At 39.7% G+C, this 55,991-nt stretch overlaps 2 protein-coding genes across 11 annotated transcripts; one reads left to right on the forward strand and one right to left on the reverse strand.

The window, feature by feature from the left end:
• The first annotated feature begins 1,860 nt into the window (after positions 1–1,860).
• Positions 1,861–49,948, forward strand: LOC127661340 (Friend leukemia integration 1 transcription factor-like). 10 transcript variants are annotated; one of them, XM_052151979.1, is made up of 11 exons: positions 1,861–1,905; positions 2,055–2,121; positions 11,569–11,682; positions 19,854–20,065; positions 20,191–20,345; positions 21,160–21,363; positions 34,596–34,664; positions 45,060–45,116; positions 45,461–45,523; positions 45,803–45,850; positions 47,524–49,948. In XM_052151979.1, exons 2-11 carry the CDS (start codon positions 2,119–2,121, stop codon positions 48,051–48,053), a joined length of 1,455 nt encoding a protein of 484 aa, XP_052007939.1. In that variant the 5' UTR covers positions 1,861–1,905; positions 2,055–2,118; the 3' UTR covers positions 48,054–49,948. The 10 variants fall into 10 exon arrangements, with proteins under 10 accessions (XP_052007939.1, XP_052007940.1, XP_052007941.1 ...); XM_052151980.1 differs by having other exon boundaries at positions 1,862–1,905; positions 11,569–11,655; XM_052151981.1 differs by lacking the exons at positions 1,861–1,905; positions 2,055–2,121 and adding an exon at positions 8,853–8,988.
• A 1,009-nt stretch (positions 49,949–50,957) lies between these two features.
• Positions 50,958–55,405, reverse strand: LOC127661343 (ATP-sensitive inward rectifier potassium channel 1-like). Its single transcript, XM_052151992.1, has 2 exons — positions 55,334–55,405; positions 50,958–52,686 (listed from the first exon to the last, which is right to left on the reverse strand). Exon 2 carries the CDS (start codon positions 52,667–52,669, stop codon positions 51,575–51,577), a length of 1,095 nt encoding a protein of 364 aa, XP_052007952.1. The 5' UTR covers positions 52,670–52,686; positions 55,334–55,405; the 3' UTR covers positions 50,958–51,574.
• Between the last annotated feature and the right edge of the window lie 586 nt (positions 55,406–55,991).

Consider the following 55,991-nt stretch of genomic DNA (forward strand, 5'->3'; position numbering starts at 1 on the left):
CCCTCAAAAAATTGGCCCCATTCACTTCCATTGTAAGTGCCTCACTGTAAATAAAAAAAAATATATATAATTATCTTAAGAAAAAAAGTGTATAAGTAAAAAAAACTTTTTGTAGTAATTAACATTATGCCACACGTGCTGTTGACTGAGCTTAGCTCATATTGAACATGAAATATTTCTATAAATTTATGTCTGTTTAACATAAAAAAGTGATAGCATGACTTCAGAAGACTTGGAATATGACACACAAGTCATATGGCCTACTTTTATGATACTTTTGGGTGTTTTTAAAAGCTTTAAAGTTAGACACTATCAACTGCTATTTTATGGAAATCAACCTTTGACTTTATAAATAATGTAAATAATGACGGAATTTATGTATATTTTGGTAATATATCCCTTTAAGGAAGTGATCTACTATCATTTGGAGCAAAGACTTGGTAAATTCACTTTATAGTCATTAACTCTTAAGGATGAACATGTGCTCTCTGTAGGTCTCAAAAAACAAAACAAACCTCTCTGAAAGATATAGCATTAGGTCTGATTTTACCAGATATTTGACACCAACATGAAGTCATCTGTTGAGCTAAAAGCTGTGATGAGTGGCATCCTATTAGGAGGTACAACACCTTTACTGGCCTTACCTTATGAATGCTCTCTTATAAACTGACCAAAGTCATTTAATTTCCCTTTGCAAATTCTAATGAAACACATGCATAGCCTGCTGTTTGCATAGACATAATTTTCCAGGTCTGGTTTCACCTGTCTGAGAATTCATATTACAAACCATGATTCTAGAGAGTTCACGCCTAGTACATGAAACCTAAGTGAGTTTTTTTGGGCCTCCTGTGCAATTCTTACAACCCCCAAAAGGAGAGGGATCTCCTAAATAACTCTATCCAGGAGTCCCAGATTAGAACTCCATAATTATTCTCTATGCTCATATGAGGTTTGATTATGTTTTGAGCTAATGGAACATTATTAGACTCGAGTTTAAGTCAAACTATTTTGCAGAGTGTTGGATTTCACCAAATCCTAAACAGTGCTGAAATTACCAACATTAAGCAATTATGGCATTAGAATTAATTCATTCTTTCATTGAGTATGATTGTGCTTGAGTTTGCCTAAGCCCCTGGGTTAATCCCACGTATGGGCGTTGACGGGGTTAGCGTGAAAAGAGCTGCTGCCCTGCCTTTACTGGTGCCGGCATCTCATTTACCCGTCTCCCCTGAGAAAACAGAGAGATGTGGAAAGAGAGATCTCCATCTCCTCTTCATCTCTACTGCCCTCTTGCTCCTCCAGTTAAATAAATAAGATATTACACACTGGAGGTCCCAAGCCTTCAGTACTACATATTTGATGTAATCAGACATGTCTGTATGTTTCTGCATATTCCTAAATAGCCAGATATTAGAGAGGTCCCAGGGGGTGGGGTTAGACTTTTGAGATAAGTCTCTAGTGTTAACACAAGCCACAGGGGCTGATCATAGATGGGACACAGGAATTCTTTTTGTGAGATGCCAGTCCCATAAAAGACAAATCGTGTTTAACCCTGTTCATATGAATCTGGTTAAAATCTTCCCTTTTTAGTTTTGTGTTTTACTGTTTCGGAACCCCTTTATCCTTTTATTACTAAAACATAAGTCAATCCTGAAAAAATTAATAAATGTGTATTGAAAAGTGAGGTAAAAAATTTAAACAGTCACGTTAATAAGATGCCTGGAGGGTTTCACTATTGGTTGTCATCTTAAAATTAGCTTTAAAGGTTAGTAAAACATTTTTTAAATAGAAATAGGAGAAATTCTGAAGAATGGTGACTGAAACTGTTTTTGCCAAACATCATATGTGGTCTTTGGAAGAAAGAAAGTCATAAAGTCATACAGGTTTGCTACAACACAAGGATGGGTGAGTAATATGACAGAATTTTTTATTTTTAGGTGAACTACCACTTTTATCAAGACTGGACATTTGGCATTATTATTGAGAACATTATGAATCATGATTTAATGTCTTTGTTTACACATTCTTTGTGAAAATGCATGTATGCTTGTTAGTTTGTCTAGATCTCTTAATTACAGAGCTCAGAATGGCTTGCTTGATGTGAGTACACTGAAAAAAATGGTAAGTAGCTCTTAATACATTTATGTTTGAGATGAGAACATAATCATATTGTGCTAAGTCCAAGTAAAATTCAAAGAAGTCATTAAAAAGTGATAGGATAACATAGAAATGGTTAAATGGATTCAGCTTCTTTGGCTGACCATGGCGAGGCCTGTTCTGAGTGGAACCTGTCCTGTTAAACCGTTGTATGGTATTGGCCACTGTGCTGCAGCTCAGTGTCAGGCAATCTTCTTATAGCCTAGGCCATCTTTATGTAGAGCAACAATTATTTTTTCAGATTCTCAGAGTTTTTTGCCATGAGGTGCCCTGTTGAACTTCCAGTGACCAGTATGAGGGAGTGTGAGAGCGATGATACCAAATTTAACACACCTGCTCCCCATTCACACCTGAGACCTTGCAACACTAATGAGTCACATGACACCGGGGAGGGAATATGGCTAATTGGGCCCAATTTGGAAATTTTCACTTAGGGGTGTATTCACTTTTGTTGCCAGCAGTTTAGAGGGGACAGCAAATTTACACTGTTATACAAGATGTACACTCACTACTTTACATTGCTGCAAAGTGTCATTTCTTCAGTTTTGTCACATGAAAAGATATAATCAAATATTTACAAACATGTGAGGGGTGTACTCAATTTTGTGAGATACTGTGTGTATGCATGTATATATATATATATATATATTTGGAGTTATTTGGACAAACAAAATTTAAGTGAATTTAACTCAATTCCTTTAGGTTTATTCAACGCAAAATATTTGAGTAAAGCCTACATTTACATTTTATATTAAGGACACTCATTTTCATTGGGTGGAACTGATGTACACAATTGAATTAGGTAAAACAAACGATTTTTTTTTTTTTTCAGTGTACAGTAACAGCTTTAAAGAAACAAAACAATGGAGAGGAACAAATCTAGTTTCTAACAGTCACACTGTTGTTTATTTTTCGGCACTCCCATCATAAGGCATTTGGATGGAAGTGCGTCATACAACCATGATGTGTCCTCAGACCAGACATCTGTTAGATGTCAGAAACAATACTGGGATGGACTAGAGAAAAAATGAAAAGAAAATAATTAATAATAATAATAATAATGCATAAAAAGACTTCTCCATGTACAATGTTACAAGATTGTATTATGTTTTTGCATTTTACATGCAAACAGACATAACAGACAGCAATGTTTGCCTCTAGATATGTTTCCGGTCTAGCTAAGGTGGTAATTTCCTGCTATTGTTCAAAAGAATTTATGTGATCTTACTGGGAAGTGGTGTGCTATTCAAAATACTGTTCAACTGTTTGTCAGAGTATACTTAGGTTTACTTCATTCAGCTAGGTTCAGAGACTTATGCACATATGATTTAAAGACAAAATATTTCTTAAAGGAACAGTTCACCCTAAAAATAAAAATCTCTCATCATTTACTCACCCCATGCCATCCTAGATGTGTATGAGTTTTGTTATGCTGGGTGTGGAAGCAGGACAGGACAGACAGAGGTGCGGATCCAAACGCGGTATTTTATTAGGAATAAACAAATAAGAAACAAAAGGTAAACACAAAGAAACGTCCACGAGGGGAAAACTGGAAACTGATACACAACGAGACAGAAATAAACACGATGAAACAAACTCAACAAACTCTGAACTCGGGTAGGGAACACGGACCAGGCTTGACGACATGCAAGAAACGAAACATTACCAAACAACGAGCGACAGAGAGTAAACAAAGAACCAAGGTTTAAATACACAGACAAAGTGGAGACTGAACGAGACACAGGTGAAAACAATGATGAGTGCAGGCAGTGGGGGAGGCCGGGAATTGTGGGAAATGTAGTTTAACACACGGACAGTGAGACTCAGGGCGGACAACAGGGAAAACGTGACATGGAGCGGGATCGGTGACGGGTGAAAAGGAAAACACGGAGCGGACAACAAGGAAACGTGAAATCAACGTGATAGTGAAACAGAGAACAGAGGGCAGACAACACAGGAACGTAACATAACCCCACCTAAAAGGACCGGATTCCAGACGGTCCTAAAGCCAAAAGAAAACCTACACAAAAGAACAAAACCTAAAGATCCAGGGAGTGAGGGGGTAGACCCGGGGGAACACAGACAGAGAAAAGGGAGCACAAGGGGCACAGAGACAGACCAAGAAGGCACAAGGGACACGGAGACAGACCACGGGGGCACAAGGGGCAATTAGGCAGTCCACAGGGGCACAAAGGGAAATGAGACAGGCCACGGGGGCAAAAGGGGCAATTAGGCAGTCCATGGGGGCACAAAGGGACAGGTTTGGGTGGTCTGGGCGGTGGCCCTCGGACAGGGACAGGTCCAGGAGGCCTAGGAGGCGGCCAAGGAGGCGGCCACAAGACAGGAACAGGTCTGGGGGGCCTGGGAGGTGGCCATCGGACAGGGACAGGTCCAGGAGGCCTGGGAGGCGGCCTCAGGACAGGGGCAGGTCTAGGAGGTCTGGGAGATGGTCGCAGAACAAGGGCCGGCACAGGGGTCCTGGGGAGTGGCTCCGGGACAGGGACAGGTTTAGGTGACCTAGGGGGTGGCCACAGGGCTAGGGCTGGTTCAGGGGGCCTGGGAGGAAGAGTGGCCCCTAGGGGAGCTGCAAGGGGCTCTGGAGATGAAGCTGAGGGAGGCTCTGGAGGCGGAACCGATGGAGGTGGTGCCGTAGGAGGCTCTGGAGGTGGAGGCCTGGAAGGCTCTGGAGGCAGAACCGATGAAGGTGGCGCCGTAGGAGGCTTTAAAGGCGGAGGCCTGGAAGGCTCGAGTGACCTGAGAGGCGGAGGCCTGGAAGGCTCTGGAGGTGGAGCCGAGGGAGGCTCAGGAGGTGGAGCCGAGGAAGGTGGCACCGTAGGAGGCTTTAGAGGCGTGGCCCTAGAAGGCTTTGGAGTCTCTGGGAGTAGAGCCATAGGAGGCTCGGGAGGCAGAGCCGTGAAAGGCTCGGGAGACGGAGCCGTAGGAGGCCCGGGAGTTTCTGGGAGAAGAGCCGTAGAAGGCTCGGGGAGAAGAGCCGCAGGACGCTCCGGAGGCGGAGCCCCAGAAGGCTCTGGAGTCTCTGGGAGCAGAGCCGCAGGAGGCTCGGGAGGTGGAGCCGTAGGGAGGCTCGGGAGAAGGGCCGTGGAAGGCTCGAGAGGCTTGAGAGGCGGAGCCCTGGAAGGCCCGAGAGGCTTGAGAGGCGGAGCCCTGGAAGGCTGGAGAGGCTTGTGGGGCGGAGCCCTGGAAGGCTCGAGAGGCTTGAGAGGCAGAGCCCTGGGAGGCTCGAGTGGCTCGAGAGGCGGAGCCCTGGAAGGCTCGAGTGACTTGAGGGGCTTGAGAGGCAGAGCCCTGGGAGGCTCGAGTGGCTCAAGAGGCGGAGCCCTGGAAGGCTCGAGTGACTTGAGGGGCGGAGCCCTGGGTGGCCCGAGAGGCTTGAGAGGAGGAGCTCTGGAAAGCTCGAGAGGAGGAGCTCTGGAAAGCTCGGGAAGCTTGAGAGGCGGAGCCCTGGAAGGCTTGAGAGGCTTGAGGGGCGGAGCCCTGGAAGGCTCGAGAGGCTTGAGGGGCGGAGCCCTGGAAGGCTCGAGAGGCTTGAGGGGCGGAGCCCTGGAAGGCTCGAGAGGCTTGAGGGGCGGAGCCCTGGAAGGCTCGGGAGGCGGAGCTCTGGAAAGCTCGGGAGGCGGAGCTCTGGAAAGCTCGGGAGGCGGAGCTCTGGAAAGCTCAGGAAGCCCGGAAGGCGGGGCTCTGGAAAGCCCGGAAGGCGGAGCTCTGGAAAGCTCGGAAGGCGGAGCTCTGGAAAGCTCGGGTAACTCGGGAGGAGGAGCCCTGGAAGGCTCGAGAGGCGCTGGCTCTAGGACGGTCGAGGCTACAGGCGCTGGCTCAGGGACGGTCGAGGCTACAGGCGCTGGCTCAGGGACGGTCGAGGCTACAGGCGCTGGCTGGGTGACCGTGGAATGCGCTGGCTTGGGTTCGCTGACCGTGGCTGACGAGGACTCAGGCTCGCTCACGGTGATGTGCGAGGACTCAGGCTCGCTCACGGTGATGTGCGAGGACTCAGGCTCGCTCACGGTGATGTGCGTGGGCGCTGGCTCGCGCACCGTGGAAGGCGTGGGCACTGGCTCGCTCACCGTGGAAGATGTGGGCGCTGGCTCGTTCACCGTGGAAGGCGTGGGCGCAGGCTCGCAGACCGCGGCAGGCGTGGGCTCAAGCTCGCAGACCGCGGCAGGCGTGGGCCGGGAGGCGGAAGCCCGTCTTCTCTTCCTCCTCCGGGCAGACGAAGTGGACCGTGCAGGCTCATGGGGAACGACAGGCATGGGGGTTGGCTCGCTGGCAGGTGGGGCAGGCATGACAGGAGGCGCTACGGACGACTGGGGAGTCACCACAGTGGGTGGAGAGGTTGGGTCCTCCTCAGTCACACCCACAGTGAATGGCAAGCCACAGACCAGCACGGTCTCCTCCACGAATTTCAGGAGTGTCCAACCGCGCGTCGCCGGTGGTAACCGCTCCTTAAGCGTACCGTCCAGACTACCCCTGAAGAAGGCCACAAGGGAGGATTCAGGGAAGTCCGCGACACTCGCCAGTTCCATGAAGTCACGGACGTGGTCCTCTATCGGTCGGCCTTCTTGCCTCAGGCTGAGCAGCCGGTAGTTAGCCTGCTGGACCGCTGGATCCATTGGTGGGTCGGTCGTTCTGTTATGCTGGGTGTGGAAGCAGGACAGGACAGACAGAGGTGCGGATCCAAACGCGGTATTTTATTAGGAATAAACAAATAAGAAACAAAAGGTAAACACAAAGAAACGTCCACGAGGGGAAAACTGGAAACTGATACACCACGAGACAGAAATAAACACGATGAAACAAACTCAACAAACTCTGAACTCGGGTAGGGAACACGGACCAGGCTTGACGACATGCAAGAAACGAAACATTACCAAACAACGAGCGACAGAGAGTAAACAAAGAACCAAGGTTTAAATACACAGACAAAGTGGAGACTGAACGAGACACAGGTGAAAACAATGATGAGTGCAGGCAGTGGGGGAGGCCGGGAATTGTGGGAAATGTAGTTTAACACATGGACAGTGAGACTCAGGGCGGACAACAGGGAAAACGTGACATGGAGCGGGATCGGTGACGGGTGAAAAGGAAAACACGGAGCGGACAACAAGGAAATGTGAAATCAACGTGATAGTGAAACAGAGAACAGAGGGCAGACAACACAGGAAATAACAAGTTTCTTTCTTCTGCATACAAACAAAGATATTTAGAAGAATATCTCAGCTATGTTGGTCCTTTCAATGCAAGTGAATGGTAGCCAGAAATCTCAGAAACCAACAGAGCCGAGATATTATTCTAAAAATCTTTATCTGAAGAAGAAAGAAAATCATACCATGTGGTATGGAATAAGGGTGAGTAAATGATGAGAGATTTTTCATTTTTTGTTGAACTGTTTTGGGGTCATGGCCTGTATCAAAATGATTACATTAAAAGCCATAATAAAAAAAACAAATATAATTCTTCAGATGTACGGTAACCCATGTTAAGCCTCCATGTTGCCTCCATGTTGCCTATTGATTACAATAGTTAAAACAATAGAAAACACAACCATCTCCACTGTACATTCGGTGCTCATTTTGTGTTGTAAATGCGTATTCTTTAGTATTATGCATTAGCATACTTTTCTATGTAGGCATACTTAAACAGTTAATATTAACCCTAATCTAATATGTCAACCAATTAACAATTTAATACCTTAGAATAAAAACAAATAAAAAACAACTTTAAGATCACTCATTTAACTACTAAATTAGGTGTGACAAAACCTAAATAGGTAACTTAATTGACCCGCCTTCAATTTAGATATATTTGGAGCCAACTAAGTGTTTGGTTCCAGTCAAGCGTCATGCACCAGCAGCTTTCCCCACTGTAAACCTGCCGATGTTTCTTTGATGGAGTTTTCTGGTAGAGGAAATGGAGTTGGTGAAGTGAGCAGGGTCAACCTAACAGGAAAGAGATGCTCTCAGGAGACGCGTGGATCTGACATGCGCCCACACTGAGTGCGTTCATCCTGGTGTGATGGTGATTCCACGGGGAGCCAACACAACACAAAATAAATCAAAAATAAAATAGCCAAAATTCAACAAAATATTAATATAATAATATATATATATATATATATATATATATATATATATATATATATATATATATATATATATATATATATATATTTTATTTTATATTTTGTTGAATATATATATATATATATATATATATATATATATATATATATATATATATATTAGTATAACAGCATAGAGTAGAATTAAAATTAGCAAAATATTAAATTAAATTAAATACTGTTTTAACTGTCTCAGAATGCTTACAGGCTTCTTGAATTAAATTGCTGTGCTCTGTATGTTCATATAATACAAATACATAAATAAACAAATTAATAAATGTTAACTCTGAAAATGTATGTTAAACGAATAGGCACTAAAAGATAGGTTACAGTATTTAAATGCTCTAAAAAGACATTTTTAGAGTTTATTCAACTCGAATGTCCTCCAGCAAGCAAAAGAGCTTCTTGTTGTCTCCCTCTCTTCTTCTCTTTTATGGCGCTGTTCTCATTTCAGTCTGATTTCCCTTATTTCATGGTTCAGTGGATGTGCAGTTGCATGTGAGTCCGTGCTCTCTCATTGGTCAGCAAGCCACCTCTTTTGCCTTCTCATTCATACATCCCTCCTCTCATCCACACATGTACGCCTCCTCTAGATAACTCACACTTATCCATGACAACCACTTTCTCATACGGGACTAATTAGGCTACTATAGACTGGAAACAGTTGAATTTAAGATTAACAAGTGACAAGACAGGTGAGTATGGGCAATGGGTATGTTATGAGATTATGCACAGTAGAGGTTGAACTTGCTTGGGCGAGTTGCATCTGTTTTACCTGCAGTAAGTTGTTTATCTTCTCAGTTGTTTACGCCGTTGTTGTCGCTCCACAATCGACGCTGCTTCGTGCAATTCATCTGCGCATGGTTTATTTTCGGAGTACCTTATTTGCTGTTTCGCATCTTTGCTCGATTCGACTGTGCTGCTGACAGTCGAGAAGGACATGTAATTGGATGGATAACACGATATCATTAGGAACGAGGCTTAAAATGTAACACTAGAGGCTCAGGGTCCTCCTCGGAGAAGAACCGATGCAGTTATTTAACAGTCCTCTTGAGCTTCCAGTCACTTAATTGGCAACAGATGCGGAATTCTATGCTCTTTTACCGTTTAGAAATTGGATGCATTTGGGAAAGTTTATGAGCCGGGTCCAGCTCTCGCCCGCAAGAGCCCGAGGTCTGGCACAGGAGGTTCCATCCGAATATAAATTAAGCTAATGTAAGACTCATGATTTATTCGATAGGGTCAGTATGTTCAGGTACAGAAATTGTGAAATCTCGTTTCTTATCGCGATCACAGATAACAGCTGAACGCTTTTCAATTTCCATGCTGTGTTTGTGTATGACTTTTGCCATTTAGGCTACTATTCCATCATCCTTCTCCATATTTCTTTCAGGAATACCTTATTCGTTTTGACGTAAAATGTGTTACCGGGGTTGCACGTAATTATTTAAGTAAATGGCATCCAATATTGTTGCATTACAGCTAGATACACAAATTGAAATACATTGAAGGAAAATAAATGTGGTCTCACACTGATCAAGTGTTTCGGAAAAATGGGCTATCCTGGTTGTCAAGACAGGTCTTTCTGATAAACCTGAGCCCTAACCACTGAAAAAGTTCATTTATTTAGGCTACACCAGGGTGCAATGATTATTAACTGTTTATTATTCTGCAATTGTTGATAAATTCTCACATTTTATGGTCAAACCTCCAAAGAAGGATTGCAGAGCAGCACATTATAAAACTCGATTGGATGGCAACGTGTCAGTTGTTATTGCACAAAGCAGGATCATTTATGAGAAATAAAGTTATTCCACGTTTGTCATTTCACTTTGTCTTGCTTGTGTTTTGATATGGTAATCGGGTATTTTCATTGTGTATATGAACTGCTGTGGAATTTTAAATAATGCTAGTGGCAGCCTGCTTTGTAATTGCACTCTGAAGGAAAGGCAAAAGACACCGTCCCCGAGGTGCTCTTTCACCCGAGACTCTTTAAGCTACACTTATTAAAGCGAAAAGTGTTTCAATATGTGGCTGGTCTTAGCAGGAACGTGTAGGGGGCTGAGCTTATATTTACTTCACTAATGCATGTATATATTTAAAACAACAATATATATACATATGCAGGCCTACTGTAGCCTATATGTTGAAATTCAAATGAAAGAAAAAGAATGGAAAGAGGAGAGCAATAATGTGTTAAACTGAATTATTGCGTGTGTATCGTAAATACATTATTATTATTATTAATAGACTATTGCTGTTTTACTGCCATCTTTAGTCAACATTCTGAAGACAAATATGGAAATGCAGGCCTGTGCAGTCAATAGAAAAACTATTTTTGTAACCTGTGGATGGATGAAAGGTATAAGCTACAATTCTTCAACGAATAAATGTAGCTCTGTTTAACTGTGCCCCAGTCGTGCCCCTCATAAGCTCATGAACCAGATCTGACCTCTCTGATTGGTCTGGATGTTCTTTTACGGGGTGGAAAGCAAAGTGGCCAAAGTACTCACAATAGCTGTTGCTTCGTTGATTTTGTTTTTATTTATTTAGTTTGCGTCAATAGTGTATGCACTCATGACACATAACAAGGTTCATTATTTACACAAAGAACACAGATAAGCAAACACTAATAACGAATAAAGAAAATATCACTATAGGGCATAAAGAAATATATTAGAATCCGTGGCGCAAATCATTTCGAGAGGAAATGGCACGGCAAGGGGTTTTTCATTTATTTATATATGTATTGATGTTAATCCGAGTAATTTAGATTTTTTTTTTTAATAAATAATTTAAATAGCTATGTGTAGATGAGTGAAACGGCGTAGAAACTAATGAACGACTCACCGAACGAAATAAAATAAGGAAGGGAACGACTTGTTTGATTTTTAAAATAGTATTACAAATTGAATATGAAGCCTAAAATCAAGTTAAGTTTTACAATTTTAAGACTATTTTTGTGGGGTGAGGATGCAGTTCTTATTACAAGTCCCTAATAGAAGTGTCAGGTGCTCCAGATTCTATAATAATAACAATATTAATCATCATCCTCATCATCATCATCATCATCATCATCATCATCAGTATAATCGTAATTATTAGGCTATTCTTCTTTTTCTTATTGTTATTAGTAGTTGTAGTAGTAATAGCCTAGTTTAAAAAAATAAAATAAAATAATTAATTATTTATTACTGCACTGGGTAAAGTCTAATTACCTCTTTGATGACCTGTGGAATTTTATTAATTAATTAATGTATTTATTTATTTTAAAGGGCCGTGAAGTGAACATCACACATTTCCGGGCTCTCTGTCCAATAAATATGTTTCAGACCGTCCCTGACACTTCGTCTTACGTCAAGGTAAGACAACATCGTCACTATGAGCAGGTAATGTCGGAGGAAACACTGGAACTTCTTAATTTCCTTGATGACGAAATAAATTACTTGTCCTGGATTCCACTCTCGTTATATTTAACAATATTTTTTTCCAAGATGACTTATAAATGTTTTCCAAGTTCATGGACGTTTACTTTGATGTAAAGGTTAACTGGTTATATATATATATGGCCATATAACTCTTTTTGGCCATCTCTGACTTTCTTGAATGTTGTTATTGTACATTATTCTCTCTCTCTCTCTCTCTCTCTCTCTCTCTCTCTGCATGCTCTTAAAGAATGTAAACATTGCAAATGGCTGACATCTGTTTTTGCAATAACTAAACTTAACCAACCTTGCATAGGAATGTTTCTGTATAGAACATTTACAGCCATTAAAACTTGGTTTAAGAAATCTCTGCATATGGATTTGGGTATGCTGTATGCCAATGATGAACCCATACAGACTGAAGTAAAGCTCACATAGATTGTGCCACTTATCCTACTGATTTGCTCACTTTCTGGTGCTAGAATGGGTTTGTATGCCTCTATGCCGTATTGCCACTGTTCATTCTTTTAGAGACTGAAAGGCACACTGGCATATTTGAAGGGTTATTCATGGCAAAGTGCCACTGCAATAACTTTACTGTATCAAAAGGCTTAGTGCACGGCTTACAGACAGAGCCATGAAAATGAAGCATTGTGCCTACTAAAGTCAATCATTATATCTTTACAATCAGCATATTTTGCAGAGCCGAGTTGTTATGTTATGGAGACTTATTGCCCCCCTGCATAAGGGAGCTTTTCATGCAGACGCTATAGTTTGTGTTCCTCCAGAGAGGGGCTGAGTTTCACAGTCCCACGAACAGTCCTCGATTTGTTTCGAGACATTAGCAGTGGAGGAATGTTGAGGGAAAACCTCTTTGAAATCCAGCTTTCTCTACAAGAACTGAAGTTCAGTGCATGGCATTGGATTTGCACTATGTACAAAGATAGAATGCAAGCAAGAGCAAGATTTATGTATGCGTGTACGTGTGTGTGTGTGTGTGTGTGTGTGTGTGTGTGTGTGTGTGTGTTTATTTATTTAATGTCACCCTTGATGTGTGTCTGACAACAACCCAAACAATGCATGGTCTTTGTATTTGTATAGATTTTGTTTTGGTCTAAAATATATGCAAGGTCTTTCAGGTGAAAGGCCCCATTTTTAGTTATTTGTTGGGGATATATTCAGGGTTATTTAACAAATATGTTTCAGATAAATGTCATATTTGAGCATTGTAGCTATCGGGCAGAATTTGAGCAGGAAAGGGATTTACCTCAGCACGCCTCAAAAAGAACAGTTTCAGAGAAATAGTCAGCTTCATTCAAGCGAAGCCACAATCCAGCAAGTGCTTTTGTTTGGTTAAGACTGGGTGAGACTGGAGCTCTCCAAAGAAAATAAATCTCAAATTAATAATGGCCTGAAGCTGGAGGCTAGACAGTGTGGTGGCGTGTGCTGCAGTCTCCATTTTTTAAAGGTGTGTGTCTTTATCAGTTCGTGAGAGGAAAGGACTTTTGACGGTCTTGCGCAACCTGAGAAGCATGATCCCTATCAGGATGGCCTCTCGATTAATACATCTCGAATGTTTGTCACAAAACTCATATTTCAAATGCCCTCAAGATCTTTCAACACCATTATCACATAGCTGAAGACTTCAATAGATGTACATTTCTAAACCTGTTGTCATTCTGAATAAGTCAGTTTACCACGTTGTTCCCACACCATTTTTTGCTTGGTTTTTAAGTTGAGGAAGCCTCTGGTCTACTCTGCATTTGTCTTGCTCCAGCACTTTAGGGTTTTTCCAGTAGCTTTGGGCCACTGGCTTCCCACAGGTCGTGGTTGGGAGAAATGCCTGGCTGTCAAGATTTAGCGCTGAGCCAGATGTTCTGTGGCTCCCTACATAAACCAACATGCATCTGTTTATTGGCCTTCCAAAATGTTTGTTACCGCTGGACTCATAATGACCTGGGCAAGTGCCTTGCAGGAAAAAAGAGTGAGTTTTCTAGATTTAATGTTGCACCTCACAAAAATGTTTACTCCATAACTAAAAAAAAAGACAATTAATTTAGTTTTGACATCCTGAGAGTGATAAACATTTGAACAACATGCTTCAGAGAAGAAAATTATGTCTAAATGGTGAATGTTTAGATACTAGAGCATGATCAAACTGTTGTCAGCACAGTTCTTGCAAGTTACATGAATTATATTCAGCACAAACTCTTGACTGGACATTGCAGTATAGGCTACTTTGCATAAAATGATTCCTGTGATCACTCTTTATCTGATATATTATTCAACTTCAGGTAAAGAGACGTCTCATTTATAATAATCGAGATGGAGACCATAAAACATAATTATACTGTGATTAGTGACCCGTCTCTGCCAGATCTCCGTCTCGTCATGCGTTCAGAGATAATGGTGTTTTAATTAAAAGAATGGTGGAGTCTATACGTGGCCCCTCTAGGGAAACATATGTTTCAGCTATCAGGTCCCACGCTCTGTGAAAATTATGTCCACCCCTCCAATGCAACGCACATATACACATGTCCCAAAACCTTATATGATTATCCAAATTCTAAGTTGCTATTACTTAACCATAAAGTAATGGTGAATTGCTTAGGATGAACCGTTAGCTCAGACTAAAACCCATCTAAATTCCTATTTGTCTTATATGGATATCCCACTCTCTCCACCGATATACAAGAGTGATGAACACCGAAATATATGTCAACACTGTTTATTTGAATTAAAGGAAAGACCCTGACTCGAAATGGTTAAACAAGGTGTCTCCGTTAATTACTGTGCAGGCCTCAGGCAGGAGAAGCCTTGACCCCTAGCATGATCCAGATGTGGTGCTCTCAAGGGGGCCTCTCCCCCTCTAGACCCCCAAGTCGCAAACAGAACAAGCCAGCAGGCGCAGACTCAGTCTCGCTCCCCTAGGCATGGCCCTCTCGGTCAGGGGGTCTCAGGATCCGGGGGTCTGGTCACGTTCTGCGCTGGCTTCGTGACTGGATTGTGCTCAGTAATAACGCGCCGGAATTGGTGAGGGCTTATACAGAGCGCACCGAAAAATAGGGGGTGGAGATTTAATCTCTCTTTAAGGCTAGAGAGGGAATTAGAAGCACGGTATAATATTACACTCAATAGAACATAATAATTAGGCAAAAATAAAAAAGTATTTGACAATGCAGAATTTATGTTAATACCGTATAATAAATAAAATAAGTTGTATTCTTTTACAGGTAAAATGTGTGTCCGTTACGTTATACTGTAGACTATAATAGACACAGAAGCCCTCATCGCCCATGAGGACATGAAAAATGTGAGGCCATATGCTATTGATTTTTGAGAAATGTTGAACAGGAGAGGTATGAGCCTCTCTATATGGTCCATACATTCTCAGACGCCAGTCTTTCTGGAGATACAATTAATGTGCATTCAGAGGTGCGCAGGAGAACGGGCGCACACGTGTGGAGCAGACTGACTCGGAGCTGCGGGCTTTGCTTTTATTAATGGATGCCCATTTCAGGAGTGAAAGAGACTGCCGAATTTTGGACAGACTTTAAACCTTCTTCACCATAGGTATAGATCCACTTCGCGTTTTTCCTAAACAGAGGAATACCAAGCCTAATATTATGGTGTTGAATTCTCCGATTAATTAGATGTGTTTATAAGGTCTAATATCCTAGATGCAACAGATAGACTGTCAATGCAAGGCTATAACCTTTTGTATTAACGTAGCATATTACTAAATAGCCTAAATCGGCTATTAGTGACGTTTTACTCATAAATCCTTTTGCGTCATTAGTCTATATTTTTGTTATATTATTATTATTATCTTATTTTTCTAGTTTGTTACTTGACTTTTCGTATTGTTTTGCATTATTGTAAACATCAAAATAGAAAATTGCTTGCAAAATGTGTATTTATACCTAAGTTCGATGCGTTAATGTTTCTACCAAACATAGGCCTATGTGAAGAGCTAGCAGGCATTCTGTAAATATTTCCAGGCAAAACATGCACAAAGGAAAGAAACACTATTGTTTTGGTGTCTTATCTCCTCGGGACAAGTATCCTGCTTTTGGGTGCCGTAATGAAGGAGGGCCAGTGACACACACGCACGCACGCACGCACGCACGCGCGCGGCTTCCTTCTCAAGCGCAGTGACTTCACTTCCCAAATTTAGAGGGAAAAAACCATCCGGCGAAACTGTCTATGTCTCTCCGCCACAGATCGAGGGCAGGAATTAATTCAGACGCGTGTCATGTTTGGAATATTGTCGGCCTCCACTGAAAATTGCGCAAAATGGATGGAACTATTAAGGTAAGAGTGGTGGAGATGGCTCTTTCTGAGATGGATTGAGTTTGAGAACGTAAGACGCCTGTAGTTCTGCCTGTCTGAGGCTTTTCAGCCCCTCTGAATAGCGGTAACGGAGATTTCCTTCTGTTTTCCTCCCAAGTTTCCTTTTCCCTTTTGTCGAAACATTGTTGAAAGTCAAAAACTATCGCGGAGGATACGAGGCATTCAGACGGACTCTGCATATGCACAAACTTGGACGCTGGGAGAAAACGACTTGAAACAAACGCACGAGATTGGCACGATATTTGTGATGGAATAACTTTTTTTGGCAAGATAGAAAACTAGCTACGAGTCGACTTTCAGATTAGAGTAGCAAAAGCCCAGCGCTTGATGGGGCTGCTCAGGGTTTTCCGTATATTGTGGCGTTCGTGTGAATGCAGTGCTGTGGTTTATATAAATCATAAAGCTTAATGCTGGCTGCGCAATTCAGTGGCACCGTGCCGAGGTTTTCCAACCATTCATATAGTCCAAAAACCGAGCCCACCCACAATAAAATATTACTTCACAACCTTTTCTTCTTCTGATAGCTGACAATACAGCAATCTTGTAAAGGTTATTTTGCGTAGGCTATTGTGTTTCACATTAAAAATAAAATACGCTCTTAATGTCATGCATGGGCTACATACAATAATTGTAATTTTTATTTTTTGTATTTTCGATTGTTAGAGTCATGAATATGTTATTGTGTTATAAAATATGTTATTCAAGAAATGTAGCAACATCATCATTTTGTGTATATAATAATGTGGGTGAAATAGGGTGAAAACGCTGATCTGACACTAATAATAATAATAATTATTATTATTATAATAAATAAATAAATAAATAAAGGCAATGATCACTGATTGACTCGTCATTGTTGACTCCCGCAGGAGTCCACAATTTGAAACACTCCTGATTATTATTATTTTATTGTATTTTTTTGCAGTCATATACGAAGTGGTTTTGGGTGTGGAATATGTTTGGGGCCATACACATCATGCTTGTTTTAGATTTTATCATGTTAAATAGAATAGTTTCAATTGCAGTGGGGTGAAAGAGGACATCAGAATGGTGATTCTTTTAATGCTGCAAAACTCGCTAAAAAGCATGATACAATTCTATGTATTTAAATCATAAACGGAAATATAAAAACGTTGTGCTTGATATTATGTTATCAGATGATGAGCACTGTAGTTATTGTCTATTATGATTATGATTATTATTATTATTATTATTAACAACAACAATCATGCTATAATATTTGTTATTGTTATTATTGTCATTATTATTATTATACTATTTTTACTATATTAGTTAGCATAAATATATTAGGAGGATTAATCTATCATCGCTTTGGAATTTGACACAGATAACTCTCTTGATTGATTTTAAACCGTACACTGTTACTCAACAATGGGGGGCTCTCAATCCACGGGTATTTCCTGTTCCACACAATCTGGTTTCCTGTCAGGTTTCCCTTTCCTCCTGAAACAAAAGACAGGAATGCCCTGTGTATAAAATAGCACTATGTTTTGAATGGGTTCTGTACATCCCAACGTTATGTATCTTTTACTGGACAAGCAATGCTAATTCCTGGCTGTTATCCTGTATTAATTAGCCCTTATCATGAACAAGTCATGCAGTAAGAAAAATTAAGATTACGTTTCTCATGTTAAATGTTATTTATTTTTATTTTTTTTGTGAGTTTATTCACAAGATATGGTAGCACAAATTCTGCCATTAATTATTTATGTAATAAGTTCAGCTGTGCAAAGATCGGTTGTTGGCATACCTCATTGTAAATCTACAACACAAACCAGTGTAACCTTGTGGTTCTGTATGGTTCAAGTGTAGCCATGCAGGCACGGGCAATTTATGGCCTAAGGAAAATGGCACCTTTGTGAGTATTTTAACCTTATTGTAACAAGAAGCTTAGCTCTGCTCTTGCAGTTACGCTGACCATTGCTTAGCACTCTGTTTCACAGATGATTTGCCTGTGCGAGTGTTAGGTTGGAATTAGATTTTCCTATTTTTAAAACCCTCTGTAATCTTGGGAAAGACTGACTGCCAATCATGAATTATATGGTGGAGGCTGATATGTCTTCGTGTAAGTAATGTGTAACAGTCATAATAGCAGCTCTGGCCTTATCTGGCAATATGAAGGCATTCCTTAACTCTGCCATACTTATCATGCCACAGTCCTGTTGGTGTGGGTTGTCCCGATACTGTCCACAGTCCACTGATCAAATTGATGATGACTGTCAAGAAAGTTCAGAAAGCCAAAAGGAAAAAAAAAAAAAAGCTAAATACTGATGGAGTTTACCAGGATCCCCTTTCCATTTAACGGACTTAACTTTGTACTCTGTACTGAATAGCTGCAATACAATTTGTAATGTAATATGCAAAATCCACTCTATCAAATTTGTACTTTGATAGATGCTGTATGGAATAAACATGTTGGCCAAAAGAGGTAAAGAGTATCAGAGTCCTCAATTTGTTTAAATCACCCCTCAATGGCTACAATGCTGAGCATCTTTCAGCATCTTTTAGCCTTGCTTTTATTTCTTCTTTTTCTTTTCAATAATGTGAATAGTGAATCTATGCATAAACTTATATTTGCAGAACATATCAAAAGAAAAGCAGATAATCATGTCGATTCTTGTGGTTCAAGAAATACAAATTAAAGAAAGAGAGAAACCAAATAAATATTTAAAAGAAATGTAAATATTTGAGCAGTGAATGGGGAAAAGAACATGGAGACGATTGTATGCACGTGCAGACGCTGCTCTCTCCAGAGGGGCCTGTCTGCTGCGTTTGTTTTCTTTAATAAAACTACATCACCCCAGCTGAGCGCCTGCAATGAGAGCAAATGTAGAAGTGACCTTGGAAAGATTTTTTTTGCCTCTGTTCTGTCTCACATTTGAGTCATGAACAGGATAAAAAAATGAGCCAAATTTTTATTTTACAAACTGGCTGTCATGTTTTTAAATTCTCTTTTTGAAAAGAAAAGGTTTAAAGGTGAATGTGAAGATAACTGTAACTACTGTTTATTGGTTGTGCTTAGACAGTTGACCCTCAAACTTATTTCTTATTTTTAGCTTGGCTTATTTTTTATTTTTATATTTTTGTCAATGGAACCTTGTAAATAAATGGTTGAAGTCAACATGAAAGTAATGAAAGTAGTAATGAAAGTATATGGTGATCAGGCCTTTGAAGCTCCAATAAGGAGATAATGTCAGCATAAAAATAATCCATATGAAGCAATCCAGTTTGTTTTGGATGTGAACAGTCCAAAATATAACTGTACATCTTGCCATTGCAGTCTCTAGGCACGATCTAGGCGCGATTACACTTCCTAGTGCTTGACGCCTGAGCAGAGTGCTAGATGGCGCTAGGAAGTGCAATAGAGCTTGAAATCATGATCGCCAAGGAGACTGCTGTCAAGATGTATAGTGCAAAAGTAGTTATATTTTGGTCTGTTCTCAACCAAAACCAAATGGATCACTTTAGAAGATTTTGATTAAAACTCTGGAGTCTGATGGATTACATTTTCTGACTTTATTTGCTTTTTGGAGCTTCAAAAGCCTGTCAACATTCACTTGTGTTGAATGGACCTACAGAGATATTCTTCTAAAAAATCTTTGTTTGTTCTGCAGAAGAATGAAAGTCATACACATCTAGGATGGCATGAGGGCAATTAATTTATGAGAGAATATTAATTACACATGATGTAATGAAATTAGTCAATTGCACAGTGCTATAATGACAAGCAGTGATACAGTTTCTACCCTACAACCCTCCAGGAGGCACTGTCAGTGGTGAGTGAAGACCAGTCTCTGTTTGAGCCTCCTTACGCTGCTGCTGCACCCTTACCAAAGACAGATATGACTGCGTCTGGTGCGCAGGATTACGGCCAACCACACAAGATCAACCCTATTCCTCCTCAGCAGGAGTGGATCAACCAACCTGTCAGAGTTAATGTCAAACGAGAATATGACCACCTCAATGGATCCAGGTACAGCACTAAGACTTCAACCGGTGACATTTAAAATACTTATATCTGTTTTCATTTGTTGAAATTCTTGTTTATTTCTCTATGAATGTCTCTTTATCGTTTTCTCATTCTCCTTGTTTACCCAGCCGAGAGTCCCCAGTGGACTGTAGTGTGGGTAAATGCAATAAGATGGTGGGTGGGACTGACGCATCTCAGATGAGCTATACTGGTTACATGGATGAGAAGAATGCACCACCCCCAAACATGACAACCAATGAAAGGAGAGTTATTGTCCCAGCAGGTATCCTCAGTTCTTCTTAACATATTTTAGAAAAAGAGCTGCATGTCCGCAAACTATTATTATTGTTTGAAATGTATGTGAATGCAATTAGGAGTAATAATGTAATGTAATAAAGTAATGTTCCCACACAAAGGAATAATTCAACCAAAAATGAAAATTCTCTATAACTTTCATGCCATCCAAGTATGACTTTCTTTCTTATGCAGAACACAAACAAAGATTTTTAGTGGAATATCTCAACTCTATAGGTCCATACAATGCAAGTGAATGGTGACCAGACATTTCAAGCTCCAAAAATCAAATAAAGGCATCATAAAAGTAAACAATATGACTCCAGTGGTTTAATATTTCTCTTCTGAAGCAATGCAATCACTTTGGGTGAGAAACAAATTAATATTTAAATCCTTTTTTACTATAAATCTCCACTTTCACTTTCAATTTGAGAATGTGAAAGTGGAGATTTATACTACAAAATCACTTAAATATTGATCTGTTTCTCACCCACACCTTTGACTGGAGTCATATGGATTACTTTTATGCTGCCTTTATGTGGTATTTTGAGCATTAAAGGTCTGGTCACTGGTTCACTTGCATTGTATAGACCTATAGAGCTGAAATATTTTTCTAAAAACCTTTGTTTGTGTTCTGCAGAAGAAAAAAGCCACATCTGGGATGGAATGAAGTTGATTATGTTATGAGAGAATTTTCATTTTTTGGTGAACTATTCCTTTAAACAAATTAAAGTTATTTGGAATCTATCTAACCCAGAGTCTCCAGCTAAGTGACCTGTTTATTTTTGCATTTGCCTTTTCAGACCCTTCTCTCTGGTCTCCAGACCACGTTCATCAATGGTTAGACTGGGCTATTAAGGAGTATGGTCTTCAAGAGATCGACACAGCTATGTTCCATAACACAGATGGAAAAGAACTTTGCAAAATGAGCAAAGAGGACTTCTTGAGACTTACCAGCGTTTATAACGCGGAGGTTCTGCTCTCACATCTCAATTACCTCAGGGAAAGTAAGTCCACCACCTTTTGTATTCATTTAAAATCCTTTGCTAATTCTGGTATTTTAATTTAGCTGTCATTCCCTTAGTGGTGTTGTCAGACTTTGTGCAGACAGATAATTTTTTTTTAAACCATTAAGTTGGAACCACGTCTAAGTCTTTCTTTATGATGTGAGAAGATTAACACATTGCAATATTTTCTAATATTGAAATCATTTTGTTAGGTATTCATCACATTATTTGTGACATGGATGTGACGAATGAATTGAGAGATTTGCAATGATTTTAGTAGTGGAAAGACCAAACTGTGCAATGCAAGAGAGTGTCAGCCTTATGAAACATGACTATAAGACATTTGAATCAATATCAAAAACTAACTCAAGAGTAGTTGGAATGTTCTGACTATGCCTAATGGCAGATTGCATTAATGACTTCTAAACAAAACCAGCTTAATCTAGTTGAAAATTGCCCCCAAGACTTCTGAGAGCAGTGTTTATATTTGATTTACTGTATTTATGAGGTGCCAAGCAACTGACCAATAAATTGTTACCAAACTATTTAAAAAAAAAACTGTTATTAAGTGTACCACAACAGTAAAATATTTGGAAGTATTTGAAACTGTATAATGCATGAATAGTCATGCTAGAAATTGAGCCAAAGTTGTTTAGTTTTGTAAAATGCTTTATTCCACATGCTTGAAGTCATTGTTTTTTCAGTGCCATGGCACTTGAACCACACTGAGAACATCAATCAAATATATAACAATATTTTATTAGATATTTCTTTAATAGGTTGCACATTATACTTGTTTTGTGTTCCATTTTCTGGCTCATACAGCCTTTAGAAAAAGGAGGGCTTCTGTCTTGCTCCACCTGTTTGAATTTTACTGGGTGCATTTGGTTTGGCAGAGTCGCAAATATTATGAATATAAGCAAGCATCCCATCCAGAGCATCTCCCCCTGAGTGCTGTCAGCCTCAGACTTGGAGAGATGAAGCCCAGGTGCATGGCCTCAGGAGACTGGCCGGCGAGGCCCCTGCCTATACACTGCACGGGAAAGTTTATCCCTAATTTACAACAGAAGCATCTTGCCCCATTTCTCTTCCAAGAGCTTTCTTATGTTCTAGCCCTGCATGCTTTGGCAAGGATCCCTTGGATTTGGAGAAAACTAAGTCCACTCATCCACTTGAATACATCACTGCTATCTATAAGCGAAATGTCGTGGGGACACGCTGTGTCCGTGCACAGATCATTGTCTAAACTTTGTTTGGGAGCATGGAGTGTTTGCCATAAGCAATACTCACACTGATCACTCTGAGATTTTGTTTGCACGAGAACCATCAGCATAGCTATGCATCGGTAAACAGAGTTCGCTATGTGTCATCTGAAGAGTCCGTTTTTAATGCAATTCACTAGGATGGCGAGAGCAGCTGGCCCATCCAAACATTATGACGGCAGCTCGGTTCAGAGGCGGGTGGAGTCCCAACAGGGCTGAGCAGTTAAAAACGGTCCTCCTTAAAAAAAAATTACGGATTCAGTTGTGAGGTAATGGGAATTTTATTCCATGGGTGTCAACAGTTTTGTGCTGGTGGGCCAGGCTGTGGGGCTGAATACAGGTTTGGAATATAACAGAGAGCCATTGTGAGTTTTAGGGCAGAGCCTAGTCTGTCTGTGAACTGTCAGGTTGTTTTTTTGTGGGAACTTGGTCTTGGGAGTTTTCATTAGGGACGATTGCCGCAGGACTGAGCCAGAGCTTACGCGCCGAGCATTGTGGATCTGCCTTCCGCCTCTTTCTTTGATTTAGCCTCTGTGTACTTTGGAAACAGAAGAAATGGTTCATAATCCTCTGCTTCACCGTTTGTATTGCCTTGGAAGGCGTCCCAAGCGAAAATCAAGTAATAATAAAAGAGATGCTCTTGTCCCTTCTACCAGAGGCCTTTCACTCTCCATTCTAAACCAGAAGACATTTTGAGACTGATCTCATGTTTGAATTAAGTCAAAATTATGTGACAGTGGTGACATTTTTGCAAAATGCGTTTCTATATACACATACTGTATTGCATCAGTTCCAAGGTGAAATGTCCACTGTGTGAAGCTTAAAGCGAGTTGACCCTTAAATGCATACCTCGATATATTAGTGATGCAGGACCTTATTCTACCCCATGTGCCTTGTGTGATTATTATTTTTGGAGTTATGCTCACACCTCTTTTGGCTACTATTTTGCAGTGATTTTCAGGACAAATATGGTGAATTATCAGTATCCCATATGCCTGTGCAGCCGATAAAGGGGTACAACTGGACCTTTTGGCCTGGGCCCGAGTATGAGTCCACAAAGTCTATTCCATATTTTAGAGCACATATTAATGCGTTCAGCGAGAGACACACGGATATAAACATGGAGACAATGCACAACTGTGAAAGCCGTCCAGGTAGTGCACATTGATGGGATAACTGATAACTGGCTCTGCCTGATTTGTTAGGGTTAGATTTAGGGGTTGGGTTATAGTTTCTATTACCAAGCAGTTAGCGTTTTCCTGATAAATTTGACTGAATCGTCCAATCTGTTATCACTTTTTTCATAAATATAAATGACTCTTCCCCTGCCATCCTCCATTTCCCAAACTTGCCAGCGGGTGTGGTGGTCGATGGTTCTGCACTGAAAATGATAAGTGGCTCAAATATAAATGATAAGTGGCTCAAATATAATTTGATAAAGATGAAACAGATGCATCAATAACCTCCAATATATGCAAAGTGGACTTCAGATATAACAGAGATACTAGTGATGTGTATAATTACCTAAAAAAGGCATCCGCTAGGGCTTGTTTTTTATTTTTAACATGATCAGAGCAACTTTTTGTGTTTGGATATCTGACGTTGTTGCAGGTCACTCCTTCAAGAACGCAATTTGGTGACAGTTACAAAAGTGTTTTAAGTTGGAGTACGATGATATCGGAATGTATTCACATCCTGCACGCTAGATCCCTTGTCCGCCTGTAGTCATCTGTACAAGCAGCTGCAAAAGTAGGGGGAACCACCAGCAGCAACAGGTAGTCCAGGCTACCCTAAAATATGTTCAGATAGTTACTGTATGTTAACTTTTAGCTATTTTACAGCTCGACATATGCCTACCTATTGTTGCACAGTTCAAATAAAAAGGTGCTTACGAGAAGATAATATATTGGTTCATGTTTATTCAGTCTGATCCGTTTGAATACAAAACCATGCTCAGACCTTAATTTTGCTCTCAGGTGTCAAACAACATACGTGCATATCGATACAACCTATAGGACCCCATGAACAGACTAGCTGGCTATCTAATGCCTGATAGCATATAGTTAATTCAGAGATCTTCTATACCAAGTTATAACCTCTGCGTTTTTAAAATTAGAGACCGTGTAATGGTCGGTCAACTAGTGTGTTATGAGAGTAAGTCACCGTTTGCTGATACCAGCAATTTAGATGTCGATAGCATTGCTTGAGGATTTAGATTTAATGCTCTGTTGTTCTACTCGTGATTTGTGTGAAAGGAAATACAAATCATTGTTGTATATTTGTTCATCTATAGTGTTCATTTTACCAGGAAACCTTCATTTTACAAACTATGTTTTGTATAGTAACGTGTTTCTAGGAGACCAGGTTAGACATTTGGTTTCCTTTACCTGATTGTAGCTTTAAGAGGACTGCATGTTAAGGCAGGTTATATGTGTGAACATATGTGATCATCTCTATGTCTCATGTGTCCACTGAAACAGATGAGTGTTTGGGAATGTAAGGAAAGGCTTTCTCTCATGTCCTGGGGTTTTCAGGGGTTGAAACCAAAGCGGATCTCTCCCTTTTTGTAACACAAACAAACACAATTACCCTCAACCATTGAAGCACTCCACAATACAGTCCTGTGGTTCTGCTCACACACTGACAAGCAAACAAACTAATACGCACTGCATCCCTCAGCCTGCTACATGTTTCCTGTCCCTGCTGTCTGCAAATGTGTCTGCATAATTATTTCATACACATCTGTGTTCATGCTGTGGTGTTTAGACAGAGTCTGATTAACATATCTGTGTGTCATTAAGCCTACGTGTATAAACAGCGGAGCAGGGCAGGGATGAGTCCCGCCTCAGGCCACACTGCAAGCAAATGCTGACTCATAAACAAATACATATATTACTATCATAACAGGCAGATGGTTTATTACAGATTGTTTAAATGCAGAACTGCTGAATATGTGTGGGTGCTGTTTGTGGCAATGCTGGTATCAACATGAGGTATTATTTTGGCTATGTTGTTGGTCACTCATCTAGATTTTTTAAGCGATTGCCACCCACTCACCAATGTGCTTTCAATTTGGGTGCAATTTGAGAATTTGTCAGAATTTCAGTGCTGGAGGTGAGCCATGCCCAACTGCTGCCTCTATCTCAACTTCTACATTGTACATACTGTTGTGTGTGTACCTGGGCTACACAATAAAAAAGTGGTAACCTGCAATTGTTACCACAAGGATCTATTTCTTCTTGATCAAACCCATAAAACATTTTTACTTAAAGGAATATTCCAGGTTCAATTTAAGCTCAATATACAGCATTTGTAGCATAATACTGATTACTACAAAATTAATTATGACTTGCACCTCCTTTCCTTTAAAAAAATAACAAATCCAGGTTACAGTGAGGCAGTTAAAATGGAAGTGAATGGGGTCTATCCGTAAACGTTAAAATACTCAATATTTAAAAATTATAGCCACAAGATATAAACAATATGCGTGTTAACATGATTTCAGTGTGATAAAATAATTGACTAACCTTATCTGTGTAACGTTATAGCCAATTTTACAACTTTGTTGCCCAAACCCTATAATGACTTTAAAAACAATGATTTAAACAATGTTACAGCTCAAATAATACATGAGTTTTCTCTAAATTATTCTGTGTTTAGTTATTATTTAGTATTTAGTTATTTTGTGGTAATCAACATTATGCAACAAATGCTGTCAATTGCTTGTATTGAACCCAGAGTGTTCCTTTAATCAGTTTTTGTTATTAACAATTTTGTAAAGATACAAACACAACATAAAATACAGAATCAATTATTCACATTTAACCCCTTTACCCTCCAAACCACATGCAAATGTGAGATAACAGGGTGTGAATTAACTTCTCCGGTTAATTTTATAGAAAGTCTTTGCAATGGTGAAATAGGGGCAAGAACTTCCTGTTCAATACAAAGCCAGGGAGGGGCTCTCTCAGGTGGAAGCAACCAATGAGCCAAATGTCTGAGACCGAACACATAATAATAAAACAAAATCTTGGGTAGGCCTAGTCCACCTATGTCAGTCGGCCTATGCAGCTTCCTGAAATGTAATCTGGGACGTTTACCATTCCAAATGAAGGACTTCGCAATGCTATCAAATTGCTTGAATTAAGAGAGAGAGGGACATTTACAGAGAGAGATTGTGACAGATAGTTAAATTTTTTAATACAATTCATTTTAATAACATTAACCTTCTTAATCATAGATAAATGTACTGAAGCCCATGTCATTCCAAAACCTTTTAATTAAGGGGTCAAAATGAACTCCTTAAACTCCTTAAATGAGAACAATTTGCTGGGAATAAAATGCCCAAATACTTAATGCCCTGAAATCCATTACTGGGCAGTATGCTGTCAGAGCCAAAGCTTTAGATTTAGACCAATGTACTACTACAATGTAGGAAAGGAATGAATAATTCTGTGGAGGCAATGCATAGATCTAGTGGGGTCGGAGACGAATAATAAAATACCATCTGTGTACAGCAGAATCTTATGCGCCATACCTCCGGCCACCACCACTGGAAATCATCTTTCCTTCTTATTGCAGCTGCTAATGGTTCCAGGGCAAGACAGAACAATAATGGGGAAACAGGGCAACCCTGCCGGTTTCCCCTATCAAGAGTAAAATAATCTGAAATTAATCCATTTGTTTGTACCATTGCTACCAAGTGTCTATAAAGTAACTTAATCCATCTAATAAAAGTATTCCCGAACCTGTACATTTCCAAAATCTTAAAAAGATAGTTCCATTCTACCATATCAAGTGAGATGGCCGGGACAGGAGTCTGATCATTCGCCACTGACCACATAATATTGATGAGATGCCTAATGTTATCAGAAGAGTTGCTGCCCCAAATAAACCCCACCTGATCTATATGTATAAGAGATGTCATAACTCTACTTATTCGGTTAGCCAAAATTTCGGACAAGATTTTAACTTTGTGCTGGATCAGAGAAATTGGACAATAACTCTTACACTCACTTGGATCTTTGTTCTTTTTAGTAATTAGACTCATCCGGGCTTGTGGTGGAAGGTTTCCATTCTTTAATGATTCCGTATACACTTTTAACAAAAGTGGCGCCAATTCTGTAGCACAAGATTTAAAAAACTATGTGGCAAATCCATCTGGCCCCAGACCCTTGCCTCGCTAAGCTCCACCAAAGTTATCTCAGAATCAAGAGAATATATCTAATGGTTACACAAATTTTCTAATATCTTCAACGGTAGATGAAGATGTGGAACAATAGAGATCAAGATTCTTTAAAAGATTATTAATATCAAAGGCCGAGGCACCACCAGCAGAATTCACTGAGGGAAAGGTAGAAAAAACTCTCTCTTCTTTATATATCTAGCCAAAAGCCTCCCTGCTTTGTCCCCCGACTCAAAGTATGACTGTCTTTCCCTTCCAACTCCATGAGTTCTCGTGCTTTGGATTTTTTGATGAATGAGGCATACTGTATGATCCGACCCCTAAGAACCGCCTTAAGTGCCTCCCAAGCCATGCCCACAAAGGATACGGAGGACCAGTTGGTCTCCATATAAACATTGATTTCAGCCTTAAACATTTGTTGGAAATTAGGATTTAGCAAAAGGGATACATTAAAGCACCAACTATATGATTTATTTTTCTCCATATCTGGCAACAGCTCTAAACACACCAGGGCATGATCTAAGAATAATATGTTTCCAATTAAGCAATGAACAACAGATGACAAAGGTTTGTACACATTCTGTGAAGCGTCACTGTTGCTCTATGGGGCTTGCACACTTTTGCTTCACTATAATCAAGGACTGAGTCCATCCAAAGATTAAAGTCTCCTCCCAATATTATATCATGAGGGGTGACAGCTGCTTGCAACATCCCTTCAAGATCTATAAAAAAATCCCTGATCATCAGCGTTAGGTGCATAAATAATAAATCTGTTTGAGACATTTTAATTGTAGATGTTTACTTATAATTGCAATGGCTCTCCTGCTCTTACTTGTGCCAGCACTAAAGAAAACCTGTCCACCCCATATCCTCCCAAATTTTTCAGCTTCCTGCAGGAAAAGATGCATTTCTTGAAGAAACAATATATCATATTTCTTTCTTTTAAGAAAATAAATAACCTTCTTTCTATTTATGGGGTGCCCCAACCCATTCACATTCCACGCGGAGAGAGAAAATCCACTCATATTAACATATGTTGACATGTTAGAAAATATAGATTGGGTATCAAAAACAGTCAGACACCAAATTTCCCCTCGAACCAAACAAACAGAAAAATGCACCCGCGCACAACAGCACCAACCGGCATCCATCCCTCTAAACTCAAACAGTCCATGTACGCCCACACGACAGCATTGCCGTCGAATTGCTCAAGTCCAGTGCTTCTATACAAATTTTGTGAGACAGAAATACATAACAGAAGAAAATCTATAAAACAAACTCCAGCCAATAGGCAGAATAAACACAAAGAACATGTAGATTCATCCACATACTGTCCCGAAGGTGTGTTCCTCCCCAAAACAAACCCCAGCCTCTAGCAGAACCAACACAGACACACACACACACACACAAAAGTTCAGTTCCCTCGAACAGTCAAACGAATGTTTAGTGAGTCGGCCGTTTCATGAGTGCAGCAGATGACCTTATCATTCCGATGTCCTGCAAAAAATATTACACAAAACAAACTCCATCCAATAGGAGGCATAAGCACAAAGAAGCTGCAGATTCATCCACAGATTTCCCGAAGGAGTATTATTCCACAAAACAAACTCCAGCCGCTAGGCGGAACCAGCACAAAAAGAAACAAAGAAGGTGCCCAGTTTCCTTGGACTGTCAAGTGAATATTCAGTGAGTCAGGTCCATTTGGCTGAAAAGACAGTGCCACATAATGACTTACTCATTCCATTGACTTTATGAAGGACAATGCTTGTTAGGGACAAGTAAATACTTTGCAGCAATCCTTAGCATCTATTCTTAATCTGGCTGGGATCTTCAGTGTAAAAGCGACCCTCCGTTGATGCAAAAGTTTCTTGAAGGAGTGTTATTCAACAAAACAAACTCCAGCCACTAGGCGGAACCAGCACAAAAATAAACTAAATATGCATCAAACTTCCTCGGACGGTCAATTGAATGTTCAATGAGTCAGGCTCACTTGCTGCAACGTGAGAATCACACCATGACCTACTCATTCCATTGACTTTATGAAGGACAATGCTTGCTGTGGGCATGTAAATATTTTGCAGTCATCCTTAGTATCTATTCTCAGTTTTCTCAAAAAGTGACCTTCCGTTGATTTAAGAGTTCCTTGCGTTCCTTGAATCTTTCATGTTTCTCTCTTGTTGAATTCGTAAAGTCTGATAACAATAAAATGTTGTGGTTCTTCCAAGAAAGCCTTCCTTTGCTCCTCGCCTCACGTAACACAAGATCTATAGTGGATGATCTCAGAAATTTGGACAGACTTGATCGGGTCCTGTCTCCCTCTAAGTATCTCCGATCCGGGACCCTGTGAGCTTGCTCGATGTCCAGCTTATGTTCTTATGGCAGGGTGGAAGGCAGGGCCAGGTCATGATTCCACACACCCAGCCCCTAATTAGGGTGATGAAGCCTGAGGGGAGAGTTACGGGCAGCTGTCCGACACCTGTGTGTGTTTGTCTTTTTGATTCAGTTTCGTATTAAACTATTTATACTATCAAGCCAGTTCTCCCATCCTCCTTTCCATTGAACTTTGTTACACTGGTGCCGAAACCTGGGAAAGAGGAGGGATGTGCCGTAGGAGAGTCCTCGCTACTACCATCCACCCTAGTGGAGCAGCCACGGCCATCCACTGGGGTACAGAGGACCCCTGCCGCCTGAGAGCGGAGGAATGGCCGAGGGGAGGAGGGGCTTCTAACTGACCACCTGGAGCAGTCAGGGCCACTGCCAGGGAGAGGAGGAGACCCCTACCAACCGCTGAAACATGGCAGGGTCTGAGACCACCGACTGAGAGCAGGGTGGGGCTCCTGGCCGACCGCCTGGAGTGAGAGGGCCGCTGTGAGGGGTGGGGGAGACCCTTTCCATCCACCAGAATGCGGCGGGCATTCCGTCAGCCAGGGGCCGGAGGACTGCCTCCGATCTGCCCGGGGAGGCACAGCTGTCGTCCACTAGAGGTTTTTTTTTTAATTCTCTCTCTCTCTCTCTCTCTCTCCCACTGCCGCTCCATATTGGCCTTTCCTTGTCTTTTAAATATGAATATTTATTTTTAATTTTTTTTGGCTGTCCGATACCTGTGTGTGTGTTTGTCTTTTTGATTCAGTTTCCTATCAAATTATTATTTATATTATCAAGCCGGTTCTTGCCTCCTCCTTTAAATTGAACTTTGTTACAGTCCTGTTATGTTGAGCAGACTTGGACTAGGAACTTCATATCTCAACCAACTTTTCCCAGCAAATTTGCCTTGGTCACGGGTTAGCAGCTAATTCCCTCTCAAATGACTCCAGATAATCGTTCCGTTTCTCGATGTTATGGAGCAGGCTGTATCGAATCTCACCAGATTATGACACAAAAAGTATTAAAAACTGGCAAAGTGCGTAGAGCTCGCAGACTTCACACGTCCAACCCTCGCATGGCACCACATGACTCTCCTCCTTTAATAATTTTTTTAATAAAACTAGATAGATTTTATTTTTAGATTTTTCATTAAGAAAATTTTGTAGTTTACCTGACAAAACTTTATTTACTGTGTCGAAAGGCCACAGAATGAAAGATTCCTTGGGTGTGCACATAGGCAGACATACACACAGAGACACTTTACTTATCTCTATACAAAGGCCAATGACATGACACACATTTGTTCATCTATTAAGCTTTTAAAAAACACATTGAAAATGCAGTTCATATATTTACTTTTTTCATGATATAGAAAATTAAGATTACATGAAAAAAGTATTGCATTTGTGAGAGTTTAGCCAAAATGAAGGTGTCAGAATAAACACATTGCTAATGGCATACTAACATACTACTCTTTCTGCTATAACTTGGTAAGGCAGAAGTAATAAAAGTAGTATGCCATTTCCAACTCTAATGAAATGTATCGCCTATGAAATGCATGTCATCTTTGTCATCGGAGAGTCTGGCCAATCATGTTTAAGCTGTGTCATCTTCAGAGCTTGTGCAGCCGCTTTGGAGCAATTGCAGCAGCTGACCCAGCCAGCTGGTCTCGACTTACTCTCGAGGTTCTTTGATGCATACGTCATGATGACACGGCCTTAGTGCCAACTAAAGTCAGACAAAATTCTAACTGACATGCACTGCTTTAAGTCATGTGCCGATTGGTCTTCGCAGTGTTAGATGAAGTCGAACACATCTGGTGGAGTGGTGGTGGCATAGTGGACTAAAGCACATAACTGTTAATCAGAAGGTTACTGGTTCGATCCCCACAGCCACCACCATTGTGTCCTTGAGCAAGGCACTTAACTCCAGGTTGCTCCGGGGGAATTGTCCATATAATAAGTGCACTGTAAGTCGCTTTGGATAAAAGCATCTGCCAAATGCATAAATATAAATATAATATATACATATAAATGTAATAGCCATCACATGACTGCAAATCCATAAAATAGCTAATAATATCCCAAAGGAATAACTGGATAATCACAACATTTATGTATGCATTAATATTATTTCTAAAAACTTTTTTTTTTCTAAGGCTCATATCATTTCAAACTGGAATTTAAAAAAATTAAAAATGCATTTCATATTAATTTTTTTAAGAAAAGTATTCTTATTCATCGTCTTGGACATCCTTATATGCACCATTGACCTGCAAACACAGCAGTCATTACAGTCAATGCTGAAGGTCTGGCGGGATGAGACAGAGTGGCCACAGTGATAATTCCGAGTTGGATATTCAGAGACCGTTGATGGTTTACACAGACCATAAACATATGGACATCTTATTCTGTCTTTCTCTCTCTCTCGTTCTCTATTTCCCACATGATTTTAATGATATTTCCTCCCATTTGTAATGGATTATTATTTGAGTCTACCTTTCGGCATCTTCCTCAGTAGTGCCTTGAGTTATGTGTTTCTGTACTGCTGTACAAACTTTTGTGTTTCTATACAATAAATAGGTCAGTTTAGCAAGGTCTGAACCTGTATCAGTGATCTGAGCACCTCTATGCACTATTGTTGTCACATCGGTTCTTCCCCCCAGTACTCTGTTGATGAGAATTTGTGGTCCATGGCTAAGAGAGAGTATAGGGACATGGTGTGGTGTGTTACGCATATGTGTTGTGTAATCAAGATTACTACAAAAAACCAGACCAACAACAAATGGAGATCAGAGAGTTTTAATCTAAACCACACTAAATCATTCAGTTGCACACAAAATTAAGCTGGCACTTTACAAAAACGTTGTAGTACAGAAGCTTTAACGATGTATGTGTAAAAATGTATTGCATTTAGTCTTGGGTCTCTGAATCCCCAAACATTAGTAATGTAACATTTTACATGGCTGATCTATGATGGATGTTATCAAGGTGAAATTTTATTTATGATAAGTTCTCTTAAGATTAGAAAATTAATTAACTATCAGATGTTTTCTTTCTTTTCTTTCTTTTTTTGGGGGGGTTCCAGAACGGAGTTGTTTTCTTTTCTCACTTATTTTTCTTTAAAAGTATTTCTCTCTTTTTCTCTTCCACGTGGATGTGTGTGGGTTTATTTTTGTATGGGAACAGCAGTCTTTGATTGCTGTGTGGGGATCGCACCCCACACAAAGGCTGCCCTGTTCTGTGGCCCCAACACCAGTGCTTAGGGGGGTTAGGAGCCTGGAAAGGTTAAAATATGGTTAAAATATGTGTTCAATACTCTCTCCTCCCCCATAAAACATACATTCACACAAGCAAACGTTCATATATTAAAACATCTCACCACCTCCTCTGAACTGATCAAAGAATACAGAAGTATCAACTGACTGCTACACATTCTTTTTGCTCATTCAGAAAAGAGATCATCCCTCATTTAGTGTCTTCTAAAAATCCCAGACTTGTGTTTTGCCAGTGCAATTTTCCTTCTGTTTTCTTTTGCGCTGATTTATGAGTTAAGCAGCTAAAATTAAGAGAGAGTTTGGGAGGACACGCCTGTGGTAGATCACTGGAAACACTTTCTAATGGCACATGAATGGCTTGCTATTAACACAGTGAAGATTGTGTTTGAATTTTGATGCTTCTGGTTGAAAAAACAGAAGAGGCTTGTGTGTAGTGAAATAAACATTGGGATTCAGTGCTAAATTAAATGCCTTGATAAAAAAAAAAATGCTCAATTTGACTTGTTACAATGTAGTTACATAGTTATTACATATTTACAAACTCAATTGGAAATCTCAACTGTTCTACAAGTATAATTCCCACGGCCAAAATGTTCACAAATGCTAATGTTATGGCAATAACTTTAAAGAATATAGCAGTTTCAAAAATGTTATAAAGGAAAGTGGAAAATATAATACTGGATAAAAGTATTTTCTATTGTTTCATTGGCAGATATGTTCACATGTTTTAAGCATACATGGTCCCACTTTATATTAGATGTCTTTAACTACTATGTCCTTAAGCATTTGATACAATTAACTTGTTATGTTCCTATGTGTTGTTGCATAGTATTTACATTTAAAGTACCAGAATTGAATTACATTTGTAGTTAAACTGTAAACCTTACCTCTAGCCCTAAACCTAACCCTAACCCAACTCTTAACCTGAAATCTCACTCTAACCCCTAAACTCAACCTTAACCCTACAAATTTGAATCTTATTTAAATGTTGCAGGTCAGCATTAAGTTAGACAGTTAATATGTTGTTTGTATATATTTTAATGTTAATACGCAGACTTTAAAGAAACCTAATATAAAGTGTGGCATACACCTTACTTAATTACTTGATTTTCTGACAACCATGTTTTGTTGTTTTCTGTTTCAGGCAGCTCATCAATATCGTACAACACACCATCTCATACTGACCAGTCTCCTCGCCTGACAGCCAAGGAAGGTATTACTAAGCACATACTGTATACTGATTTAAAATATTGTTTTGCACTTTTTGCGCATATGCTAAATACAATTTTCACTGGAAATCTTCACTTTTTGATTTCTGCCTCCATGGGTTACTTATTCTAAAACACAAAAGGCACATTACATGAACAATGCATATGGATATGAAGAAGTGAGTCCAATCATTTCACTAAAATAATGGCATTGCAGAGTGTTTAGTTGGCCCCTGTGGACTCTTTCCATCGTCCACTGTAAAACAGAGAAAGGAGCCCAGCAGGTGCTGTCTTTGTGTGGCACAAATAAAGTGTCAACCATTCAGTTTCCACCTGAACACAAACAGCAGAGGGGCTCTCATCACAGGGAGACAATTAGCAAGACAAAAGCCATGTGCCTAACTGAACTAAACCTGCATCAGAGTATTCAGGAGTGAGAGAGAGACAGAGAGGAAGGGTAAAGAGACAGGTGTCTCTGTGTATAATGCAGGAAAGACAGAGAGAAAAGCTTATTTTTGACATGAAACATGTACAAATTATGTGTTATTGGAAGACATGTGTACCACAATAACAGTGAATTCAGGGACATTGTTGTTTTCTCTTAAGTGTCCATTTGAGTGACCTATGCTGATTTTATGTCATAAATGCATTGGACATTTGCTTTAAAGGGTGCATTCAATTTTATTATATAAGGAGAGTACAAAAATATTTCTCAGTCTCCACTGTAGTGTGCCTCAAATAGGTCTTTGTTTCAAAAGCTATAGAGATACCAACCGTGATAGTTTTTTAAGCATCATAGGCACACTCCTGATACAAAGATAGATTGTAATTGAAAGCCACAGTTTACTCCTTTGGAAAGATTCATTTAGCCAGAATTTGAGGTACAATTGTGTGTATCCCTTTGGATATGGATATCCAACAAATGCATTGCAAAAATGAACTTTAGAACATTCAAATAATCTGCTTTTGCACAAACTTGTGGAGTCCATGCCAGCTTGAGAGCATGGTGTCATTACAGCAAAAGTGGGACATACCCAACACAACAAAGATATTCTCAAATTCATGTAAATGTTTCAATAAAACTTTAAACTCAATTTGTTATGTTATTAATCTAATTTGTAATTAAATTTTTTTTATGGAATTAGATAAGGGCATTTTCACAAGTGGTTTCAGACTTTTAGACCCCTTTTCACCCAATATTCATATGTACTATATACGGTATGTTCTTGTGCTTATTTGACATATAGCAATATGATAACATCAAATCAGCTATATGCATTAGCATGTATAATGTGTGCCAATCTCATGAAGTGTAAGTGGCTGAAGAGGTTGCTACCTGTTAAAAGTATCACTTCATATGAAGTTGCATTACAGTCAGTTTTAAAGAGTGGTGTCAGGCATAAGTGTTTATCGTACATTTTTGTTCTGTTGAGAATACCCTAAGACTTAAATAACCAGCAGAGATAACATTCAACGATTGCCTTAACTCATTTTCCTAACCCAATTTACTTGTGTACTTTCCACCGATGACTCAAGATACATATCCAAATTAAATCAAGCTCTCAAAGTCATCAAGGAAATTGTTTTCCATAAACCATTTAAGTTCACATTTGACAGTCTCTCTGGAGAATGGACCTATTTGGGCATTCCCACATCAGAAAGCACAAGGCTGCAATAACAGTGATAGCTGTGAACTCCTGAGTGAAAGCAGTGCTATCTGGGTAAGACCAGAGGACTAGCTATCCTGATAAAAGCCAGAAGTCAGACCACCTGTTCTGTAATCAGAGCCAACAGACACATATTAGGGTCATTAGTACAGTGGGCTTGAAGATAAGATAATGACGAAAGGACTGCAAGACCTTTGACCCCCCTTCTCTCAATTGTAAGTCATGATGTAGCACTGCACAACTGCTTATACAATGTGATGATGGACAGACCCAGAAGAGAAAGGCTTGATGAGAAATGGCCTTTATTTAAGAGTACATAATTATGCTGGTATTAAAGTTCCCATGCTTGTCTGTGCTTATTAGTGCTAGTTTGTTGCTGGCCTAGCTGGTAGACCATCATAGCAGGTTGACAAACATAGTCTTTTTGATGTAGCTGGTTGACCGAGGAAAGCTTGCTGATTATGTCAGTTTAAAAGTTTGATAGGGACACCGGCAAACCAGCATCCTATGCTGGGGAATAGTATTCAAAACCAACATAGTCTCATGACAATTTATTAATAATAATTAATTTGTCATGGCCAAAATGTAAAATACTGTATTGTATGACTTTTATTCCCATAGAGACCAACCAAAAAACAAACGGAATGTCAAAACGATAAAATGCAGGCATTAAATTTTAGCTAGTGTCCAATCCAAGACTTTATTTTAATAAAGGAAAAATCAGTAGACACATTTGGTAACTCATATGCTATATGTATTTATTTATGCATTACAATGTCTGATATACACCGATCAGCCACAATATTAAAGCCACCTGCCTAATATTGTGTAGGTCCCCTCATACCGCCAAAACAGTGCCAACACGCATCTCAGAATAGCATTCTGAAATGATATTCTTCTAACCACAATTGTACAGAGCGGTTATCTGAGTTACCGTAGACTTTCAGTTCGAACCAGTCTGGCTGTGTTGACCTCTCTCATCAACAAGGTTTTTCCATCCGCAGAACTGCCGCTCACTGGATATCTTTTGCCTTGGCACCATTTGAGTAAATTCTAGAGACTGTTGTGGGTGAAAATCCCAGGATATCAACAGTTACTGAAATATTCAAGCCAGCTCCTCTGGCACCAATGTATGTTAAAAAGCTTCCCAGCTCTTGTTCCAAATCCAATGTTTTCTTTCTTCCGTAGTACACAAAAGCAATGCTGGCCTTTTCAACAGGGAAAACTAATTATTAAATGAATACCGTCTTTTGTACATTGTACAAGTGTCACTGAATATGATATTTACTTTAGTTGGTGATCCATAAACCTTCCCTTGTGTCTTAAGATGAATCCTAGAAAGCCAAAAAAAAATTCTTCTATCTTTCAGTAGAAGATTAAAATTTTGATAGGATGTATTGGCTGGATCTATTTCCACTTACTCTTTTATCCTTTGCCAATAGATTCTAGGGCAATTAAAGTTTAATACAGATTAATACTCCATATACTACAATTAATATTATATTACACTGTTCTAAACTGTAGATCTTGTGTTTACGACCATATGAATCACAATCAGTAATATCACAGTATATAACCTCGAGCATTCAAATTTCCATATGAAATGTTGTGTTAATAACATGTTTAAATTAACATATATGACCAGTCCTAGTCAAGACTGTTCACAATAGGATCTCACAGATCTTCTTTTGGTGAAAAATGCCTATATACGTTGAACTTTTAAGCGTACTGTTATAAAACTTGTCTAGACGGCTGGCTGGGCCAGGGTCTTGTTTTGACTAGGAGAAAGCCAGCCTGGTCTCTCGAGAAGACACCACACCCAAATCAAAGCAGAGCAGAGTGAAGCTCAGATCTCTGAGCACTACACAGACTGAGAACACAATTGTTTAAGCAAGATAATAATCATGTATGTGTGCATTGGGTCTTTATGGAAGAAAATTGGACTCTGTCCTAATGCATATTGTACATTACTGAAAGTGAAGCAAATCAAAATTACGACCCATGTATCAGGCTAGGAGAAATAAAAAACAAAACAAAAGCATCTGATCAGTTCTATCTGTTTCCCAGATGCACGTCTGTCTCTTGTTTCACAGTTGAGTTCTGATGTGATTGAATTAGGGTTACAGGCCCCACTTCCCCATCTCTCCATTATTTCAAATTTGAGAGCTGGTGGCAATATCCGTCAGTCTTTCCCACTGTTATTTATTTTATTTTTTTTAAAAGATTGAAGCTTCACTCCTCCACAAGTTCCTTCACTTTATCAGACAGTAGCAATGGCCACACCATTGTTTTCTTTTCAAATGCCAATGATGTGTTCCGTCTGCACTCTCTTTATCCATCTCTCTCTCTCTCACTCTCTCTCTCTTGCTCTCTCTTTCTTCTCCATTCTCCCCATTGGTTTGTGACCTCTCTTCTGCTCCTGGCTGCTGTGTGTTTTTTCATGGCAGAGGGGGATGAAAAAACGAGGGAAAAAAGGCCAGTAAAACAAAGAGAGGTTGTGTGAGCAGACTCTGCCGGCAGGAAACGTAACTCTCTCAGGACTCTCTCTCTCTCTCTCTCTCTCTCTCTCTCTCTCTCTCTCTCTCTCGAGCCTGGACTCCAGATCAGATCTGACAGACATGGAGAGAGTGAGGGATGGAATATTGTTAGAGGGAAAGAGTGAGTGTTTTAGAATAGAGGATGACAGAAGATTTAAAAGAGTGACATTAAATAGACAGCAATGTTTGCCCAACCCAGTCTCAAGACAAGTCACAATAATTAGTATGACATTAGCTCATACAAAAATGTATGACTTGTGCTCTCATATAGAGAAAAAGTAACAACTAACACTTGATTATTAAAATTTTTCCCCAAGTTTAACCCCTAACCATATAGTCTAACCCAAACCCTAAACCGAACCAAGATTTGAATAACATTTGTGTACCACTTCTTGGTGGTATGGTGGGATAGCTGTTTCAAGTCAAGTCAAGTCAAGTCAAGTGGTTTTTATTGTCGTTTCAACCATATACAGTTAGTACAGTACACAGCAAAATGAGACAACGTTCCTCCAGGTCCATGGTGCTACATAAAAACAACAAAGGACCAACACAGGACCACATGAGACAACACAACGAAATAAAATACCTATATAAAAAACCTATATATACCTATATAAAGTGCACGTGCAAACATGTGCAAAAAGTACGGGACAGTACAACAAATTTCTGACAATGAACAGGACAATAGACAGTGCAGCGCCGATCAGTACTCAGTAGTGCAAAAAGATGACAGTTTCTAAAATGTAAACATAACATACTACTGAGATAGTGTTCTATGCACATAGCAGTTATTGAGGTAGCAGACAGTTATAAAGTGACAGTAATTAAAGTGCAACTCAGGACACGTGTGTGTCAAACCAGTCTCTGAGTATTGAGGAGTCTGATGGCTTGGGGAAGAAGCTGTTACACAGTCTGGCCGTGAGGGCCCGAATGCTTCGGTACCTCTTGCCAGACGGGAGGAGGGTAAAGAGATTGTGTGAGGGGTGTGTGGGGTCGTCCACAATGCTGGTTGCTTTATGGATACAGTGTTTTTTGTAAACGTCTTTGATGGAGGGAAGAGAGACCCCAATGATCTTCTCAGCTGTCCTCACTATCCTCTGCAGGGCTTTGCGGTCCGAAACGGTGCAAGTCCCAAACCAGGCAGTGATGCAGCTGCTCAGGATGCTCTCAATAGTCCCTCTATAGAATGTAGTGAGGATGGGGTTGGGAGATGTGCTTTCCTCAGCCTTCGAAGAAAGTAGAGACGCTGCTGGGCTTTCTTGGTGATAGAGCTGGTGTTGAGGGACCAGGTGAGGTTCTCCGCCAAGTGAACACCAAGGAATTTGGTGCTTTTGACGATCTCCACAGAGGAGCCGTCGATGTTCAGCGGAGTGTGTTCACCTTGTGCTCTCCTAAAGTCAACAACCATCTCTTTTGTTTTGTCGACATTCAGGGACAGGTTGTTGGCTCTACACCAGTTCGTCAGCCGCTGCACCTCCTCTCTGTATGCTGACTCGTCATTCTTGCTGATGAGACCCACCACGGTCGTGTCATCGGCGAACTTGATGATGTGATTCGAGCTGTGCATTGCTGCACAGTCGTGAGTCAGCAGAGTGAACAGCAGTGGACTGAGCACACAGCCCTGGGGGGCCCCAGTGCTCAGTGTGGTGGTGGTGGAGATGCTGTTCCCGATCCGGACTGACTGAGGTCTCCCAGTCAGGAAGTCCAGGATCCAGGCCCAGCAGGTTCAGCTTTCCAATCAGGTGCTGGGGAATGATTGTGTTGAATGCTGAGCTGAAATCTATGAACAGCATTCGAACGTATGAGTCCTTATTGTCTAGGTGGGTGAGGGCCAGATGGAGGGTTGTGGTGATGGCATCGTCCGTTGAACGGTTTGGACGATACGCAAACTGCAGTGGGTCTAGTGAGGGGGGCAGCTGGGTCTTAATCTGCCTCATGACGAGCCTCTCGAAGCACTTCATGATGATGGGTGTAAGTGTGACGGGACGGTAGTCTTTGAGGCAGGACACTGAAGACTTCTTTGGCATGGGGATGATGGTGGTGGCCTTGAAGCACGTTGGAACGACGGCGCTGCTCAGAGAGATGTTGAAGATGTCGGTAAGAACATCTGCTAGCTGGTCTGCACATCCTCTGAGCACTCTGCCAGGAATGTTGTCTGGTCCAGCAGCCTTCCGTGGGTTGACTCTACGTAGAGTTTTCCTCACATCTGCCGTGGTAAGACAGAGCACCTGGTCGTTGGGAGGAGGGGTGGACTTCCTCGCCATCACGTCGTTCTGCACTTCAAACCGAGCGTAGAAGTCGTTCAGCGCATCTGGAAGGGAGGCATCTTTGTCACAGGCAACTGATGTTGTCCTGTAGTTGGTGATGGCCTGGACGCCCTGTCATCGCTGTCCTGGAAGTGACTGTGGATTCTCTGGGCGTGTGCGCGCTTTGCCTCTCTGATTGCCCGTGACAGTTTGGCCCTAGCTGTTCTTAGGGCTGCCTTATCGCCTGCTCTGAAGGCGGAGTCTCGGACCTCAGCAGCGTCGCACCTCCGCAGTCATCCACGGCTTCTGGTTGGAGCGTGTGGTGATGGTCTTGGAGAAAGTGACATCATCAATGCACTTGCTGATGTAGCTGGTCACTGATGCTGTGTATTCCTCCAAGTTGGTAGAATCGCCATATGTTGCAGCCTCCCTGAACATGTGCCAGTCAGTACACTCAAAACAGTCCTGAAGAGCAGAGATGGCTCCTGCTGGCCAGGTTTTCACCTGCTTCTGAAGCGGATTTGTGCGTCTGACGAGCCGGTCTGTATGCTGGAATTAACATAACAGAGATGTGGTCTGAGTAGCCGAGGTGGGGTGGGGCTCCGCCCGTGCACGCCTGGGATGTTTGTGTAAACAAGATCAAGCGCGTTCAGCCCTCTCGTTGCAAAGTCCACATACTGATGGAATTTAGGGAGCACTGTCTTGAGATTTGCATGGTTGAAATCTCCGGTGACAATAAACAGTCCGTCGGGGTGAGCGTTCTGCAGTTCACTCATAGCCCCATACAGTTCACAGAGCTTCCTTAGCGTTAGCGCTGGGGAATGTAAACTCCGGTTATGCAAACAGTGGTGAATTCCGTGGTAGATAAAAAGGTCTGCATCTAACAGTCACAAGCTCCAACAGCGATGAACAGTAACTAGAGACTAGCATAGAGTTCTTGCACCATTCCGTGTTGATGTAAACACACAAGCCACCACCGCGAGTCTTACCGCAGAGAGCTGTATTTCTGTCGGCACGAAACGAGGCGAGCCCGTCTAGCTGAATGGCGGCATCCGGAACTCTGTCGCTGAGCCACGTCTCCGTGAAAACAAAGACGCAGCAGTCTCTAAACTCACGCTGCGTAGCCTGCTGGAGTCGGATATAGTCCAGTTTATTGTCCAGGAGCAAACATTTGAGAGCAGGATAGATGGGAGAGCCGGCCGGCTAGGGTTTGTTTTTAGCCTAGCGTGGAACCCCGCCCTCTTTCCGCTTCGCTTTCGCACACCGCTACGACGTCCTCTCCCCCGGCCACAGGCATCAGGCGACGCCGAGGGCTGGAGGCCTGGTCTCCTCAGCAAGCCGAGTACGCGTAGCGCCTCCTGCAGGTCATCATGCAGCTTGGTTTTTGCATGAGTCTTATATTTCAGTAGTGTCTGGCGATGGTAGACACGAACACCGGTTGCTCCGATGTCCATGTGTTGCAAAAGTCAGGCTTTTTTAACAAAAATGCACCATTGTGGATCCGGAGTGGCCGCTGCGTGCTACCGCGCCGCCATCTTGGATCTCGAGTTTTTCACTGTATGTATAGTGTCATTTATAGCATGTATAGTGTATGTATAGTGTCATTTATAGTGACCATGGATGTCAAGATTGAAACCGCACCATCAAAATAGTCCATATCACTCACTTACTATATTTGAAGTTCTCTGAAGCAATATGATAGCTTTGTGTGACAAAAGATAGAAATGTAGGTCACTACTGACTGAATCAAATCTTAAGCTAGATAAAGCTAAAAAGGAAATGTATCACATTGTGCTGAATAAATAAGTCTTTGATTTTGAATGTCTTTAGATGTAATTCTTATGTCTGCTCAGTTAAGTGCTGCTGTGATGGATTAATTGATAACCAGGAGCAATGAAAGCCTTGCTCTTACTGTGCAGGAGTTTGAGATGCTTTTAGAGATTAGCATATTCCTTTCTCTTGGATTCTGCCTTTGCTGAGAAATGCTGGCTGGAGATATTGTTGTGATTTTGAAACGTGGGCTGTGTCGTATTATTAGCACTTTCCAAACTAAACATTTTTCTTCATCCTCAGAGGTTAATGTCTTAGAGTTCCATCCACAGCTGGGATGATGTTTCAACTACAATCACCAGCAGAGGGCACTGTTATGTCATACTTGTGGAAGTATTGGCCCCATTTAGATTTCATAGAGGACACACAGAAATCCATTATCCATTAAATGTGGAGGTGTGTACTAAAGATTTAACACTCGGGACAGTCATTACACAAAGATTACTGCAATTTCAAAGACATAATTCCAGTATACTATTGTTGGGGCAAGCATTTCTTGACCATCCCTAACAGTTTCATTAAATACAGCAAAGTCTTTAAAGGTAAAGTTTTTCTTTATATGGTCTTAGTGCAACTTTAAGCCTTAGAGGAAGCTACTCTGTAACCCAGGCCAAAATTCGAACCATGGAATCTAGGGCATATAGAAATTTTGGCTATTCATTTGTTAATATCCGTTTGGGAGTAAGGGATCAGCGCCATGCTTCAGGCATGATGGAGAGTTTTATGGGCACATTTGAGTGACAGAGTCATCTGTAAGAAACACGCATGAATCGTTATCTACTCTGATACAACCTCTACTTGCTATTAGACTATACTGTATGGTGTTGCCGTAAGACAACATAAAGTTTTCCATCACTATAACACTGTTCGGAAAATGATTGAATTGTTGGATTAAAAAAAAGAAAGAAATAAAGTGCTGTTTTTAGGACACATGATACATGCTCCTCAAAAATACACACACACACACGCACACACACAAATGTTTTGTTTTCTGCATCTTTGATAAGTTAAATAGATGTTGTTCATGGATCAATAATATTAGTTGTTTATTAATTAGAAGGTATTTATAATAATATTGTTGTATTTATGCATAAACAACAAAAATAACATTTCTGTTTAATGTGTTCAGAAGAAATGCATACAGCTTTGTTCTACTGAAAGGGAAAGAAAATAAGGCAGAATTAGTGTGGGTCAGCTATGCTTTCAAGAACATCCCATAGAAGGATAAATAATAAAGATTTACATCATTTTACTTTATATGAGTTCCGAGTGTATAAATGTATCAATTGGAAAATAATAATAATATTTAAATACATAAATAAATAAACTTAAATATATTTATTAAAATGTTTACATTTTGGCCATTTTTACATAGTAGAACAGAGTTGCCATATGGCAACATGTCCCCTTCTTTATTCCCCCCCAATTTTTTTTTAAGGAAATATATAATTGGGGAAATTATTCTATTATTTGATTAAAAGCAGTATGAGGGTTATGATAATGATATGTTCTTTTTGTTTAATTACTTTTGAAAAAAATCTATACATTTCTGCTAATATGCCAAAGTGCTCAAAATGGGCTTACAATATGTGGTTCTGTGAAATCTTTAAAAACAGATGGAAACTGATGACTATTCTGTTTATACATCCAAAGAGATTATAACTGCAATCCTGACATCATTATTATAAGTTGCTCAGTGTTTGTGTGTTCCTTTTTGAGTCTGTGTACTACATGTGTTGATAAGTCTGTCAGATACAACCAAACAGCTCTAGCACATCTCTATGCCCATTCTTTCAAACACATGCACACACACAAACACACATTTTTGAGAGTGTTTAAAAAAAGAGAGAGAGAGAGAGAGAGAGAGAGAGAGAGAGAGAAACAAAATATGCACAAGTCTCCTCAGGAAAGAACATTGACTGGGATATAAACCATTAACACTTGAATCATATCAAACTAAGTTTCTCGGAATCATATACAGTGCATTTAAAGTTTTCCAAAATGCACTCTGAGATTTTGGAAAAACAATAGCAGCTTTTCAGTAACTCATGAAATATGAATGTTACTAAAATGTTACTTTATGTCTTATAAATTTACAAAATAAACAATCTTTTCTCCAGAGGCAACTTATGATGCTGTGCGAAGGGCAGGCTGGTCAAACATGCACAGTGGAAAAGGTGAGTGTCATTGCAACAGCTGCTGAAAAGTTGACCTTGATTCAGAGATTTTTTTTTTCTTTTCTCTATCAGACATTTATCAGCTCCAATATTCTTGATTTTGAGGTATCTCTACTGTACCCTGTACATTTAAGGACAGAGCATTAGCCCAGACACAGATGGTCAGTCTTTAGTTTAGGGACACAAGAAACTAAAGAGGCCCATTAAGTACTTAGCAGTTTGGACAGCTAATGTCCCAGTTTTCTTTGGACCAAGACTGATGTGTCTGCTCACCTAAACTAATGAACGTAACTTTTTTTTCTAATTTTTCTGTCGCTTTCCCTCTCTTTCTTTCCATTTCTCAGGCTCACCGACAGTGGTCTCTCAGAACGTGTCCAAGAGCACTGAGCAGGCTCGGCCTCAGCCAGGTAACCTGACATTCTATGCCTCAAGCATACACACTCATCCAAAAGCTAATTTACATTTATGCATGTGGCAGACAATTTTATACATAAAATGCATTTGGGGTATACAATTTATCAGTCAAAGCATTCCCTGTGAATTGAAATCACGTCCTTGGCATTGGGAGTGCCATTCTCTACCAGTTAACCTGCGGGAGCTGATGTCAATTAATGAGAAAATGGTAATGATAACATGGTAATGATAACAAAATGGTAACATACAAACTCATTTCATTTTCATCTTAGACCCTTACCAGATATTGGGACCCACTAGCAGTAAACTCTGCAATCCAGGTAAAAAACAAAAAGGCTTACTTTACTTAAGCAACATTTTTGAGATACCTTGTGTCTTAAATGAATGCTCCAGGTTCAAGCAAGTTAAGCTCAATTTACAGTATTTATGGCATAATATTAATTACCACAAATTATTTTTGAATATTGTTCAGTTTACTAGTATGGTACTAATTCTAGAACATTTTGTCACAACTTTTGGCCATTTTTACATAGTAGAACAGAGTTGCCATATGGCAACATTTCCCCTTTTTATTCCTCAAAATTTCTTTTTTTAATTTTTTTGTTATGGAGCTATTTTAAGGAAATAAATAAATATATAATTGGGGAAATTATTCCATTATTTGATTAAGCAACATTTTTGAGATACCTTGTGTCTTAAATGAATGCTCCAGGTTCAATACAAGTTAAGCTCAATTTACAGTATTTATGGCATAATATTATTTACCACAAATTATTTTTGAAAGTTGTTCAGTTTACTAGTATGGTACTAATTCTAGAAAAAAATTTCACAACTTGATTTCATTGCGTTCAATCAAATGTTTTAAATTGAAGTTTACATAATCCATTTGAGTTTGGACTACATTAATACATTTTGTAGCATTGATGATACTGGACAGGGGATTTCCATTTATCTGCATGCTTTTCATGGGACTGGATGGGGTGAACAAATGTTGAATATTTTATAAATTTTTGAGCAAGATGAGAATAATTGGAGGTTTGTTCATGTTTCATTTTCAATTATATTGCTTTATTGTATTAGGCTGGAGTTTTGGGGGTTACCGTTGTGGTGAAGATTGGAGCTTAGGTAGAGGATGGACTTTCACTTTCAAGTGATGTTTGATTGGAGAGCTGCTTGGCTCTATTAGAAGTTGCTATCAAATTGACAGTGTAATAGATTCACTTGCTCATCTGACATTTACTAATGATTAATAAAATAAATTAATTTGGACCAACATGAGAAAATGTAATAAACATGAGTAAATTTAGTTTGACAAACCTAACAAAGTTGAGTTAAAACTACTACAGTACATTGAATTGCCCTAATCCAACTCAAATTTACTGGCTAAATGAAACGGACTTTAAAGAAATGAAATTGCTTGTAAAAACCTTCTCAAATGCAAATTAGTAAGGGTAATGACTTCTTTATTTATTTTTGAGTAAAAAAAAATAGGGATTTATTGGCGTTACAGCGTTTACCAGATTATAGAGTTAACCGGCATTAAGTTGTCATGGCAACAAAGTTGTAACATTGGAAACAACATTTCACAGATAAGGTTAGCAAGATATTTTATCATACTAAAATCATGTTAACACGTAAAATGTTTACATCTCGTAGTTATACTTCTGAAATAGTGTGTATTTTAGTGTATATGGACTGGCCCCATTCACTCATTATAAGTGCCTTACTGTAATCACAATTTTTTTCTTTTTTAGATAAACAAGGGACAATTCGAAATATATATATATATATATATATATATATATATATATATATATATATATATATATATATATATATTTTTTTTTTTTTTTTTTTTTTTTTTGGTAATATACATTCTGAAAAAAATCATGTAGATTGAGTTTAGCCTGTATTGAACCAGAAAATTCCTTTAAGATAAACTCTTCAGTCTATATACTAGTGTAAATGTATGCCTATATGTCTCATTGTTCAGGTTCAGGTCAGATCCAGCTGTGGCAGTTCTTGCTAGAACTTCTCTCTGACTGTGCCAATGCTGGCTGCATCACCTGGGAGGGGACCAATGGAGAGTTCAAGATGACAGATCCCGATGAAGTAGCGCGTCGCTGGGGGGAACGCAAGAGCAAGCCCAACATGAACTATGACAAACTAAGCCGCGCCCTTCGCTACTACTATGACAAAAACATCATGACCAAAGTACACGGCAAACGTTATGCCTATAAGTTTGACTTTTATGGCATTGCTCGGGCATTGCAGCCCCCACAACCCGAGTCTACCATATACAAGTACCCAACCGACCCGCAATATGTACCTAGCTACCACGCCCACCAGCAGAAGGTCAACTTTGTTTCACCACATCCACCCTCCATGCCTGTCACATCCTCCAATTTCTTTGGCCACACCACCCCATACTGGAGCTCTCCAACAGGGGGGATTTATCCTAATCCAAGCGTTCCGCGTCATTCCAATTCTCATGTGCCTTCCCATCTTGGCAGTTACTACTAATGCCCTTCACCTCTCACCCTGCTCCACACATGCCAAAACTTGAACTGCACTTGAAGGGAAGACAAAGGGACCTAGATAAGGAAGAAAAGGAAAGCTGGAAAGGGATTTATTTTTTCTTCGAAGAGGCTGGAGAAAATTTGTACAATGATGGAAATGTTGGAAGAAGCTGGAAAGATAGAGAAAGTAAGCAGAGAGAAGAAAAATAGACCAAAAATGGCTGATCCTCTTCAAAATGGAGTACTACTTATTCAAAGGACAAGTGGCATCTTGTTTGATGTTTGTTTTGGAGAGTGTGTGTGTTTCAAAATGTCCTAGTGCCTTTCTACACCCAAAAGCTGCACCGATAGGTGAAAGACCCCTTCTACAAATGAAAGACCACAGTTATTAAGTCGGTGAATGATTGAAAAAAATCACTGTATACTCTCCCTGTGTGTTGATGCAATTGTGAACTGAGTGTTTATGTTAGACCTAGTCCATCCTTCTCTTTGGATTTTGTCTAAACCCACCTTGGTAAAATAAATTGATCTTAATAAGTTGTAACTGAAACTTTCCTCACTAAACAAATCTGGCAACTGGAAAAATGCTGGCACTCACCCATCATTTATTCTCCAAACTGGAGGATGAGGTGGTTGATTGTTATAAGGAGCTTCTCAGGCTAGCTGGCTCAAGCTAAACTTACATAAACACCTTTAGATTTCTTCTGTGCTGATGAACAATATGGTGTTGATGTGAAAGCTCTGTAAATGAAGATGAATTCAAACCACTCTTACATTTCTAATGCAGGTTTAACTTGCTGAAAACGAATGCTTACTTTCCTGCTTTGGGGGTTAAATTCCTGTTTGTGGCCCCATCATTGGCCAGGACATTTTTTTATTTAATTTCATCTCAAATAGCCAATCTAAAGCCATGTGTCATTTTAGTTCATATGTAATTTAAATACATTCCTTTGTCTTAAAACATCTTAGATTACTGAACAATTGAATGTGGGCATCATGCAAAGTACCTCTTTGAAAGGAAGAAAAAAAACATATAAGTAAACTGTAAACAGCTAAAACAGCAACACAAATCGTTGAAACCAGTGATTCGCGAACGCTGTGCGTTTGTCAGACCTATTTGCTAGTATTATTTTGATCAAGGGTCAACTAGGCATTAAAAGCATCTTACTGTATAAATTATGCAGAGCTATTTTCATATGTGACAGTGTTAAAAATCATATGTTAATACGAGTTGACCTCGGTCAAATTTTTTTTTTATCAGTTACTGAAGGTAGTTTTTACTACGTAGGTATTTTGTATCTGTACATATGGGGAATAAGTTTATGAATGTTTTCTTGTATTTTTCAGAAAACATTTTTCTAAAGTCCTTAGTGCATTGCCATGACAATAAAAAGTTATTTTGATATATATATTTGTATTCCTTAAAAGCAAATGCCTTACCAAAACATGCTAAGAAACAAGCTGTTTTACATAAATCATGGTTTTCCAAAGTGCTAAAAACAATCCTTGTTATGACAAATGCCTTAAAGCCAACCTTTGTGTGTGCCTAAACTTGATTGGACAGTGTTAGTTCCATGAAAGCATTTCACCTTTGTGTACTTTGTAGCATTAAGGCAAACAATGATTGAACATTCCCACCAAAGGATTTCTGTAAGGGATCACTCATGGATATGAAGGAATTTTGCTATTTTATATATGCATTGTATTTTGGATATTAAATATATGACTATATAAAAATATATGAAATATTGCAATTAATCTTTTTTGTTAATTTAGTTTTTTCTGCAATGTATTAAGTATTACCTTTTGTAAAAGGGTTTGTTGTATAGGTAAAATGTGACTAAATAAATGTTTTTACATTAAAAATAACTGTTCATATAATTTTTAATTTTTTTTATCAGTGGTTTGGTCAATGCATCTTGCTTCTAAAAATATAATGAAACTTTTATTGTATTGACTGACTGACAATGAAGAAGATGATTTGTAAATGTCATCATCTTTGCCTCAACTGTTCAATCAAATATTAAATCAGTCTGATGTTCTAGACTCCATGACTTTCATCTAATCCAGTACTGAACGATCGTACAGTAAACCACTGTGATAACAGATATGATGATATGTCATATCTGGATGGTTTTATTTATTTAGATTTTCCACTGTTTGTGGTGAGGAAAAGATTACATCATACACCATCCATGAAAATCCTGAGATGTGCAGAAAACAAAAAGACTGAATCCTATTATCAGGTGTGACTGTGCATAAATGCATGTTTATAAAAACAAATGAGACTTATTCAAATAAGCTCTTCTCTAAGCACATATACACAGTCTGAGGATAAGATATATTAATTCTAAGCTTTGGCAGTAAAAGCTCCTCTGGGTTTTATCTTCATCCTACATATGAATATCCTCTTCATTATTTGGTATCTCATGTAGTGAGTCGGAGGGCTATAGATTCAACAGAATTCCATTGCCATTTTGGCAATACAATTTCAAACACACGCATGTTTGCTCTCTTGTAAACTTTCCAAATTCCCAAGAAGCCAGCACTTGCCAAGAAGCCAGCACCATTAATTCCAGTTAATGGCAGAGCAATGGCACTGACATTTTCATTATGTTGCGTATGATGAGACTTTTCTATGAAACAATCTTGAAATATGTAAATATGAAAAGAGAGTGCCACTAATGGATAGCTTTGTCTTGTGCGCCCTCATGTGGATATATTGAACTGTAACTGCTGGAAAATTCAGTAGGTCAATAATTGAAAAGCATTTTCCATAAAGATTGTATCATGACATACAAATTAAAAACCAACAAATCCAATTATTTACTTTTATTTTTTAAATAACAATATTTACAAAGTACAAATTATATTTACAAATCCAATATTAATATTTGAGCAATATCTACTCACTTACAAAAAAATACACCATTCCCATTTGATTCAGAGCATTAAACATCTGCAGAAGTACAGACTTTTGCTGGCACATTGATATTTTAATTGATAGCTTCAGATAATACAAACCACCCTCATATTAATGAACCTTCAGTTCATATTCCCACTCTCAAGGCAATGACCCCGTCACAGAAGCCCTACTTTCACCTTCAAATCAATGACAATTCACACTTTTGTCTTTCTAATATTGTGGGGACAAAGGAACAGGAATATATATTTTGCTTTCTTAAAGTTAAAATGGTTGTCTAGCTGTGCATTTGAGGAGTGAGACATGAAACTCATGTTAGGTTGTCAAACTTTCTGGCAATGATCACAGTTTAATGCATGTTCTTCAAAACAGAATTAAATACATGTTGGCTTTGCAGCAGTTTCAATTTGCCACTCCGTCTACAGTCTACTTCTAAAGTCTGCTCGCCCCTGCTTGCATTTGCAGTTAGCATAAAGCACCAGAGCCTGTCAGTGTCCAGTACTTGATATACTGTAGTGTAAGATGGTGACATCATACAGATAAATGTCATTCCAAAAGCTAGATTCTGATAACCAGTACTACATTTTGGTACTACTGGGTAATTAAATGTCAATCACCTCAAATCCCTGGTTTTCGATGCCAGTTATCGAGTGGTGATGATGCCCTGGCTCGTTGTGGTAACAGTAGGCACAATGAGCGGTTGGCACAGCCACCACTTTGGAAAAGTTGGAAAAGTCCACACGGTATTTCCCCTCTTTGCCGCGGGAGATGATAGGGAGGAAGTCGTAACCCCACGTGATCTCCTGAGGGATGTAGGAAGTCCGGACCTGGCAGGAGGAGCTGGTGGACTCAGCTACTCCATCCAGGAATACCACAAGCTCAAACTCTTGCTGATGCAGAGTGTCAACTGCCATTTCAAAGAATGGACTTGTTCTATCAATTACATGGTATAGGGTTAATGGGCACACAAAGAACAAGTTGTCCTTGCCGGCATCCACCATGAAGTCAATGCTGATCTGGTCCATGATGACTGTCTCACCCTCAGGAGCGACTGTTGTTCTCAGCAGCTTGCCGTAAATTTGACTGCCAATCATCAGGGTCTTGCGCAGGTTGGCCACACGAATCTGAAGGCAGAGGGTGCCCTTCTTCGGGCAGATAACTGCGGAATCGCTGAAAGTTATGGTTTTGGCTCTCTTTTTGGGTAGGGAAATCTTTGTCATTATCACTCCACACCAGAAGCAGTTGATGATGGCACCGATAAGACACTGAATTACAATGAGGGCAACAGCTCCAGCACAGAGTGGGGTGATGGCTCGGTAACCATATCCGACGGTGGTCTGGGTCTCTAATGAGTAGAGGAAGGCCGCGGTCAAGCCTTGGACATTTATTACACATGGTACGTGATCGACTGGAGGATTCTGCCATGTAAGGTCGCCATTATCTCTGGCAATCCAGTACCAAACGAGACCGAAGATGAACCAGCTGAGAGTGAATGAAGCCACAAAATACAGGATGACAAACCGCCATCTAGTTTCTACAAAGGTGGTCCATATGTCCAGGATGTAGGCAAAGCGGTTGCGGTGCATTATGTTGCCATACTCAATGTTGCAGCGGCCATCTTTTGTCACCAGGCGGTTTTTACGAATTCGCCGTTCTGCTAAGTATTCTTTTAGCTTCTCTCTCAAAGAAAGTGTCATTTTGAGGGTCTGTCAATCTGGGGAGAGAATAAAGAGAAATTTTAAGTAAATCAGTTTAAGCATGAAGTATGATGAAGTATTTCAAAAGGGGACGGAGAACGTGCTGCCCCACATACAATCAGGGTTGGGGAGTAACGGAATACATGTAACAGGAATACGTATTTAAAATACAAAATATAAGTCACTATATTCCACTACAGTTACAATTTAAATAATTAGTAATTAGAATACAGTTACATTCTAAAAGTATTTTAAGGAGATTACTTTGCATTTTATTGTAATTTGTTTCATTTCATATTTTGTCCTTTCAGATGGAAAACAGAGTTTTTAGAGTCAAAACAATTAAAATAATCTACCAGTGCTGAAGAAGTAATCCAAAGTATGTATAATATGTTACTGACCTGGAGTAATCTACCGAAATACATTACAAATTACATTTTACATCATGTATTTTGTAATCTGTCGTGGAATACATTTCAAAAGTATCCCTCCCAGCCCTGCATACAAGAGTATGTAGGGATAAACACTGGACATTGTTATGCATGAGACAGAACAAATCTGTCCACATCCTGTACGTGCTCCTTAGGTCATTTCAGATCTGGCATACAGTAAACAATATCCAACTCTTTTAACCGGAATAAACCAGCCAATCCCTAAATTTCTATGTAGAAAACCATCAATTTCATGTTCAAATCAAGTCCTTAGCCAAAACATCTATAACAAACACAAAATTGCACATTTCACAAAGTAAAGCATTTAGTCCAAATGCAAAAAGGATTGACTTTGGCATCATGAGCTTAGGGTCTGCTGCCCTGATTTCTGCATGCTACACTGCACAAGTCATTCACATAAGTTTGAATGAGGTTTAGCAAAGGGATTGAGTGGCTTCAATGGGAAATGATATGCTTGTTCGAGTGCCTGATGCTTATTTTCTCAGTTATCTAGTGTATTGTGTTTGTTTTAAAATGTCAAAACAACAGATTTGTATTTAAAAGCATAACGTCATCCATGAAAATACCTCATGGACTACAGGCTAGGACAAAATTGCGTTGGTAATAATTGCACATTGGTGATTTAACACAACCTCCTATACTGTAAATCCACAATTAGTCTCTTAATGTGACACTTTGTCTTAATGTGACTACTGTCAGTATATTACTTAAGCCAATGTTCAGTAAAACCATACATACATGATATTATTATTATTAATATTATTAAACACTGCAATACATAATGAGATATTAAAAGATGACCATAACGGTGTTTCATCTGAATTGATTTTGCCTCCCTCCTCCAATTTAAAAAAAAAAAAAAAAGAAAAAAAAGAAGCTCAAGAATAAGTCAAAGTAAGTATCAAGCTTCCATGGAATTCAAAAAATTGGGTAATTGTGGAATCATTTTCCCTTGCACATGAGCGTACTTGTCATGGCCTCTCAATTCACTGCAGGCTTTGATTTATGGCCACATGGATGTTTCTATGTACTTACAGTAATTAAAACAGTAAATAAAAGCGTTGATAAACGAAGGCTTTGCATGGTAGTATGTTCAGGGCAGTTAGCTGCGGGTAATCTCTGATTATCTGTCGTTCATGAGGGGCTGAGTGCTGTTCAGTTCACGTTCAATCCATTTGTTTCATCTCTGGAGTGTGCTTAATGTTTAATGCAGAGTCTATTAGAATACACATCAACTCTGTTCCAAAGCTCAATTACACCACATTATAGCAACTGTTCAGCCCAGCCAGAAGTACTGGCAGTTCCCATCAACTGCCAGTCATCTGCTGTACAGATTTATGAATATAATGTTCCCGAAATACCTTGAGGAATATTGGTGCTGATGAGTGAACCAGACTGCACATCAGATGAGAACGTCTAACTAAAAGACTCACAGAAAAGCTAGACCAGACATGAGTGAATAAGGCTCTCTTCTTCACAGCACTATTACGATCGTGTTAAAGGGATAGTTCACCCAAAAATGAAAACTCTGTCATCACCCAAACAGTATCTTCTTCGCCCTAATTGCAAACAGCGTTAGATGCTATTTGCACTCTAGTGCAAATAGTAGCAGATAGTCTTACACCCCTGTTTAAATACTAACATACAGTATACTTAAGTTGCATCACTGTAGCATTTTTATTGTGTTTATTTGGAGTCCCATAGACACCCTACTCCTACCCCTAACCCTACCTTACAAAAAGTAACCACTACAGTAACCATAGTATGGTATTATTTATATTAAAATAAATAGTATGTCAATGGGTGGGATTTGAACCTTGATCTCCAGCATGACAACACATACATTTGTCATAAAATCCTGTGTTTCCACCAGAATATTGGAGCACAGTTATTCACTTAGTTATCCAATCTCTAAAACCACTCAATGTCTAACCCGTTAACCCGTTTAATATATGTGCCCCATCGCGAAAAATTCTAATATGTACACCTTCATTTGATCAGTATATGACCCCATATAAATCTGTCATAGCTGTCTTGAAAGTGGTCTGAGCAGTGGTGGGCAAAGTTAGTGTAAATAGACACTGGTGGAACACAAAAGGACATGTGTCACAGATAATTTACTATCCTTTTAAGTTTTTTTTCTCTACTTTTAGATGTAGATGAAAGTAACAAAATTGTTAGTTGTTTAGTAATTGTTTAGTGTTCAGCTTACCTGCTACTTTAGGTGCTCTGCTGATATCCAGAAGTAAGGCAAGCTGAAGTTGAAAAAAAAAAAAAAAAAAAAGTGTATGAAATCCTTTATTCCTGCTTGATCTCTTTTCCTGTGTCTCGTTCAACTGCTTGTGTTCCTATTCTCTCTTTCCCTTCTTATAAATGTCAGCTAAAGCAGGAAATTGGAAATTAACACATATGTGTTACTCATTAATAAACTGTTTCCTTCATTAAGTGCCTAACCTTTTCACACTCCGTTACTCTCTCTCTGTCTGAGACAGCTTATGCCCAACTCTGTCCTTATGTAGGCTTCCCTCCTTCTCACACAGTCATCCATGTTTATGTATACACAAAAATGCTTTACGCAAGCAGGGCAAGCAGGCTGCATCTACCTGAGGATACTGTACATTTTCGACACACATGCACATATGCATGTAGACTCTCAAACGGAAGTACATATCAACAAACATCACACACACACCACACACTCAGGCAGGACACATTGTAACAATTAAACTGTTAAGGGTACCCCCACAAAATCATATCACTTATTGCTTTACCATAAACATTTGTCACCAGTGCAAGTAATGTAATATAAAGTAATGTATGAAGTGATAAATCTATGTTCTGGGACAGTTATATGTTACTGGTGAGCTACA

This window comes from Xyrauchen texanus, chromosome 21, assembly GCF_025860055.1.
Source record: "Xyrauchen texanus isolate HMW12.3.18 chromosome 21, RBS_HiC_50CHRs, whole genome shotgun sequence".
NCBI classification, from domain to species: domain Eukaryota; kingdom Metazoa; phylum Chordata; class Actinopteri; order Cypriniformes; family Catostomidae; genus Xyrauchen; species Xyrauchen texanus.

Coding starts and splice junctions, on each gene's coding strand:
- LOC127661340 (XM_052151979.1), top strand. Junction 11,683..19,853: donor AACATCGTCACTATGAGCAG/GTAATGTCGGAG, acceptor ACAACCCTCCAG/GAGGCACTGTCAGTGGTGAG. Junction 21,364..34,595: donor TCTCAATTACCTCAGGGAAA/GTAAGTCCACCA, acceptor TTTCTGTTTCAG/GCAGCTCATCAATATCGTAC.
- LOC127661343 (XM_052151992.1), bottom strand. CDS start 52,669: ATGACACTTTCTTTGAGAGAGAAGCTAAAAGAATACTTAGCAGAACGG.